The sequence below is a fragment of the Silene latifolia genome, chromosome 9, assembly GCF_048544455.1.
Source record: "Silene latifolia isolate original U9 population chromosome 9, ASM4854445v1, whole genome shotgun sequence".
Lineage (NCBI taxonomy): Eukaryota > Viridiplantae > Streptophyta > Magnoliopsida > Caryophyllales > Caryophyllaceae > Silene > Silene latifolia.
In genome coordinates, this window is record NC_133534.1 from 153,017,696 (window position 1) to 153,089,784 (window position 72,089).

At 36.3% G+C, this 72,089-nt stretch overlaps 3 protein-coding genes across 3 annotated transcripts; 2 read left to right on the forward strand and 1 right to left on the reverse strand.

Annotated features, from left to right (window-relative positions):
* The first annotated feature begins 20,279 nt into the window (after positions 1 to 20,279).
* Positions 20,280 to 31,752, forward strand: LOC141601777 (uncharacterized). The gene is made up of 5 exons (XM_074422079.1): positions 20,280 to 20,775; positions 20,994 to 24,732; positions 28,797 to 29,079; positions 31,068 to 31,398; positions 31,478 to 31,752. The coding sequence occupies exons 2-5, from the start codon at positions 24,647 to 24,649 to the stop codon at positions 31,750 to 31,752; spliced, it is 975 nt and encodes a 324-aa protein (XP_074278180.1). The 5' UTR covers positions 20,280 to 20,775; positions 20,994 to 24,646.
* Positions 25,130 to 28,709, forward strand: LOC141598345 (uncharacterized). The gene is made up of 2 exons (XM_074418126.1): positions 25,130 to 27,672; positions 27,770 to 28,709. Exons 1-2 carry the CDS (start codon positions 26,891 to 26,893, stop codon positions 28,569 to 28,571), a joined length of 1,584 nt encoding a protein of 527 aa, XP_074274227.1. The 5' UTR covers positions 25,130 to 26,890; the 3' UTR covers positions 28,572 to 28,709.
* Positions 31,753 to 57,575: 25,823 nt separating the features above from the next.
* On the reverse strand, positions 57,576 to 61,371 carry LOC141601778 (uncharacterized). Its single transcript, XM_074422080.1, has 6 exons — positions 60,695 to 61,371; positions 60,121 to 60,321; positions 59,483 to 60,046; positions 58,797 to 59,347; positions 58,038 to 58,564; positions 57,576 to 57,929 (listed from the first exon to the last, which is right to left on the reverse strand). The coding sequence occupies exons 1-6, from the start codon at positions 61,369 to 61,371 to the stop codon at positions 57,576 to 57,578; spliced, it is 2,874 nt and encodes a 957-aa protein (XP_074278181.1).
* Between the last annotated feature and the right edge of the window lie 10,718 nt (positions 61,372 to 72,089).

Genomic DNA, 72,089 nt, shown 5'->3' on the forward strand with positions numbered 1-72,089 from the left:
AAAGAGGTTGAGTGTCATAATTTCTTGCCCGGAGCTCCCTAATAGTTCTAGTATCATTCGCCATTGAAGGATATTCCACTTCAATTGGCTCCACTTCAATAGGGTCTTCTTCAATAGGGGTTTCTAAGGGTGTTTCTTCCACTATATGGTCTCTTTGGGGTCTTCGGTACCAAGGGTTAGTGAATAGCCAAGAATAGGCCCCAAAAGCGTCTTCTTCTACGGGAGTCGATTCACCGTGTTGTGGGGAACCAAACATATACCTTCGCACTAAGCAAACAAATTAGAACGTCCTATTACTTCTAACAACAAGAGGAGTAATAAAACAACTAAACATAAATTCACAAACTCAAGTTCTAGCTATGTTGCCCTTCCCCGGCAACGGCGCCAAAATTTTGATAGAGAAAAGACTAGGTCGCTAATATACTAGAATTAACTACCAAATTAACAATTTATAAGCCTAACTAAACTTTACTAACTTCAAGCAATAGGGTAGTAAATTGGCAAGTTAGGGTCGAACCCAAGGGAAGACCTTTTGAACTAAAGACTTGAATTTTAACTATAAAGCAACTAATTAGGACTTTATGGACTAATCACAACACTAACTACAATAAGGACCTACTAATTATATTTATCAACAAACAATGCTTATGAACAATGGTTAACATGTAGTATGACATAAATGGAGAAAGGGGTTTTGAAGTAGAATAAGGGAAAATAAAGATGCAATTCTTATCATAGAAGCAAAACAACAAACACTAGATGTGCAACAATCAAATATGGGAAAGACTTGGTATAATTCTCTCTTAGTAATCCAACAATGACAAAGTTTGACTCTTTTCTCTCTATTGTTATCTATCCAATACTATCATCTCAAGAAATTGACACACACAATTAAACCATATATGTGAGTCCTTCAATTCCAACCACAACTCATTAAACCATGAATAAAGACTAGAATTGAGCATGAAGTTTTTGCCAAGAGATGTAAGCTAGAATCAAATCCTACTAGATTAAACCATACTAGCAAGAAAAGACATGTAATTTCCTACTTGAAATATGCATCCTTTAAACCAAATCAACATATAACAAGTTTGCTCCAAACAATTCTAGATAGATTAAACCATTTCTCTAGAATTTGCAATAGATGGGTAAATAAGATGCAAGAGTGATCAATTCAAACATTCATCTACTCAACATAGGAATTTAAGAACAAAGGAAAGAACAATAGATAAATTGAGAGAGTTTTAAGAGTCTTACAACATCAAAGTTGGATACTTTGATTAAATTACACCAAGTAAAAGGGAGATTAGCCTTCCATCTTCTTAGTAAAACCCAAGAATTGAAGAAAGATTAACATCCAAACTAAAAGATTACAAATTCCTTAATAAAAATCCAAGCTTTCTTAACACACAAGCCTTTTTGAATTACTCCTAAACAAGATGATTTTTAGGTCTCCAAAATGTGAACTATTTATAAGGCTGCACACGAATCTAGGGTAATACGGGATTTGGGCTTAAATTTAAGCCAACGGGCTTAATAAAAGTCACGAGCACAGCACAACGGCAGTCTGCCGGATGAGTGGCAGACTGCCACGGCAGACTGCCGTCTGGAGGGCAGACTGCCATGGCAGACTGCTGCTGATGGTGGCAGTCTGCCAAAACCGCCTGGAACGAATTTATTTCTTCACTTCCTCAACACGAGTTCTTCACTACTTAGCCTTCATGCTTCCTAGCAAGGAATGCCGGCTCCGTAACTGGTTCATGTGAGGTCGTCTCCGCATGATTGCTTGTCTACTAGTGTGGCTAGAGGTTCACTCTTTGGATTCCGGGCTCCATCCTCATACGCAGCTCCACACGTGAATCAAAACGCATTAGTTATGACAATCATCGGGACGGGAAGATTAACTCTTGATTCCGACAAAAGACCCTTAATTAAAAGCATACTTGGCCTAAAAAGGCCCTAGTGACTCGACACTTCTTGACTCTATCAGTATGAATAAGCATTAAGCTATGTAGAGTTTCAATCACAATCAAACTACTACTCTTATCTAACGATTAACTTCTTATTTTCTTAATTCTAGCATTTACATGTTTGAGGTATTGTAAAACTCCTATTGCTATTGTTAGTTGATATTGTAAAACTTCTTATTTATTTATTGCTCGGAAGTGATTTGTAGAAGTTGGACTCTCTGTAATCGCTCGAAAAAAGCTTCTTTATTAATATAGATAGATAGATAGATAGATAGATAGATAGATAGATAGATAGATAGATAGATAGATAGATAGATTGATTAGAGAAATTGTTGATAGACTAGAACTCCTTTATACAATTAACCACGTAATTCTAATGAGAAATGCCTATATAAGGCAAAACTCCTTGAATTGAAACAATCAGCCTACCGTTCATTTGTTGGAAAAATTATTGATTGTTAATTTTATGTTTATGGTATTAAGGTTATAAACCTCTATTAATACTGTTAAGCTCATTTGTTGTTTATGCAACTTTAGATTATATTACTTTGAATCGCATTATAATTATTCTTTCTTTTAGCTTATGTTAATTTGAATATGATGGATTATAATTATTCTTTCTTTTAGCTTATGTTAATTTGAATATGATGATAAATCTCCTTTTTTAGTTGATGATCAGGCCACTTTTGTAAGTAAAAATTATCAGTTCAAGATAGTCGCAACTCACCGCTCTAATAGGCTTCCACATAAAAAAGAAAAAAAAAGGTAGCAATATGTTCGCTAACTATTTCCGCCAGTGTGAGCGACACTTTGAATATCAAATTCATAATTTTGATGATGATACAGGTTAATTTTGATTTTATTTTAATTTAATTTATTTCCTTTTCAAGTATTCTCATAGAGTTCGAATACAATTGTGCTTTATTTGTTGTTTACTAATTTTTAGATTATGTTGTGTTGAATTTAATAATCGCAATTCTCTTTATCTTTTAGCAATTATGTGTCAATTTCAATCAGATCATAATTCTCTTTTTTTCCCTTAATAATCAGGTGCCTCTTCTAATAAAAAAAAAATACGGAGTACCAGTTTAAGATATTTGCAATTTACCGTTTTTCGACTTTTATTTAGGTTACGACCTTTTAAATTTTAAGGCTATGTTTGGCAAGACATTTCAGGTAGCTGATTTGACCAAGCAACTTGATTTGACTAATATTTCAGGTAGTTGTTTTACCTAGTGTTGTTTGGTAAAGTCATTTCAGGTACCTGAAATGACTTTTCAGGTACCTGAAATGAAAAGCTACTGCAGGTAGCTTTTTAAAGTTTCAGGTAGCTAAAAATGTTCTACTTTACATATTTACCCTTTATTTAAATTAATTTATATAATTATTAATGTCCTTTTATGTCATTTTACAAAAAAATCAGTTACCTTTTCAATTAGTTTTACCAAACAATTTACAATTAATCAGCTACCTTATCAGTTTCCAATTTTCAGCTAACTTTTCAGGTACCTTTTTAATTTCAGTCACCTTATCAGGTTTCAGGTACCTTATCAGGTATGTCCTTTTATGTCATTTTACATATTTTTTTTTCTATGTATGATATTCGTTAGCTTATATTGTTATTAGCATATGTTATGCTTCTAAAATACGAGTAAACAACGATGAGTAACATCTATAAAATATAATTAAAAGGCTACCCTAAAATGACAAATAAACGCCACCTAGACAAAGCCACGTAGGATTCAAAAAGCCACCTAGATTAAAATTTAATATGACGTGGCATATTTAAATGTGATGTTGTATATTTTTAATGTGACATGGCGAATTAATGTGACATGGATTATCAATTTATTATTACATGACATTAATTTAAATCATTTATCTATAAATTAATTTAATTCACTTATATCTATAATATGAAAGGATATTATCAATTTATCATTATTCTTAAATTAATTTTGTATATTAAATATATTGTCTTCCAAAATTTATATAACCCTTGCAAATTTATATCAAATTTCATAATTTATAATTAATATTGACATTTTAATTGAAATTTTTGTAATAAAATTTGTTAATAAATTTCATAATTTATAATTAAAATTAAAATTTTAATTGAAATTTTTGTAATAAAACATGATAAGGAATTAATTAATCCTCTTCATATTACTAAATACTCACCATTATTAACATTTTCCTATTTAATTCATTGGTTTTTAAAATTTTTGTAATAAAACATGTTACTAAATTAATTAAACCTCTTCATATTACTGAACACCCACCATTATTAACATTTTCCTATTTAATTTTTTTTAATTAAACATGGTAATAAATTGATTAAAACTCTTCATAATACTTAACACAAACCAAAATAATTAAATTTTTTTCCTATTTAATTAATTTTTGTAATATAATATGTTAATAATTTTATTAAAACCCTGTATATTACTCAACACCCATAGTTTTCATTAACATTTTGTCCTATTTAATTTATCTCTTGAGGTCCTCGGCAACCAATTATCTAATTTAATAATACCACAAAATAAATTAAAAATTAAATTAAAATATGAGAATTTATGGTTGTGTAATGACTATAAAACCTACAATACCTATAATAGTTTCTATTCACTTTATTTATTTAAAATATGCCCATTTGTCATGAGTTTCTAAGTTGTGGATTGTATTTTATGGTTTAATTTATTTATTTGATTATATTGAGTATATTGAGTATATTGAGTATTATTGTCGAGTATTATTGTTGAGTATTGTTGTTGTTGTTGTTGTTGTTGTTGTCGTTGTTGTGTCCAATAAAGTATATTTTATTTTGTTATGTTGTTAGTTTTATGAATCGTTTGCTTTATATTCGAATTCATGTTTTCCAGTTGGTTTAATTTAAGTGACTTACATGTGACAATGTTTTGATTCATTTGTCAAGTTTTTGCCAGATTGATGTTTTATCTTTTGGTCAATGTATTTGTTATATAACTTTAAGGCACCATGAAACGTATGTGAATGCTGATAAGGCAAACCATGACGTGGGTAATCTGAAGAGGAAAGAATTACAAAAGGCACGAAACTGAGGTAGAATTAAAGGTAAAAAAATATAAGGTTGAAACTGATAAGTAATGGATGATTGTTGATCTCAAAATAGAAGTCTTATAATATTTCTTTTAATTTGTTATTAAACGTATATTGTGGCGTAATTTTACTATTATACTTTCCTGATCAACCTATTTGAATTTGTATTTTTGTATTCACGAGTATAATCATCTCTAACATATATTTTTCTTTTTCATTTTGTAAGAACTATTATCATGTAATATCACTAAAATTATAATTTGCTTTTATTTTCTATACTCGAACTTCAGGGACGAAGTTCCTTTTTAGAGGGGAAGATTGTAATATCCAAATATTTTGTATATAACTTATTGATATTTTTTTAAATCTTTTAAATCTTTTATTATTATATACGGTGTATATATATGATACCTGTCGATGTGAGTATCAAAAATAATATTTATAATTTCCAAACTACAACTAGCAAGCGGTAGTAAGGGTCGATCCGCAAGGAGGTAAGGAGATAATAGTTGCTTTTAATTTTAGTCTAAGGGTAACGGTTTGAGGGGGGATTTGATATGAATTAAATCTAAATCTAATAACATAAACTAAATAAGCAAATAAAAGTAATAAAGGATGTAAACGATGATAAAAGAAATGCTAAGACGGTCGGTTCACTATAGCTGCGATGGCACAATATCCTAGGTAAGTCTGAAATACAGTCGTGTAGGATGGGTAAAACAAATCCTCTCGGTCCAAGTTAACTAGTATCTCCTTTCGGCCTATGCTACTAGTCCCTAAGTCTCACTAATGCTAGCTCTCGCCCTGAAAAGTGATTCCTAAAGCCTAAATTACATTATCTCTCGATCTCAGCAGTTTAGTCGTCTCAACTTGTTAATTAATGCCCTTCCCTATCTTTCGATCTATGGGTTGGTCAAAACTAAGCATCTAACAAGTCTCCTCTCGGTCTCATTGTTAAATATTGAACTTAACAAATTATACGGTGCTAATCAGACACGAAGTCAGTCGATCGACCAGCTACCCCAGTCGATCGACCAACCGGCTCAGTCGGTCGACTAGTTAAGCCAGTCGATCGACCAAGCCCTAATGCGGGGTCACACCTATTCTAATGCCATCTACGCCATAGATCCCCTACATCTTAGCAAGGGGTATTTAGCTACTCATACTTACGCAAATAACAAGAACTAATTTGATAATAGGCATAAAGAATTGTATAACTGAAATAATTGATGAATAAATTCGCATAAAACTATAACTAGGGCTTTGGGATTCTATCTAGCAAGAATTAAAACTACTGAAACGAAATAACAATATAGGAATTAAAATATTAGCATTAACGAAGCAAAGGAACAAGATGAATCCAAAAGCAAAGTACCAACTTTATTGAGAACTATAACTACGAATAACTAATGTATTATAGGAACTGAAATTAACTAAGCTAAAGAATGATCGATCTGTCAAGCAGCAGGTAAAGTTATGTTATATAGGAAAAATAACGTAACCTATTCCTAAATCTAATTACAATGAGCTTCCTCGTCTTTTAATTTGCGCGTCAGCTCGTGGGGTGGTTGATCGACCAATGAGACCAGTCGATCGACCACAGGCGCTGTACAGTAACTTCCGATAAATTCTGCAGCGCGCACCAACTTAAAACAGCTGCCATATCTTCCTTACTTGGTCAAATCAAGCGTTCTATGCAGCGTTGGAAAGCTAAGAGGATAAGCTTTCACCTCCAATTGGAATCACTCGATTATCGGATCTAGAACTCGAGATATAGCCATCTGAATAAGGCTGCAATGTCGAGAAGCATTCTGACAGTCTATAGACCATGTAGGTCAGTCTATAGACTGCTTTAGCTGGTAATCCGCTTCTAAAACTCTCGTAAATACATCTTTCAGGCCTTGAAATGCACACCAAGTTCGCTTCCCGAGTCTCTACTCCATGCCAAGTCCTATGATAAATACTCGGGGACGGATTCGGCTCATTTTCCGTTGAATTCTTCACATTTCTGCAATATTACACAAAAACACAAAAGTAGACGGAAATAGGGAAAATAGTAGCATGAACTACATAATTGAGCTCTGAAATGCGTGTGAAATAGGGTGTAAAACATCATATTTAGGAAACGCATCAAACTTCCCCAAACCAAACCTTTGCTTGTCCCCAAGCAAGAACTAGACTCGATCTTAAAACCTAATTAGAATGATTTCAATCTCAGAGCGAAATGCAAACTGCAAAGCCTAAACCAGTTTAATGCAAAAACTAACAATAAATTAGCAATATGAATCATGAAACGAGTTATGTAGTCGTTAAAAATTGCTGAACTTTAGACTATAGAGACTTATCATATTGGACTCTCATGGGTCGCTCAAATCACTCAATAAATATAGGTGAAAATATGTTAAGATAGAAAGAAGTAATTTTGTAAAGACTCTCACCTAACTACGACCTATAAGAACATGCCTACAATCTAATATGAAAATGATCTCCACAACCGTACATATGCATTCCAACCAAACAAGGGACCATGACACATGCCGAGGTAAATATGGATATGTGAGGCTATGGGTAAGAAGAGCTAAGATAAATTTGGATATGAGGAGTTAAAGCCAAGCTAGTAACAACTAAACCAAATTATAACAACATCCACTTCCTTACTCAAAATTAAATCGATGAAACGGTGCTATAACTAGCACTAAACTCACAACCCAACAACAAGTCAACTCCCCAACAATAAGAAATAATACATGGGAGTACAAAATCACCAACTCATAACAATTGCAACATGTGATTTTTTCGATTTTTCTTTTCTGCTGCAGACCACATTCGATCGACCAATGTAGCCGGTAGATAGACTGATCCTTTTTTTTTCGAATCTCTTTTTTTTCGTATTCTTTTTCTTTTTCTCTTTCCTTTTTCACCATTTCACCAACATCTCAATAAAGAGTAAAATAACCAAACCGCAAAAAACATATTCCCAAAAACTAAGACTACTAGCTAGACAAAGGCAGGCTAAATATAGGATGTAGTTAAGGGACAGAAGGCTGAATTTGGCTATGAGGGGTTTATGGGTAAAATGAATAAAGGGAAACCTCTACCACATGTGTCAACAAACCACGAACCCGAATGCACACAGGTATTAAGCAGATTAAGTTCATATTTATGCAAATTGATGTAACATGTCTCACAAGGAGTAACTACTCACAATCCTAGATAAACTGGTCATAGATGTCACCAGTTATGGGCTCTAAACCTCGGAAAATATAAGAAGTTTGCCAAAAATCTAAGTCAAGTCTAAAGTTCAGCAAGAAATTTAACGAAAACTCGTAGACTATGCATATATGATTCTACTAATAACATGTCACTTAAGCACGGCTTAGGCATAAAACAGATGCAAATGCAATGTCATCATTGAAATACTACCGTTCCGACTCGACCTATATGCTAAAATAAACGTGAATTTTTTTGGAATTTTTGAAATTTTTCATTTTTTTTTTGAATTTTGTATATATATATGAAATGAAATAACAAACGCAAACTGAAATGCAATAAACGTGAAACAGAAATGCAATAGAACATATGAATGCAGTGCAAAATCCTTCCCCAAACCAAATCTCACATTGCCCCCATTGTGCAAAATCATGTAATGAAATAAAAGGGAAACGGGAATTTGCGATAAATTAACTAAATAAGACATGAAAAGGAACTCGGAAACTCACAAGACTTTAAGCGCAGCAGAAGGAAACCTCTCCAAACCAGCGTGAGCTAGGAGGTTTCAGCAGCCAGCAGTGCTACCATAATTACCTGAAAAGACAGAATATACCGCGCATTATCCGAGAAAACAAAATTGAAGCGGAAATTACGTGCAAAGAATTTAAAATTGGAGAAAGAACAACTCAGCATCGGGCTTTGGTCGATCGACCAATATAGCTAGTCGATCGACCATGGGAATTGAAATAGTAGCTTTTGTACTGAATAAGGCAGTCGATCGACCACTATGGGCAGTCGATCGACTGTCATACCTGGCGTAACAGTGCTGTTCTTCGACATAACTCAATAAATTGAGTTAATGTGGTCTTTATACCTGCAATTGCACATAATAACGTGCCCAAAAATTGCGCAGCCCAAAATTATAGTCTATAGTCTTTAAAAACCAAGCACACGGCTAAGAGTTTTTATTTCTAAACAACTATGAAGTTTTATTCAAAACAAAAACAAAACACATCCGGGTTGCCTCCCGGCTAGCGCTGTTTTTGAGACAGTCCCGCTCGACCTCCTTTCCGTCGACCCAATTACTCTAATTGAGCCCAATCGAAGCGACTCAAAGCTCGCGAAAGAACTTTGTCAAATAGCTGCGTATGTGCTACACAAAGCTGTTGGTAGCACCATAAGATAGTAATAACATAGGAAATTAAAATGTAAAATCGTTTAAGTCTGACAAATTTCCTATGACAGCTCCCAAAATTGTCCACAAAGCTATTCTGCCCTCTAGCTAAGGGCGGAATATAAAATCTCAAGTTAACCACAGGTGGAGAATTAACGAACTTAGGTGCATTCGACTCAATAATAACGCGAGTAGAATTAAAATACTCTGACGGGTATGAAATGTGAGGTGGAGGAGTCTGGTCAACTAAGGGAGAAGATGGATAATCATCCCAAATGCATGGGATAGTAAAGTCAAATGGGTCAATAGGGTCTCCTAAAATAGGCACATCATCGATATCATCATAAGTATCCCATTTAACCTCTAGACTATCACTCTCCTCATCGCTAGACTCGTCAAGATGGAGGTTCTCAAAGAGAGCCTCCAAATCGTCCTCACTAACATTGCAAGAATCATAAAGGGATTCCAGACTATCCGCATAAAAGGGATTGTCAACCACGCTAATGGTCTCCTCTACGTCTCCGTTGGTATTTCCTAGATTGGTTTCTAAGGTCTCACCCACCCCCTCATCTGAGTCAACATGAAGAGAAAAAGTAGGTTTAAGAGATTCAGTAGCAAACCAATTAAAGAATTCTAATACCTCAATTACAAGGATTCCTTCGAAATCCCACTTACCTATAGACTCGAGGTATGCTCGCGTAAAGTCATTCATATGCCGGAAAATAGTGCAGCATATTTGGAGATCAGAAAAGGCATCTCGTCTGAGCTCAATAAACTCCCAAAGTCTGGCTAAATAAGCACCAAAGATTTCATCCTCTTCCCGTGGAAAACTCAGAATATGAAACATGAGAACGGTCTCAAGGAACCGAAATTCCCTGAGACTAATGAAAGAAAGACTAAAATTAAAAACAACTAAAACTAGCGTTGCCTCCCCGGCAACGGCGCCAAAATTTGATACCTGTCGATGTGAGTATCAAAAATAATATTTATAATTTCCAAACTACAACTAGCAAGCGGTAGTAAGGGTCGATCCGCAGGGAGGTAGGGAGATAATAGTTGCTTTTAATTTTAGTCTAAGGGTAACAGTTTGAGGAGGGTTTTGATATGAATAAAATCTAAATCTAATAACATAAACTAAATAAGAAAATAAAAGTAATAAAGGATGTAAACGATGATAAACGAAATGCTAAGACGGTCGGTTCACTATAGCTGCGATGGCATAAAATCCTAGGTAAGTCCGAAATACAGTCGTGTAGGATGGGTAAAACAAATCCTCTCGGTCCAAGTTAACTAGTAGCTCCTTTCGGCCTATGCTACTAGTCCCTAAGTCTCACTAATGCTAGCTCTCGCCCTGAAAAGTGATTCCTAAAGCCTAAATTACATTATCTCTCGATCTCAGCAATTTAGTCGTCTCAACTCGTTAATTAATGCCCTTCCCTATCTTTCGATCTATGGGTTGGTCAAAACTAAGCATCTAACAAGTCTCCTCTCGGTCTCATTGTTAAATATTGCACTTAACGAATTATACGGTGCTAATCGGACACGAAAGTCGGTCGATCGACCAGCTACCCTGATCGATCGACCAACCGCTCGATCGGTCGACTAGTTAAGCCAGTCGATCGACCAAGCCCTAATGCGGGGTCACACCTATTCTAATGCCATCTACGCCATAGATCTCTTACATCTTAGCAAGGGGTGTTTAGCTACTCATACTTACGCAAATAACAAGAACTAATTTGATAATAGGCATAAAGAATTGCATAATTGAAATCATTGATGAATAAGTTCGTATAAAACTATAACTAGGGCTTTGGGATTCTATCTAGCAAGAATTAAAACTACTGAAACAAAATAACAATATAGGAGATAAAAGATTAGCATTACCGAAGCAAAGGAACAAGATGAATCCGAAAGCAAAGTACGAACTTTATTGAGAACTATAACTACGAATAACTAATGTATTATAGCAGCGAGTAAAGTTACGTTATATAGGAAAAATAAAGTAACCTATTCCTAAACCTAATTACAATGGGCTTCCTCGTCTTTTAATTTGCGCTTCAGCTCGTGGGATGGTCGATCGACCAATGAGACCAGTCGATCGACCACAGGCGCTGTACAGTAACTTCTGATAAATTCTACAAATACACCGATCGTAAAACAACTGCCATTTATTCATTACTTGGTCAAATCAGGCGTTCTATGCGGCGTTGGAAAGATAAGAGGATAAGCTTTCACCTCTAATTGGAATCACTCGATTATCAGATTTAGAACTCGAGATATAGCCATCTGAATAACGCTGCAATGTCGAGAAGCATTATAACAGTCTATAGACCATGTAGGTCCGTCTATAGACTGCTGTAGCTGGTAATCCGCTTCTAAAACTCTCGTAAATACATCTTTCAGGCCTTTAAATGCGCACCAAGTTTGCTTTCCGAGTCTCTACTCCATGCCAAGTCCTATGATAAATACTCGGGGACGGATTCGGCTCATTTTCCGCCGAATTCTTCACATTTCTGCAATATTACACAAAAACACAAAAGTAGACGGAAATAGGGAAAATAGTAGCATAAACTACATAATTGAGCTCTGAAATGCGTGTGAAATAGGGTGTAAAACATCATATTTAGGACACGCATCAATATACCAATTGTTTTATGGTAAATTTTGTATTCTTCTTTTTACTTGGGATCCATCGCCAGTTTGTCTACTCTATTTCTTAAACCCATTGATTTCTTTTTCCTAGTAGAATAAGCACTAAACAAACCCCTCAGCATATTTGTTCCTTCGTCATATACAAGTATAAATACCCTTAGGTTTTTTTTTTTTTTGCCATCAATTCAGCCGCCCTTGTTTTATGTTCTAATTCCCACCAATCCTTGTTTAAACCCAATCCTATACAAGATCATCATCATTAGCTTTGTCCTCATGGTAAAATCAACAGCTTTGGGTCAAATACTTTTTAGCATCTTATGAGTTAGCAATTTTGCGGATAAGGTACCGATCTTATTATTCTTACTATTGTTCAGAGTTATTTGCTTATGTGTTAGTTTATTCGTGCTGTTAGTATGTGACTCGTATGTCACTTATGGAGTATGACGGAGTTTGATTACGGTGAGATAAATTTAGCTAAGGAAGAAAAGAAGGGCGAGTGTCCTGTGGGTCGCGGGAATTTCTAACGAAAAGCAAATTATTGTTGTACGTTGGAATTCTAGAGTTGACTTATTTCTAGAGTTGACTTGTTTCAAGCGTTGACTTTTGTTTTTGGAAGTTGACGCCACTTGCTTGGTTTCCTAGTTTAGTTAGGAATATTATTTGTGTGATTAATTATAATATTTCTTTATTAGAATAATCTTTGTTAGGGTAGTTTAATATATAAACACTATCCTAACCTAGTTATTCTTTTAAGAAGAGATTTGTGAGGCAAACACATTGAGAGTTTTAAGAGGCAGATCTAGAAAAACTCTGTGCTCATCTTTTGTAATTTGTAATTCTCCCGACATAGTGAAATATTTTCCCTCGCCCAGGTGGATGTAGCTATCACATTGATAGTGAACCACGTTAAATCTTTGTGTCTTTTATTTTTGCATCTACTCCGTATCGCTTCCGCACAATAATTGGCACCAGAGCTTTGAGTTTTTGGATCCAGGGAGGAGAAGATGTCGAGTGAGACTATAAGTATTGAGAAGTTCGATGGGAGGAATAGTTTTACACTATGGCAGTTGAAGATGAGGGCTTTGCAAAAGGAGCGGTTCATCTGGAAACCCTTGACGCCGGGTTTCTTTACGAAGGTGACGAAGACTGAAGCTTCGGCTGCGGGTGCTGAATCTAGGGTGACTGAGACGGAAGATCCTGCCTTGTTTACAATGGAGGAGAGGGCTCATTCATCGATCTTGTTGAGTTTGTCAGACGATGTCCTAACTGAGGTAGCCGATGAGTCGACTGCAATGGGGTTATGGCTGAAATTGGAGAGTTTGTACATGACAAAGTCGCTCACCAATAAGTTGTTGTTGAAACAACGTCTTTTCTCTTTCAAGATGCAGATAGGTATGTCACTTTGTGATCATTTAGACAAATATAATACTATATTACTAGATCTGCGTAATATAGATGTTAAGATTGAGGATGAAGATGCTGCTTTAATTCTGCTGGTTTCTTTACCTGCGTCGTATGAGAATTTTGTAGATTCTTTTGTTCTTGGTAAAGAGACATTGACCCTAGAGGAAGTGAAGTCAGCACTTTGCACTAGGGAGTTGCGACAAAAAGCAACTGTTGACTTAGGAGATGGATCAGGGGGAGGTTTAGTTGTTAATAACACTAAAAAGAGTGGAGGTCGGAAGAAAAAGGCTAAGGCTAAGGGTCCGGACACCAATATTGCTAGTAGTTCTGTTATCTGTTACCTATGTAAAGAACCCGGGCATAAAAGACCTAGTTGTCCTAAGTTGAAAGCTTAGTCTAATGCGGCTGTAGTTCAAAGTAAGAATGTGGAGTACGATTCTGTTGCGGACTATGCTCTTGCGGTTGATTTTGTTCGTCCTATAGATCGTTGGATTCTAGATTCTGGGTGTTCTTATCATATGTGTCCACACAAGCATTGGTTTAGTACTTATGAGTCCTTTAATGGGGGTCACGTTGTTGTTGGCAACAATGCTACTTGTGAGGTAGTGGGTATTGGGTCGATCAAGGTGAAGACTGCTGAGGGTAAAAAGTGTACTTTGACTAATGTGAGGCATGTTCCAGCTTTGGGGAAAAATCTTATGTCACTTGGTTCATTAAGGGATTTAGGATATGAGTTCCAGGGTAAAGGGAAGATTTTGTCTGTCACAAAGGGTTCTCGTTTGATTCTGAAAGGTGTCAAACAAAATACCTTGTATGTATTTCAAGGTGAAACACTGACTAGTTCTGCGGTTTGTGCATCCATAGATCACGGAGAGATGACTAACCTTTGGCATAAGAGGCTTGGTCATATGGGTGAGAGAGGGATGCAGCTGTTGTCTAAGAGGGATCTTCTTAACGGTGTCAAGGTGTGGAACCTTGAGTTTTGTGAACATTGTGTGTTTGGTAAGAAACACAGATCTAAATTTAGCAAGGGTGTTCATACAACAAAAGAAGTCCTTGATTATATCCATTCGATTCTTTGGGGGCTGCTCGAGTTGAAGGTATGAGAGGTTATTATTATTTTGTTACATTTATTGATGACTATTCCAGGTACACATGGCTTAGGTTGCTTAAGCAGAAGAGTGAGGCTTTCAAAGTCTTTGTGCAATGGATGACTTTGGTGGAAAATCAGAAAGGTAAGAAGATCAAGAAGCTACGAACGGACAATGGTTTGGAATTTTGTTTAGGAGAATTCAAGGAGTTCTGTAAGAATGAAGGTATAGGAAGGCATCATACCATCAGGGGTACACCACAGCAGAACGGTGTAGCAGAACGAATGAACCAGATATTGTTAGAGAGAGTTCGATGCATGCTCTCTAATGCAGGTCTTGCTATAAGGTACTGGAGTGAAGCTGTTCTTACAGCTTGTTACTTGATCAATCGTGGTCCTCATATGGGAATAAACTACAAGATTCCTTATGAGTTATGGAGCGGTAATGTACTGGATTATTCTACACTTAGAGTTTTTGGATGTGTAGCTTATTATCATGTAAAAGATAGTAAGTTAGATCCAAGGGCAAGGAAGGGGTGCTTTCTAGGATATGGAGATGGAGTTAAGGGGTTAAAGATTTGGTCTCCGTCAGAGGGTCGTGTTATTATTAGCAGGGATGTTACCTTTGATGAAAATTCCATGTTTATTTCTAAAGGGGTATCCAAGGGTGTTGAAAAAGATAATAGTGTCGAGGAAGAGGTGGAGTTTAAGGTGGCTCCTACCACTTTATCTATGTTACCACGGGTTGTGATCGAGGAGGATGCCGAACCAGTTATTTCTAGTCCTGTGACTATTCCTACTCCAGTTAATGAGGAAAGTCAGCAGGGTGAATCTTCTAATCAACCAACTGATCCTATTGACTTGCCTAAACGTGTAAGCAAGAAGACTAGTAGGTTTATTGAGGAGCTTGAGGGCCGCAAAGTTCGTGGCAATAATTGATATGTTGAGGAGATGGTTGGTTATGCATTACAGGTAGCTGATGAAATAGAGTCTGAAGAACCATCATCTTATAAAGAAGCAATTGTTAGTACTGAGTCGGTGCACTGGCTTGCTGCTATGGGTGAAGAGATGGAGTCTCTTCACAAGAATAATACTTGGGAACTTGTGCCACCACCAGAAGGGAGAAAATTGATAGGGTGTAAATGGGTGTTCAAGAGGAAGGAAGGAACTTCAGAGGCTGAGACGGTTAGATACGAGGCTAGACTTGTTGCTAAGGGGTTTAGTCAGATAGAGGGAGTTGATTATGTGGAGATTTTTTCTCCCGTTGTGAGACACACTTCTATTCATGTGTTACTAGCTATAGTGGCACATTATGATTATGAGCTTGAGAAACTTGATGTCAAGACCGCCTTTCTGCACGGTGAGTTGGAGGAAGATATTCTAATGAAGCAGCCAGAGGGCTTCGAAATTCCAGGGAAAGAGCATTTTGCCTGTCATCTGAAGAAGTCCTTGTATGGGCTTAAGCAATCTCCAAGGCAATGGTACAAGAAATTTGACACTTTTATGGTAGAGCATGGGTATGAGAGAAACCCATATGATTGTTGTGTTTATCATACCAAGCTAGAAGATGGGTCTTTGATTTATTTACTCTTATATGTTGATGACATGCTTGTTGCTGCTAAGAAAAGGTCAGATGTTGATAATTTGAAGAAGCTACTCAGTTCAGAGTTCGATATGAAGGATCTTGGGTCCGCAAAGAAGATATTAGGGATGGGGATTTACAGGGATCGTTCTAAAAGGAAGCTTTTCTTATCTTAGAAAAGCTACATTGAGAAGATACCTGGCCGTTTTGGTATGGGTAATGCTAAACCTTTAAATACTCCTTATGCTGTCGGTAAGTTAACTATATCTTATGCACCTCAAACTGAAGCTGAGAAGTCTTATATGTCAATGGTTCCCTATGCTAGTGCAGTTGGTAGTTTAATGTATGTCATGGTTTGCACTAGGCCTGATATTGCACATGCTGTTAGTGTTGTTAGTAGGTTTATGGCTCAACCTGGCAAAGAACACTGGTTAGCGGTAAAGAAAATTTTCCGCTACATGAGAGGAACGGCGGATGTTGGTCTCGTTTATGGGAATGATGATGAGTGTTTAGTTATTGGATATTCTGATTCCGATTATGCTGCAGATGTAGATAGTAGGAGGTCCGTAACCGGGTATGTTTTTACACTTGGTGGTTTTGTTGTTAGTTGGAAGTCAACTTTACAATCTTATGTGACTTTGTCAACTACGGAGGCGGAGTATATGGCTTTAACAACAGCTGTTAAGGAGGCTATATGGTTAAAGGGTCTTGTAAGTAAGCTTGGTCTACATCAAGAGATCGTTCGTTGTATTGTGATAGCTTAAGTGCTATTTGTTTGGCGAAGGATCAGGTGCATCATGATAGAACCAAGCACATAGATGTCAGATATCATTTTCTGAGGAACGAGAAGAGAATTAAAGTGAACAAAGTGGGAACAGCTGATAATCCTGCAGATTGCTTCACTAAGCCGGTTCCATTCAGCATGTTCAAACATTGCTTGGACTTGTTGAATATAGACAGTTATGTCTAGACCCTTCGGGGTGCTGAGCTCGAGGTGGAGCCTTGAGCGGCCCGGTCCAGGGCTAAATGGACACAGGCCTTTGTCCAGGGCTAATTGGATGGCAGACTCAGTCCAGGGTACATTGGATGGTTATAGTCTTATAGACTCAAGTTGAAGTCTATTATGTTCTAGTGTGAGCGCTCATTTGCTGGAACATGGCAGATACTTGTCTACTTGCGAGTGGCCTGTATAATGGTCGAGTGGTTTGGAAGTCGTTTGCTAAATGCGACTGTCCGAGTCAAGGTGGAGAATTGTTAGTATGTGACTCGTATGTCACTTACGGAGTATGTCAAGGTTTGATTACGGTGAGATAAAATTAGCTAAGGAAGAAAAGAAGGGCGAGTGTCTTGTGGGTCGCGGGAGTTTCTGACGAAAAGCAAATTATTGATGTACGTTGGAATTCTAGAGTTGACTTATTTCTACAGTTGACTTGTTTCAAGCGTTGACTTTTGTTTTTGGAAGTTGACGCCACTTATTTGGTTTCCTAGTTTAGTTAGGAATATTATTTGTGTAATTAATTATAATATTTCTTTATTAGAATAATCTTTGTTAGGGTAGTTTAATATATAAACACTATCCTAACCTAGTTATTCTTTTAAGGAGAGATTTGTGAGGCAAACACATTGAGAATTTTAAGAGGCGGATCTAGAAAAACTCTGTGCTCATCTTTTGTAATCTGTAATTCTCCCGACATAGTGAAATATTTTCCCTCGCCCAAGTGGATGTAGCTATCGCATTGATAGTGAACCACGTTAAATCTTTGTGTCTTTTATTTTTGCATCTACTCCGTATCGCTTCCGTACAACACGTGTTATACTTACTTAAATTAATTCTTGATTGTGAACCATGATTATTGTTACTCAAGTTATTTATAATACTAGTTATTATACTTTTTATTGTTTGTTAAGTTAATTAATTGTGAGATGGGTTAAGGTATGTGTTAATTATTCAAGGTGCATTGAGTTAGGGAAGATGTTGGGGCCAGAATGGTTTTATGAAGGTACCCACTATTTACGTGATTTAGAATAGGTTAATAGTATGATCGTTTCGTTAAATATTATAATGGTTTCGATTTCTCCTGTGCTTCGGTTCAAAGGTCAAGTAGGTGAAGTAGTTTTAGTTTAATGAATTGGCATGGCAATATGGTTTAAACGTACATGGCAGTAAGCATACCGTTATGGTTATATTGGAATTTTGGCCAAGAATGAATGATTTGTATCTTGGATTATCGTTTTAGTACCGTGTTTTTATTATCATTTCCTTTGATCATGACTAGCGGGTGAGTAGCTTAAAGTCTCGTACTGTAAGTGTTGAACAGTTCCTTTAATGGAATATTTGACAATATCGATATTGAAATTGAGATGGAAATTGCTTACTGGTATTGAGTTATTGGGCCTTTGTGCCATCTTGTGTTTACGGTCTGAGTGACCATGGTTATTGAGTTATTGAGTTATTTGAGTTTGAAATCGATATTGAGATGGAAGTATTGTTTCACGGTCTTATCCGCCAGTTCACTCACCCCTTGTCCCTGGCTTAGGTTCGATAATGAGAATACGATACTTGGTTACTGTGGCGTATTATATTATGAGACGGAGTAATGAGTGAGACGGAGTATTGTGTGAGATGGAGTAATGAGTTGAGATTAAATTAATTATTGGGACGAGAGTGTCTATTATATTATGGGGTAAGTTTGAGTTTGAGTTTAGTTATCGGGGAGTGTTTTTATTATTCTCTCTGTTTATTTTTATTTTTACGTGTCTGTGTTTCCACGCCATGACCAAAAATTATTCTGCTTATATTGAGGTATTATCTGTTACTCAGCTTTCCGGCTGACGTCTTTTCTCCTTTCGGGTGACTCGTCATGGGGGTAGTTCCTTTTTGTCTTCTGGTTTTATTTCAGGTTACTTCCGCTGCAAATCAAAAGGATTTAATTTTCAACTCAAGATTTTATTTATAGCTTTAGAAAATTTTGGTTCTATTTGTATTATTTTATTTTTAAAAGGATTTGTAATAAGAGACTTTGTATATTAATTATAATATCTCTGTATTTCGGCGTGTTTTATATGTAAAAGTTAGTTTTTAATTTAGCCGAAAATCAGGGGTATTACATATCAAGTCATGTAATAAAATGAAGCGAAAGTGAACCTTCGGATAAATATTAAATAGTATGATTTCTAAATTCTACTTCGTATGTTTTTAAGTTTATGAGTTTTTTTTTTGTCAAAACAGGAATAATACATAAAACTTACTCTCATAATTTCCTTAAAAAAAACCTACGCTCATAATTAATGATAAATAAATAAGTACAAATAATTGAATGAAAAATCTTTAAAATTTCACAATTTACTTTTTGAACCATCATGACAATAATTAATCATTTTAATTATGTCATTTCCTCTTCCAATTTAAGTTTTCTCCAACTCTCACCTTTTGATTGTTTTTCAATAAAATTTACTTTACTTTTTTAAGTGGTTTATGCTTTTTTAACCATTATCTAAAGCACTATCATAAACTGTAACCTTTTACATTAGCACATCATTATGTATGAATTATGACTCAGACTTGTACTTTGTACGATTTTTAATTTATATTATAATATGTTTCTCAATAAGCTTATTGAGAGATTATCTTTCGAAAGACTCATTGGGTCTATAATTAGTACACCAACAATAATATGTAGTCAACAATTTGTAAATTAAGGTGACAAAAAATTTGTAAATTAAAAAATGAGGCTTTGTTCTAACTTAAAATGAACTAATATAACGGGAAATGGATCCTCTCCATTTATTTTCTCTCCATTTCCTCTCACAGTTTATTTAAATAATAATTACCTCTTTCATTCTCAATTTTTCGGGAACACTTACGAGCAATATTATTTCAAGTTAAATTGTGACGTCTCAAGGATACTGCTCATACTAGAAGTTTGATACTACTCATACTAGAAGTTTTGTGTTTTGCTGACAAATATCTTGCTTATGGTGATAGAGTTTGGTACTAATTTGATTTGCGTAGAAATAGCTCATGATCTGCGTAGAAATAGCTCATGAGTTTTGTGTTTTGCTGGCAAATATCTGTTGGAATTATTGCTTTAAAAGAGGCTCTTATTATCCCACATCGGTATAATCGTTGGGATTGTTAGAAGTGTTGGAATTTTATGTGGTTTTTGCACAATTTCCAAGTCTGATAGTTCAGTCTTCTATGCTAACTATTGCGGTTTTCCCATACGGATTACTCTGTCTTCTAAACTGAATGTTGCCTTCTCCATGCTAATTGTGCGGTCATCCAAGAAACAATTTACAAGACATATTTAATACGCCTCTAAAATCCTTCCTTATGTACCTATAAATACTACCTATTTTGTCATTCCAAAACACACAACACATTCCCACATCTAGTCATCTAAACCTACTCCTTCCCTAATACGTATCATTCATAGCTGATTTTGGCAACGTTCTGTTAGTAATTCTCAATCTGAGTCTTTGTCGTACACCTTAGACTCGGAAGTCGTGTAACCCTGGAAAGTTGGTTGCTAAGAGGCCGTGTGTATCAAGCGCGACAAATTCAACTTTAGGGCAGTGATTCTATCACGCCACGACATCTTTCTCTTCAATTTCTGTAAGTTTATTTGTTCATTCTTCGTCTTATAGTCGTACATCCTAAAATCTACAGTTGAAATTGTTTTTTACTATTAGCAAAAAAAAAATAATAATAATAATTGATGATATGACGCTGGTAAAAAGAGAAGTATATAAGAAGTTTGATTTTGCTATTAGTCATTTTTCCCTATTTTTAATTTCTTTTTTACTTGTTGCCTTGGTTTTTTTTTTGATAAGGTAAGGAAACTAGCCTATCACACCCTTTCGGATGAGGAAGGTGCAAGAAAATCAATGATTTTCAAGACACAGGAATCAAACATAATAAAAGGACAATGGAAAAGAAGCTCTGAAACAAGAAGATAGCCACTCCAAAGCCCTAACAAAGAATAAGAAAATGGTAAACTAAAAAAATAAGAAAAAGTAACAAAAGTTGATGCACAACAATGCAAAAGACTTGAGAACATATCAAAGCAACACACTGACAGCGCAACCACATGCCATAACCTTACCAACCAAACTCGGAAATAAACTGGAAAAAAAACGAGCGAGCGGAAGATAATTAGCACGACCATGTTGGATTTGGACTTCCATTAGTCGGTTTTCTTATTTATGAAAACGGGTTGAATGTGACCGGTAAAGCCCACTACAGTTATATGATTCATTGGGCCTAGGTCTGTTTCAGTCAGTACGGTTGAGTACATAGTGTGATGGTACTGATAAGTGTAGGGCCTGTTTATTATACAGTGGGCAGCCTGATGGGGGGGCCCAAATACAGTTCTATTATGGTTAGGTCTCTCTTCCTGTCTAGAATACCTCTAACCTATATAAATAGGTTATTGGGATGACATGCCCCATTGATTGTTGTCATAAGGAAACCTAGAAGAGGGAGGAGAAGATCCTAGCATACTAATTAATCACTATTATTATTATTATTATTATTATTATTATTATTATTATTATTATTATTATTATTATTATTATTATTATTATTATTATTATTATTATTATTATTATTATTATTATTATTATTTTTGCAGAAAGATTAGGATCATTTCTCATTAAATATGGAAGAAGATTAAGTATAAGATCCAAATACTTCTACAAGGGAACCATAGAGGTCACCTTAGCCAAAACAACAAAACAAACTACAAACAAACTACTCCACTATGTGACTCAAACGGAGAGTAACAAGGTATTGAATCTTCCAAATAAGACTTGTAGGTGGCGTCTTCACTCCTTTAAACACCCTTCTATTGCGTTCATTCCATATTCTGATATATGGAACACAACAGAAGGCATCTACGTTGCCTCTTCACCAAGCTCCTCCCTCTGTTATGACCTTTATACCACATAGAGATAGCATTCATACTAGTCAGAGGAGGAACAGCCGACCATTGAGCCACAGTACACCAAACAACCGCAGAAAAAGAACATTCAAAGAAGAGGTGTGGAGCACATTCAGGGTGGCTCTCACACACACTACTACAAAAGTAGACATAATGCAACATTTCGTGTACAACACTTGCGGTTTGTGTTGCAAGTTTTAGTTAATTAAGCAACACTTTATTTAAAAATGTTGCTTTTACTTACATAGGGCATCACTTTAAATTAAGTGTTGCAATGTATTACTATAAGTGCAACGTTCTTATACAAGTGTTGCATTTTGTCGCAACACTTGAGCAACACTTATGTCACATAAGTATATATTTCCTTTAAAAAATTTTCATTTTTATTTTTTGGGCCTTAAAATTTTTTCATTCCAAATAAAATTGCGCCAATTTTTTTAGGGAATTGGAACCATTCATTCACACGTCATCTTCATTCACAGCATCCACCGCCTAAAATTTTTTTGTTCGTTCTCACACCGTCTCATTCATTCACTGTTTCACTCGTTCATTCTTCACCACAACGTCTTCTTCATCACTTCATTCATCCTTCACGTCTTCTTCATCACTTCATTCCTTCACGTCTTCGTTTCACCAGTAAACGGCGAAGTCAATCTCAATTTTGATTCATCTTTAACGTCGATCAGTATAATTGATTGGGCTTTTGTCGAAAGGTATGATACTCATCCAATTTCAATTATTTTTACCATTTCTCATTGTTCAAATTCATTATTGAATTGTTTTTTTCGAATTTTGTTTCCTGCATCTAATTATCTTTTTTCATTCCTGTTAATTAATTTTTTTCGAATTTTGTTTCCTGCATCTAATCCATTTCTCTCGTTTTGGATGCTTTGTTGTTCTCATTATTGTTGTGATGGTCATGTATGTTTAATTGTTGAGTTGAATGGAATTAAACCTTACAGGTTTGTCAATTTTAGTACAGTTGAATTTAGGCTTAATCATGTGTTTTCAATTCACAGTCTTTGACCCTCGTTTCTTCCCTATTGTGGTCTCTGAATTGTGTTTTTGATGGTGTAGTTGTGATGGTCATGTATGTTTAATTGTTTCTGAATTGCTGTTATGCCCTAGCTTTTTCCTGATGAACATTGAGATACTTGTTAAAAGAAAAGGCTATCGCTTCAAATACCTGTCCCTGACACCAATAAATCATCCTCTATATACCTAAATCCCAGAAATGGCTACATAATACACATAAGGAGATATAACTCGTCGTATTGTTCAGTAAAAAAGTTTAATTGGCAACCTATGCACATTACCAAACAGGCAAACATCACGAGTTCATGGCAATGTAGTGTAAGACAAAATCGTGGACATGTAACCGTGAGCATTATAGAATAATGTTCAATTGCCACAAATGTACAGAATAAGAAGTGAAAAACAGAATGGGTGGCAGAATTCGATGTTTCAAACCTATGACTGGCCGAATCAGGAATACAAGTATTGAGTAGCTGAGTAATAACTAAAGCAGAATAAAACAATTTTACAGCAATAAGGCTGTTTAAATTGCGCTCCAGCAGTACACTCAGTGTCAGTGGCCTTACGTTTTTTAATTGACTTATGCTAGTTTCAGGTCTTTAGCTCATGAAGAAATGTTCTTCATAACCTCGTATGTCAAAGTAACATTAATAGTAACAAGGGGTAATTAATTTACAATTCCTGCTCCGTAGTTTCATAGTGAAATTAGTATATTGCCTCTGTTATTTTCATGTGTGATTAGGGTTTCAGTTAATTATTAGAACTTCCGAAAATCGAAGTGGGAAACAGATGGTTTTGTTTGATGCTTGCAAAACGTGAAAAGGAAGAGATATGTTCAACCTGATTCTCTCCTCAAAACCGGTTTCACTACCCCTCGCCAACACTCACCATCCCAAATTCCCATTTATGTCCAGGCATCCCCTTTCCTTTCCTTTCAATTCACCATCCCAAATTCCCATTTATGTCCAGGCATCCTCTTTGTCTGCTCTATTCATACAACCAGAAAAAATGCCAGACACTCGCCTCTTGCAGTCCTGCTGAACCTCTGCAACCAGCTTGACTGGATGTGTTACCTATCCTTCCAACCTGCACAAGTTTCTACATCTCCAAATACCGTAAGAAACTCCCACTACTGCAGCCATACATACTTGTCTGATAAACATAGAGCTTCTGAACTTCAGAATATTTTCACATCTACTCAGAACATCAAAAGACACCTGCAGCCAGTCAGCAAGTAGATGATAGCATTTTATGATTTTTTGGTTGAAGTATGGTTTATGATTATTTATTTTTGTAGACTGTTATCTTGGAGGATTTTTGTTGTTGTTTTCACTGCCTATGAAATCTATGTAATTGTATTTGTTTTAGAGAATTTAGACGGTTAATTATGGCGGTTTAATTTACTTTCTCATTTATCCTCTTCTGATATGAAATTTAATTTGAATGTGAGCATTGATCAGTGTAAGAGTAAAAGAAAGATCGTCATTATGGAGGATGTGTAGTCTTTAGATGTATTCTTATGCTTTGCGTGTTTCAATTGATCAGGCTAAGCACTACAAAGAAAGCAACGAGAAGTACTATCTGATTGCTCTCAGGTATCTACTTTGGCATTTTTTTTTCTTTCTTTTTTTTTGCCAGGAGTATAAATAGTAACTTACACAGTACAAACTCGACTCATTGCTTATTTTTTGTGTGTTTGTGTTATTAAATCCTTGGGAGTCCCCATTTTGGTTAAGCCTCATTGTGTGGACTTATATATGAACAACTTTTCTTGTTTGGAATTATATATGAACCACTTTTCTTGTTTGCAATCATAGACAATTATTATTTAAATTTAAAATACTAAATGTATTATTTTTACATGCTTAAACAAATTAATGCCTAAAATTCTCATCATTCCTATCATTCTCCAAGCGATTCTTTGTTTTTACATGTATATGATTTGTGCTTATTTAATCCGAATTCGGAGGATGAGGAATGATAGAAGTTGGATGTATATAGCTAGACGTTTGCCTGAGTTTGAAAATGGAGTTATTGAGTTCCTTAATGTGTCATTTTCTAAGGGTGTTCATGGGAGTCAAATAAGATGTCCATGTAAGAGGTGTATTAACCGATATTGGTTACGAAGACATGAGGTGTATGATCATTTAAAAGCATTCGGTTTTGTTGAGAATTATTATGTTTGGACCTTTCATGGAGAGTCTCCTTTATCAACTGAATCCATAGTTGAAACCCTTGATGAAGAACCAAATTTCAATGACAATACCAACACATTGTTAGACGACAGATTTAGAAGTTGTTTTGAAGGCCCCACTAACGTACAAAATGGTCCGAATGATGAAGCTAAAACATTTTATAAGTTGGTAGAAGAGGGTCAACAAGAATTATTCCCGGGCTGTAAGAATTTTTCAAAACTGTCTTTTATCATTCGACTATTTTTGTACAAGACAGTTCATGGAATTAGTAATGTGGCATTCAATGATCTCCTCCAATTGCTAAGAGACATGGTTCCGGAGGCAAAAATTCCGGTCAACTTCAATGAAGCTAAGAATATTGTGAGGGATTTGGGTCTTGATTATAAAAAAATATGTGCGTGTCCTAACGATTGTATGCTATTTTGGAAAGAGTTTGAAAATGCTGAAGAGTGTTTTAAATGTCATGCCTCTAAGTGGAAAAAATGCGAAGCGAATTCATCTAATAAGACTTCAAACACTAAGAATAATCGTAAAATACCTGCAAAGGTATTATGGCATTTTCCACTAGAACCTAGGTTGCAAAGAGTATATATGAATTCAGAAACTGCAGAAGCTATGACATGGCATGCTGATAAACGTCCTAAAGATGGGTATCTAAGACACCCTGCTGACGGGTCAGCTTGGAAGGAATTTGATTCGCTATACCCTTTATTTGCTAATGAACCTAGAAATGTAAGGTTAGGTTTGGCTTCTGATGGGGTCAATCCATTTCGAACTATGAGTGTATGTCATAGTACATGGCCCGTTGTGTTGGTCAATTACAATTTGCCACCTTGGATGTTCATGAAACCGGAATATTTTATGCTATCACTGCTCATTCCCGGTCCCGAGGGTCCAGGGAATAACATTGACGTATACTTACAGCCTTTAATTGAGGAATTGAAAGATTTATGGAATGTAGGGCTCGAGACATATGATAAATTTAGGAATGAAACATTTAAGTTACATGCTACTTTGACATGGACAATTAGTGATTTTCCGGGTAATTCAATGTTATCGGGATGGAAAACAAAAGGGAAGTTTGCATGTCCAAGTTGTAACCATGAAACTGACTCCTTATATCTGAAGCATAGCAAAAAAATGTGTTATATGGGTAGTCGCAGATTTTTAGATGATAATGATCCTTTGCGCCATGATAAGAAGTTTTTTAATGGTAAATTTGAAGAAACACCCCCTCCCAGACCCCTGACAGGATTTCATGTATTAGAAGAGTTGTCCGATTTTGTGAATTCTTTTGGGAAGAAAGAAAAGCAAAAGAACAAAAGTGATTGCCCATGGAAGAAGAAGTCTATATTTTTTGAATTGCCTTACTGGAAACACAATAAATGTCGACATAACCTAGACGTAATGCACATTGAAAAAAATCTTTTTGACAATGTACTGGGAACTTTATTGGATATCTCTGGTAAGAGTAAGGATCACCCAAATGCTCGTTTTGACCTATTAGATATGGGTATTAAAGAGGATCTACAGCCTCAATTGTCAGAAGACCAGAGACATGTCTTTTTTCCCAAAGGCATGTTATTCCATGTCTACAAAAGAAAAGGATATCTTCTGTCGTGCTTTGAAAGGAGCAAAACTTCCTTATGGCTTCGGCTCTAATATTTCGCGATGTGTGAATTTAGCGCAAAGGAAAGTTTCAGGATATAAAAGTCATGATGTTCACATCATTTTACATTACTTACTTCAAGTTGCTGTGAGAAGGTGCCTTCCCAAGCATGTGGCTGTTCCTTTGATTAGATTAGGAAATTTTTTCCGGAAACTGTACAGTAAAGTCCTAAATCAACAAGAACTTGATTTCTTAGAATCTGAAATTATCCAAATATTATGTGACTTAGAAAAAATATTTCTCCCAAGCTTCTTCGACATCATGGTACATCTGCCCATTCACCTAGTAGAGGAAATTAGGCTTGGGGGTCATGTGCAAGGGAGAGGGATGTATTTCATTGAAACATATTTATGCAAATTGAAATCATATGTGCGAAATAGAGGTCGTCCAGAAGGATCTATTGCAGAAGGTTATTTGATTGAGGAATGCATGAATTTTTGCTCTCGGTACGTGGACGGGGGCAAGACAAGAGATAACAGAAGCACAGTTGACATGTCAGCTAATGAAACACAAGTACTTGAAAGTACAATTTTTACAAGTTGTGGTCATCCTTTGGGAGGAAAAAAACAAAGAAATGGACGGGTGTTTACTCTGGACGCCAAAGTAGCTGCACAGGCGCATCGTTACGCATTATTCAACTCAGATAGTCAAGAGGTTGAACAATACATAAAGTAAGTAAATTTAACATATAATTTGATTACCAACATTATCTCATAGGCATTAATTAATATATGTATGCTTTTAATTTTTAATCTGTGATTTATGTAGAGAACATGAAGCGGTTGTGAACTGTCAACGAAGGAAAAGTAAATGGAAACGTGCACGGCATCATAGTCATGATTTCCCAAACTGGTTGAAAGAAAAGGCGACCCAAACCGGTATTTCTGACCAAATGTTTTGGCTTGCTAAAGGACCTGCTCCTACAGCTAAAAGGTTCAAGGGATATTATGCGAATGGTTATGACTTTTATACGAAATCACGCGATGCCAGATGCAAAACACAAAATAGTGGAGTAACTCTCTCTGCTTTAACTTCAAGTTTTGCTAGCTCTAAAGACAAAAATCCTGTTGATGGGGATGTTACGTATTATGGTGCAATTCTAGACATAATTGAGCTCAAGTATTGGTCTAAGTTTACTGTTGTTTTGTTTCGTTGTGAGTGGTATCAAGTGGAGAAAGACGAATATGGGATGACTTGTGTTAATGTGAACAAATATTGTTCAGTGGATGATCCGTTTGTAATTCCATCCCAAGTGCATCAAGTATTTTATGTGGCACATCCAGTTGTAGATGGGTTGCAGTATGTCATGACTAAGGTTCCAAGAGACATATTTGATTATAACATTGAAAATGAAGAACCTAATAATGACCTTATAATGCGTGATGGGCATGTGGAACCTCAAGAGAATATCAGATTGTCAAGAGAAGATATAGATCCTACAGTTGTTGATGATAATACTGTCTTGGGTAACATTAATAATTTGTTTGATTTAAATGCTGACAGTGACGACAATGATGACACCTTATGGGACTGGATGCAAGCTGAGGAAGAACGTAACGATGAGGAATGATGAGTAGTGTCAATCTAGTATTTATACATTTGTAGTGTGTCGTATTTGATTATTGTGTGCTAATTTATGTGACATTTTGCAGTTTCATTTATAATAAATTAGATTGTTTGTCTGATGCTTTTTTTTGTGGAAACTTGAATGCAATTGAAGTATATCAAGCCTGAATAATAAATTTTATTGTTTGTCTGATGCTTTTTTTTTGTGGAAACTTGAATGCAATTGAAGTATATCAAGCCTGAAAATGGGAAAAGTCGATCAACAATTACGCTTGAATGAATATGAGAGTGTTCGAATTGCAAGAATTGCTCAAAATCAGGTAAGGTTGGAACAGCTTGGGTTACGGAATCTGGTACAGTCGTCGACAAGCCTGGTGGAAAGTAGCGAAAGTAAAAGACGAAAACATAATAGATCAGGAAGAACATGTCATTCCGACAAAGATGATCTGGATTATTTTTCTACCAAAAATGAGGCAGAGGATGATCGTGTACTTGCGGAAGTTCCCAAAAAGGTAATTGATATGTCAGTATTGTCGAGTTTGTCTTGATTTATATGACTCTGTAAGTAGTTAGTGTTGATGAGGATGCGAAATAGTTGTGCAACATATTCCATGCATCATTGTGAAACTGAATTCCAACATTATTCCTTATATTGGGGCCGAAAAACCCGAGCTGCCAAATGCAACCACATTTATATTTATATTTAGAAACAGTGGGATTGAGGAGTTGTATGGTGTTCAAAGGGTTGTTGATGATACTGTGGTTCCATCGACTAATGAGGATGATTCGGTTATGGGTTCTGCTGTTGGTGCTTTAGAGGAAAGGAAAGATTTGGAGCGAGGGAAGGTGCTGTTGCAGTAGAATCTGCTCCAGTGGATTTTGTACTTCCTGAAGCTGTTGGTGTGAAGTACACTGATGAGGGGGATGCTGTTGTGGACTCCATTAATGTTGATGCTTTCTTTGAAGCTGCTAGGTCAGTGTCAAGTGTTCTTTGTCGTTGGGGAAGTGAAAGGATCAGGTGCAGTAGTCGGAAACTCAGTTGTTGAAGATGTCGCCCCTGAGGTCGAGGATTCTGTTGCTGAAAAATATGCTTCAGAGGATCCAACAGCCATTAGAACTGATGAAGCAAAATTTGTAGTAGCCCCTGTTGTTGAAAATGTGTCATTGGCTAACGAGTTCTCACCATTGGCAGACCCAATTTCATCTGAGGTTAGTCTTCCTGACTATTACTTATTAATTTTGCTACATTTCTTGTCACTGACTATGTTGAGCTTTCTGACCCTTTTTTGTCTATGCAGGTTGTTAAGAGGCCAGATGATGAGCTGGATGAGGCTCAAACCAATGTTGCTGAAGCGCCCCGGTCTATAGAGATGAATTACAGTTTTCTGGTAGAGAGAATGAGAAGGTTGAGCTAGATAATATTATGAATGATGAGCCTGCTATTTGGTGAAGAGAAGGTCAAAATTAATGCATTTGATTCTGAAACTACTTTTGTAAACAAGGTCTGCGGAAATGTGGACGGAGTCAAGATCAGGTTCACTGATACACCTGGTCTCGGATCAGCGGCAATGGAGCAGGGTTACAAACCTTGCAGCTGATGCACTATCAAGGGTACAAGTCTATGAGCTTTTATGCTTGGCAATTTTAGTTGTTCAGTCTTATTTGAAGAATCTTATACAAGCTAGTTATCTTCTGAATCCTCACATCAATATGGTCTTACAAAAGTTGTCTAGCAAAATCCGCATCCACTATATGTTTTGTTGGAGGTCTGATCAGGAAGAAAGGAAAGATAGTTGTGGGCCATGATGAAGCACTGAAATTACAAATTCTGAGATGGCTGCATGATTCTTATCAAGGGGGTCATTCAAGAACAGATGCATCAGTCAAGAGAGTGAAAGCATTGTTCTATTAGAAAGGGGCAAATAAAGACATTAGCAAATTCATTCGAAAGTGTGCAATTTGTCAGACAAACAAGGCTAGAATGCGGCTTCTCCTCGTTTGCTTCAATCTCTATTGAAGAGGTTTTGATTGATATTTTGATGGATTTCATAACTGGTTTGCCAAAGTTACAGGGCAAAAAAGTTATCTTGGTGATAGTAGATAGATAGAGTAAAATAGCTTATTTTTTGCCATTAGAGCATCCTTATTCAGCTATAGTCATGATTCATTTATATTTGGATCACATTTTAAGCTACATGGTTGGTCAAGGAGTATTGTGAGTGATAGAGGATCTATCTTTTTTAGTTCCTTCTGGCAAGCTTTGTTTTCATTACAAGGAACGGAACCTAGGCTTGAAAACATGATGTTGACGTCCGGTCTTAAAATTTGTCATGTGTCATGTGACTTTTCATCTTGCTGCACTTGTATTATTCTCTTATTTTACATTTTACTTGTTTGTAGGTACAACTGAAGCCACGTGTATAGAATTGTACATGGTGGTTTTTGTTTTATACTTTTATATAGATAGGATGTTTATGTCCATCTATTTTTGAATATGCAGGTTTCTAAGTCTGGTAGTCGACAACGTGCACAATATATACCTCCTGGATCAGTGACGAGATACTCCAATTATAGCAGATTGAGAAATCAAGGTCAAGCTAACAAACACCAACAAGGGTTTGAGCTCCAGCAACCCTTTGACAAAGATCAGGCACGTCAAAGGCACGACGATGCATCTAATGTAAACCTTAACCCGAAAAATGATGTTAGAGAGATGACTATGGCTGAGTTGATCTTGAAGAGAAATCAGTTGCAAAGAGACGAAGAAAGAAGTACTGATTTTCATCAACCATCACATTTCACTCCTACTGAGGGAGATAATAACATGGGAGGTAATCATTTAAAGATTTAATTATCCTAAGTTAAGCTATTTATTTTTTTCACTCAACTATTTCAAAACAAAACATGCAGTTCACTATGAAAATTCATCTCAATTGGAACGAGATCAACTTATAGCAGAATGTTTTGGAGGAGATGCATTAACTGATAGTAGTAGTGAAGGAGATAACTCTGATACGTCACATAGCGATGAAGAGGAAGATCCTGAAGATGAGAGTGAGGAAATAAACTTGGATAGTCGAGATCTTGAATTAGCTGGTAAATTAATATTTGTTTCTTGTACGTTTTGTTTAAATAATATATATATTGTTGGTAAATGTGTCCTCAACAATAGTGCAATCACATGATTTAAATATCATTATTAAATCTCATTTTAAGAATACATGTGGGATGTAATATTTTACAGTCAACTGGTCCACACATATCGGTAATGATTGGCTGACTAGAGTTTGACATTACTGTCGTGCGACGGTGGTGATCAGTTGATCCCCTTAGGTCATACCTATAGGGAAATACTCTTAATTGATTATTTAATTGATCGTATACCGATACGAGTTAATTAAATTACTTAAAATTGACGGATGATTTTGTGAGTATAATTTACGTATCTTATTGTAAATATGATTAAATGAGATACGGTCTAAGTAATCGAATTATTTTATTACTTAGATGAAATTATTGTTTAAAGAAACAATTGAAACGGAATGAATAAATTATTATAAATACAGAATGTTGTAGTTTATAATTTGGAAACATTTTTTGTATAAGTAATTACGAATTACTAGTCGATTTTGTAAATGACATATTTTATGAGTATGTTGATTTTTAATATGTTAAAAATACATTACATTGTGACATGTCATGTAACATGTTACATGTGACAAATTTGACAAATTACAAAATAAAATGGGTTCTCCATTTTATGCTTAAAAACCGAAAATGAGGAGGTAGTGTAAGATATATATTGTGTTTTTATCTTGAGTGGAAAACACAATCATGATATCTAAGTACTAGCCTTGCAAGCCTAAGCTTTTGAGAAGAGCAAAAACAAAAGGCATTGGGCATACAACCCAATGCTCTCTTTTTCGGCCTCCCACAAGAAAGAGAGGAGAGCTCTTCTCTTTAAATTTTAATTATTCATTCTTCCCATCTTTTTCTAGTGTAAGAAAATCCTCTAAAACTCTCTACAATTTATGATAATTCTAGAGAAATAAAATCTCACAAAAACATCACCTCTTGACCGAAATTTTCAAGAGCCAAAATACAATTTATTTTGTGTCATTTTTATGGTGAAACTAATATTATTACTAGATCTAAATAGTATTGGTTTATTAAGATGTATTCCTTGGGTATATGCTTTTGGGAGGGATTCTACCTTTGAGTCCTTGTTCTTCCATTCGGAGAGCTCAAGAACAAGTGAGTAGGTGAACTCACTTGTGCCCATAAATCCGAAAATCACATGGTGAGATATAGATTTTTCCATCTCTTTTATTAATGTTTGCATGCATAAGACCTTTATTAATTTTATGACTGTAGATACCCGTATCCGTCGATATTGGAATTTATAGAGAACCCGACAAACACCCGATGATGATAGGACACATGTATTCTTTAGTTGTCATTGTCATTATTTGGAGCTCGTTTTACGATGTAGAATGGGCGTCGTCGATGAAGTATTTTATTAATTTAAATGATATTTAAATTAATGTTTTTTTTAAGTGAGTTCATTTTATTATTTTAAATGATATTTAAATTATGGTTTTTTGAGGTGAATTCAATTTATTTTATTTTATTTTGAATTTATTTTCTTAAGTTTATTTTATTGAAAATAAAATAAATATTTGATTTGAAAAATCATTTTATGAGTATATTTGATTTGAAAAGTCATTTATTTTAATGGGTTAATTGATTTGAAAAATCGATTTTAAAAGCGAAGAAAACTCGTTTTTAAACTTGCTTTTTGAGCTCGGTTTTAGCTCGGTTTTTGAGCCCGTTTTCTTTACGAATTGGCACGAATCTCGAGTACACTAACCAACCTAGACCAATACCCATCCACCCCAGTTCGAACCCCCTATCCACGGCCCAAAATTCCATCCCAAATCGTCCCCAACAGCCCGCATATACACGAGCAGCCCCCCTGTTTTGGCAGCTCAATCCCGAGCCCAAAACCCGCTCCAAATACCACCAAAACCCGTACCCATTAACCCTAACCCATACCCTAGTATCCTACCTATATTACCCTAGCTTAATCACCAAGAAAACCCCTCTCAAACCCTCACAAATGCTGCTGGACAGCAGCTATGCGTGAGCAGGCCCGACTGCTTCTCCCTCTCTTTTACCCTACTTTAACTCCTTATAAATACCCACCCTTCACCATACATTCATTCCTCTAAGTCCTCCTCACATCCTACCATCACTCACAAGCTTTAAACCTCAGAAACAAACCCTAATTGCCTCTCAAAAACCCTCCACAAAACCGACATCCAAACTGAAACAGTTTGTGTGTCCTCTTCGAAAAACAATTCGTTCCTCCTTCAAACCTCCATAAAAACTCGAGTTTCTTGTTCCTAATTAACCACATAACATCCATCTACACATTAGACAAAGATTTACAAGCCAAATTGCCCTTGAGAGTACACGAAATCCCTCGAAAAACAGAGTGTTATACACTCTGTTTCGCGGTTTGTTCCTGTCTGTCCAGTTCTGTTTGTGCTCGTTTTTCGTGCCCAATAACTCAAAACGAGCAGGGGTTGCTTTAATATCTCTATTCTACTCTCTTTCTAGTTTTCAAAACATCTTTTAAATCGAATTTTCATCGTGAAACGAGGGAGAAATCGCTGTTTGAAAGTTGCTGTCCAGATTCGATAAAAACGCGTGTTTGCTTTGTTTCTTCGTCGACGACGACCTCTCGAGATAAAATCTACCATCGATTACGACCCAAGACGGTGTCAACGATACATGTAGGTTGAGGGTGCATCAAATCCTCCTCTTTCTCCCTTTTATTTCGTTTTTTTATGTTTGTTTTTTATAGTTTGTTTTTATTCGTTTATCGTTTTTGTTTATCGATTGTTTAATTAACTATGAAACTAGTTTAGTCCGAGTATGAGTTAAAGTACTACCATGAACACCCGCGTTGACTTGAGATGGGAAAAGAAACCGCTACATCAGTCGGTCGTACACCCCCGTCTCATTTACATATCCTCGTGTTCAAGGTAGGGCATAAATAAAACGAATTTCTAACTTCGCTCCTCGTTTTTGACCCTTTGTTTGTCTCGGCTAATTCGACCCACCTTAGGACCCGTTGCATGTTAGTATGACCTCTGATTGTTAACATATGACTTATTTAGATGACATTAGATCAATTTAATAACCTAATTAGACATGTTAGGTGGCATCGACATAGCTTTAAAAATCGATTAACAATTCTATAACCTAATTGAATACATCTTTCTTTTCACTTGATTTCTCGCTAGCATAGGAGTGCGTGATTAGCACCTTCCTATTAACACTCGACGAGTAAGCATTAATCTTATGATATCGTGACCTAATTGGACCCTTTAGGCCGTGTAGAATACACACTCGCGCGTTTCTTCTCAATTGATCAACCTGTCTTATAACTCGTTTTCTAACTCGTTTTCTAATCCGTTTCGCAATCATTCGATCTAACTAATGAACCTAACCTAGGAACTAGGATGGCCTTGTCTTGGCCGTGAGGGTGGCCGTGGTTTGGGCCGTGAGTTGGCCGTGTCTCTCGGCTTTCTCATTTCGTTTTTCTTTTCTTGTTTATCATTTGTTCTTTGTTGTTTTGTAGCTTGTAATTTATAGTTTGTTTATCAAGTTGTAATTTTCGAGTTAGTTTTCTTTTATCGAGTCAAAACCTCTTTCAAAAAACCTTAGTCTTGTTTGGTTAGATGGTTGTGCCCCAATGCTTGTAGGAGCGTAGTAAATCGCATGTTGTTTAAAGCAACATGGCCCGATTTATGCTAATGCATGCTTTGGTGTGCGGCCCTATGTCTAATTCGATAAGATCAAGCGAAAGCACACACCACGAGGAGTGACCCAAGGCCGTGGGTCATGTAAGCCGTGGGCCACCCCTCTTGTGCACGTTTTTCTAGGCCGGTTGGCCGTGTGTGTTACCGTGTACGGTTTTGTATGTAGCAATTGTATTTAGATCGAGTTGTATTTATAATTTCTCGTTGTGTCGGCATGAAATGCCCGGGTTGTAATAGGTAGATCCCAACGGCTCCCCCATTCCCCCTTTAAGCCTTGTTTGCTTTGTATGTTGTTAGATTAATCAACCCACATGCTAAATTACAACTTTGACAAAGTTAGTTTAGTTGCATCTAAATCGACATAGAAACTTCACATGTTAGGGTTTTGAAAACAATGTTTGCATTTCATATATCGTAGTAGCTATGACCTTGTTTGAACTCCAACACTTGACTTAGTAGAGGCCGTTATTGACGGGCGGGGTTGGGTGTCCTTATGGGCTTCCCAACACGTACCCTCACCCCTTACTCAAGATCTATGGTTTTTGGATCCGTCTAAATACCATTGGATTACGAGAGTCATTCAAATCGAGTGATATAGGGTACAAGTCTTTATCTTTAATCATTCGTAGTCGATTGGCTTTATGCTTTTCGATGAAAGGTGTAAAGTTGACTTGAACGGTTCCAAGTTCCCAAAAAACTTGGTGGCGACTCTAATATGTCTTAATTCGATTCGAAAGAACCTCGAGTCGATTATGCCTAGTGTGGATCCCGCGGACGCAGCCTTCCCGAGGGCCTTGTCCACGATTTGGCGACTCACTGGGAAAAGAGGACTAGTTACACTATGTTTCTAGGGTCTTTTCCTCCGAGGTGAAACTTGAAAAGAAAGTGTCGGAAAGTAAAACATTACTCATAGTGCTACGATTCATGCATAAACCCTTAAGGACTTGCCCGGGCCGTCCCAGCGTTTCTTCGTGATGCGTGGGGGGCGACGTCCCACTATGCTAGGAAGCTGCAAATTGCTCGCTTCCACTTCACCTCGCGTGGTTCTTGATGGTGGGGACGATCTTCTAGGTACTCTACCTTAAGACACCTTGCTCTATAAGACCGCAAAAGGATGGAGGGCATAGACCTTCTTGTAGAAGACTTGCCGAGACTTAGAGATGTCTAGGAGCATACATCCTTATAACATGAGAATGACAATGTGCAAATTGTTTTCCCGAGTCTTTTCGAAATTTTCCATGTCCTTTTCGAAACCAAACTTTTGAACAACTTACTTTCAAAATAGCATGGTTTTAAAAACGCGGAATGCTGCCCAAATAGGACTAGAATTTTCGGCCCAAAATGAGCTTTTATAGCCGGCATGCTGCCCATTTCAAATCTCATTTTCGAATCAATCTTTCGTTTTTCAAAACCAATCCAAAATGCCTCTCGAACCTCAACCAAGCATGAAATGCATCGAGTCGTGTCCGGATCATGACCGTGTTAGGCCGGGTGTGTTCCGTTCTAAGAGTCTAGAACACGACCTTGTTGGATCACCCAAGCTCACCTCTTGGGCTTCGAGTCATGTTGGTCGACCTTTTAGTCTAGGATAGTCCACAAAAACGCCCAGGCTAGGCCATTTAGGGCGTTTCACCCGAACCTATGGGCTATGTTAGTCCAATCACGGGTTTAGTCACACCGAGTCCGGTTTATAACCGATTCATGACAGTTTGAGTCGTGTCGTTTTGTCGAGTCTAAAATGAACCAAGGTCTAGATCCAACCGTGAGCCGAACCTTTGGTTAGTCAATCTCAAGTCGAGTCTTTGTTTGAGTCAAGTTGGGGTCGTGTCCTTAAGTGTGCAGGGGCTCTTACTTTAAATATTGACTCAGTACGGGGTTTTCTTGTAGAAAGGCCGCCAAAAACCCGACTTCAAGCAATGGAAGATGTTATTAACAAACTCACTGAGGCCGTGAACCTCATGATGACCAGAATGGATGCGATCGAATCCAAGTTGAGTGAAGATTCCCCTCCATCTACCCCACCTCTGACTGATCTGGAGAAACGGTTCAAGTTCATTGAAGACCGTCTGAAACTCTACCAGGGGAAGAACATCCACTATGAAAATGCTAGGGCCTATGCCCCAGTTCAGGATAAGTTGCCCACGAACATGGTACTCACTGATATCCCAAAGTTTAAGGGCACAGAAGATCCAGTCCACCATGTCAAGGCCTATAAGGGGTACTTAGCACTGAAGGGAGTACCTGCTGACATGCTCTCTGAAATTTTCGCCCAATCTCTGGGAGAACACCCGAAGGCGTGGTTCTACAATCTGGACCTTAAGAACTTTCCCACTTTCGAAGATATTACGGTGGAGTTCTGTAAGCACTATGCTGATAATGTCGAGATTCAAACCAACATAAGAACATTGGAGGTGATGACACAGAGGGAAAAAGAGGGCTTTACTGAATTCCTCGCAAGATGGCGCGCTGAAAGCGTGAAGTTAGCCAAGAAGCCCGACGAAGTTGAAATGGTAGATAAGTTCGTAAAGAATCTACGACCTATTTACCGCAATGCTCTGAAATACCAGAATTTTGGCTCTTTCAAAGAATTGATAAGAATCGGGATAAAGGTAGAAGATGATGTCATAAGGGCAGAGGCTGAAAGGCCGAAAGGGTACCAAGGGGCCTCATCGTCTAAGGGCAAGGCCCCAGCAACGGCCCATATTGATGAAGCCATCAATCTCTTAGAAGGGCAATCAAAGAAGTCGCAGCGCCAAACACCTAGGGCATTCACCGATATCGGATGCACTTATACATATGCTCTCCAAAGGCTGATAGCCCAAGGGAAGTCAAGCCTATTGGTCCAACTCCGGACCCACCCGGCCGAGCAACAAGGTAAATGGTATAAACCAAATGCCTACTATGCCTTTCATCAAGGGAAAGGCCATGATACTCGAAAGGTGCTATCGATCAAGCACGAAATCCAAGACATGATTGAGAATGGAACACTCCCAATCCCAAATCAAACCCAATAACATCACCAATCCATTTGGCGATCACGCTAACTTTCTTTCTGTCGAAGACAATGTCGATTATTCCCATCTTATCCGCCCATGTCACTTGAAAGGGGTGTTTATCGGGAAAATATTTGTGGATTGCTGTGAATTCTTGCCAAACCCGAAGAATGAAATTCAAGTCGGGAGTCTTGCTCTAGAATGTACTCCTCTCGTTAACGAAGTTAATAAAAGACAATTTTATTCACCAACCTTCATCACTGGCGTAGATCCTCAGAGGACTACCTCGGGATGGAGGCCGACCATCAAAGGGATCAAGGACCAGAGCCGGGCATCTAAGCTGACAGCTGAACAAGAGAAAGCTCAAGACCAGATTTGAAAATTATGAGTCGGGATCTGTTTTCCTATCTTAGTCGAGTCGAGTCTAGGACTTTCTTTTCTTGAAGTTGAGTCATTTGTTCCGCGATGACCTAGGGTGTGTCCTAGGAATCGTTCCTTCGAGTCTGTTAAGCATTTGTCATTCCAATAAAAGTTGCAGTTTCGTTTCCAAATATCCCTGGTTTTCAATCCTCAATCATTCCGAAATATGATAAAATACACAACACACTCAAAGGCATCCCTGGGGTAGAAATATGTCCCGTTCCAAAATGTAAGGTACACTAGGATCCCGTGTTTTATTCCTTTACCTATTCCATGTCTGGTGGTAGTAAACCTCCATCTGAACCAATGTTTGTTGACAAGCTTTTAGATGATTCCATGACAAATCCGGACTAACTCCTTGTTTCCCCTATCGATGATGGAAGGCAAGCCTTTTCCCCAACAAAATCATCCCATCTCGAAAAGAGAAGATATCAATCCGTTCTAACAAGGAATTGTTAGTTCTTACCCAAATTAGTTGGCGAAGCCCAGTTTTCAAGAGGTATCCATTTATGACTAAGAGAATGAATAGAAGATCATTTTCAAAGAGAGAAAAAAGATGAAAAAGAATGAAAAATGAGAAAAAGAGAAAAATTGGAAAAATGAAAAAAAAATGAAAAAAAAAATAAAAATGAAAAAAAATGAAAAAAAAGAAAAATGAAAAAAAGATGAAAGAAAAAGAAAAAAAGGAAAAAAGATGTTGAAGTTATTGCGGAATGCTTTTTGGTTGAATGTCGAAGTTACGGAAGCCAGAATTCAAGTCAAGTACCTATAGTTGAAGTTCAATGGGCGAAGCCCAAAAGCGTAAGTAGTAACCTCTTTACCCTCTAAGTCCTTCCTGAGACAGTTAAGGGGATAGTCAGGAATTTTGAGAATCATTCCGCTTGTTCTGTTAGTACACCCAAGCCTTTAGGATCCAGACATGGAAATTTGAACCCACATCGATTCCCAACCCATTTGTACTCGGGTTTCATCAAACCTGAGACACCATTTCCAACCACGTTACAAGCCATAGCCCTTGGCCTTAGCACCACAAAATGAACCTTCAGAACGACGGTCCACTATTCGAACCTATTATTACCAAGCTCCACATCCCGAAGAACCAAAAATTTTTGTACCAACCCTAGACACGGGATTTAACGGTACTTTACAGGCTAGAATGGTATATGACATGATACCTTAGGTGAAACCTTCGAGTGTGTACACACAATCAAAATGCCAATTTAATGCACCTTGATCGAACTACGTCGGATTTGATTTCGCTCCACGCGAATACGTAGGCAGTCCTTCAGAATAAGAGATTCAATCCACTCATCAACCAAGTTGTCATCTTGTCGGTTTTTTACGGGTCTTAACCAAGTCCAAATGAAGCCACCTTTGTTTGAGTCGGTCTTAGCACTCGATGTAGGCTAGGATGAGGATATAGGTTCAGATAAGTAGTATCAAGTCTCAGAATGAGCTTTATCTAATGGTTTAGGCAAAGATGCTGAGTCACATAGATGTGGGTTTGTGTTGGGAAATGTAAAATATGAAAAACCCATTGAAAAGAAAGAAGGCGTGGAAGAAAAATAGTAAAAGCCCGCTGAAAAGAAAGAAGGCGGTGGTAAGAAATGATGAAAACTCGCTGAAAAGAAAGGAGGCGAGGAGAACAAAGGACAGGGATGTTCCCAACAAGAGTGATGTGTGATGTCTAAGTGCTTTCATAAGATCAATCTGCTTTTTAGTGTCCCGGGCGAAGCCAACGTTGTTGCTTCGTGAGTTTAATCCACCTTGTCAATGCCAAGTGATCTTGATTCCCATGTGCCCTTGGGAGCACGCCCATGCCATACGATATCTCCGTCCCAAGTTCGACGACTTTGTGATTCCCATTTGCCATCTTTTGGCGCCAGAATGGCCAATTTACATTTCTACCCTCAACGAGTCAATATTTGAACTAAAACCCATGCACACTTACGGTTTTATTTTCTTTTTTTGTTTTACGGTAGCGGGCTACGCCCACGTTGTTTACGAGTCATACAGAGTGTCTGAGTCGTGTTTCATGCTCACCCATCAAGGTTCGATTTCAAAAATTTCAAAATTTCAAAATTTCAAAAACTTTTTGCGAATCGTGGATAGATGATCCAAGTAGTAGAATCTTTGCGTGTCAATGGCCCAATTATTCCAAAATTTCAAATTCAATTTTTGAAGGGTCGATGGCCCAACATTCCAAGTGATGTCAAATTTAAACTTCGGGTTGATGGCCCAATCATTCAAAATTTTCAAATTCAATTTTCGGGTCGATGACCCAGTATTTCAAATGATCCAATTTCAAGATCGATGATCCAAATGTGCTTATGTGATGATTATTGCTAGTACGTTTTTGTGTTTCAAATATAGCAGGATATGCTTCAACTGGGGGCTCTAAAGTCTTCGACTTTAGAGCCATTGCAAACTGGGGGCTCTGAAGCCGTTGGCTTCAGAGACCATTATTAAGATGAAAAGGATGACATCCACCAAGAATTCAATTCAATACAAGAGTATAAAATGGAAGAATTCCGTAGCTGAAAGCAAATGATGAAAGCGGCGGCAACCTCCTCGGAAAGTCCCGTCCCATTCGGACAAGCGCCAACAGATGATAAATTTTGGGCAAATGTCAACAGATGATGAATTTTGGATAAATGCCAGCAGATGATAAACTTTGGGCATGTGTCGGCGATTTTAACTACGACGCGGTTTGATTCCGTCAGAAACGGATACGTAGGCGCCTAAGGATAAGGCTCAATCCACCATATATGCAATTTATGGGTCGACGACCAACGACAAATGTCAACAGATGATGAATTTTGGACAAATGCCAGCAGATGATAAACTTTGGGCATGTGTCAGCAGTTGCCGAACTACGACGCGGGTTTGATTCCGTCAGAAACGGATACGTAGGCGCCTAAGGATAAGGCTCAATCCACCATATATGCAATTTATGGGTCGACGACCAACGACGATAATTTGATACAACAGAAGCAAGAGTCAATCCCCAATGAAGTTTCAGGTATGATCTCTTCTTATGGTCAAGAGCTTATATACGCAAGTCTAATGGACTATAAACGACCCGAAGAATCCTCGGGTCGAGAGGGACCTGGGGTATACTTTGACTTTCGCCTTGTCCAAGCCTCGGTCAAAGTGGGGGCTCAGAGATACCCGTATCCGTCGATATTGGAATTTATAGAGAACCCGACAAACACCCGATGATGATAGGACACATGTATTCTTTAGTTGTCATTGTCATTATTTGGAGCTCGTTTTACGATGTAGAATGGGCGTCGTCGATGAAGTATTTTATTAATTTAAATGATATTTAAATTAATGTTTTTTTTAAGTGAGTTCATTTTATTATTTTAAATGATATTTAAATTATGGTTTTTTGAGGTGAATTCAATTTATTTTATTTTATTTTGAATTTATTTTCTTAAGTTTATTTTATTGAAAATAAAATAAATATTTGATTTGAAAAATCATTTTATGAGTATATTTGATTTGAAAAGTCATTTATTTTAATGGGTTAATTGATTTGAAAAATCGATTTTAAAAGCGAAGAAAACTCGTTTTTAAACTTGCTTTTTGAGCTCGGTTTTAGCTCGGTTTTTGAGCCCGTTTTCTTTACGAATTGGCACGAATCTCGAGTAAACTAACCAACCTAGACCAATACCCATCCACCCCAGTTCGAACCCCCTATCCACGGCCCAAAATTCCATCCCAAATCGTCCCCAACAGCCCGCATATACATGAGCAGCCCCCCTGTTTTGGCAGCTCAATCCCGAGCCCAAAACCCGCTCCAAATACAACCAAAACCCGTACCCATTAACCCTAACCCATACCCTAGTATCCTACCTATATTACCCTAGCTTAATCACCAAGAAAACCCCTCTCAAACCCTCACAAATGCTGCTGGACAGCAGCTATGCGTGAGCAGGCCCGACTGCTTCTCCCTCTCTTTTACCCTACTTTAACTCCTTATAAATACCCACCCTTCACCATACATTCATTCCTCTAAGTCCTCCTCACATCCTACCATCACTCACAAGCTTTAAACCTCAGAAAAAAACCCTAATTGCCTCTCAAAAACCCTCCACAAAACCGACATCCAAACTGAAACAGTTTGTGTGTCCTCTTCGAAAAACAATTCGTTCCTCCTTCAAACCTCCATAAAAACTCGAGTTTCTTGTTCCTAATTAACCACATAACATCCATCTACACATTAGACAAAGATTTACGAGCCAAATTGCCCTTGAGAGTACACGAAATCCCTCGAAAAACAGAGTGTTATACACTCTGTTTTCGCGGTTTGTTCCTGTCTGTCCAGTTCTGTTTGTGCTCGTTTTTCGTGCCCAATAACTCAAAACGAGCAGGGGTTGCTTTAAGATCTCTATTCTCCTCTCTTTCTAGTTTTCAAAACATCTTTTAAATCGAATTTTCATCGTGAAACGAGGGAGAAATCGCTGTTTGAAAGTTGCTGTCCAGATTCGATAAAAACGCGTGTTTGCTTTGTTTCTTCGTCGACGACGGCCTCTCGAGATAAAATCTACCATCGATTACGACCCAAGACGGTGTCAACGATACATGTAGGTTGAGGGTGCATCAAATCCTCCTCTTTCTCCCTTTTATTTCGTTTTTTTATGTTTGTTTTTTATAGTTTGTTTTTATTCGTTTATCGTTTTTGTTTATCGATTGTTTAATTAACTATGAAACTAGTTTAGTCCGAGTATGAGTTAAAGTACCACCATGAACACCCGCGTTGACTTGAGATGGGAAAAGAAACCGCTACATCAGTCGGTCGTACACCCCCGTCTCATTTACATATCCTCGTGTTCAAGGTAGGGCATAAATAAAACGAATTTCTAACTTCGCTCCTCGTTTTTGACCCTTTGTTTGTCTCGGCCAATTCGACCCACCTTAGGACCCGTTGCATATTAGTATGACCTCTGATTGTTAACATATGACTTATTTAGATGACATTAGATCAATTTAATAACCTAATTAGACATGTTAGGTGGCATCGACATAGCTTTAAAAATCGATTAACAATTCTATAACCTAATTGAATACATCTTTCTTTTCACTTGATTTCTCGCTAGCATAGGAGTGCGTGATTAGCACCTTCCTATTAACACTCGACGAGTAAGCATTAATATTATGATATCGTGACCTAATTGGACCCTTTAGGCCGTGTAGAATACACACTCGCGCGTTTCTTCTCAATTGATCAACCTGTCTTATAACTCGTTTTCTAACTCGTTTTCTAATCCGTTTCGCAATCATTCGATCTAACTAATGAACCTAACCTAGGAACTAGGATGGCCTTGTCTTGGCCGTGAGGGTGGCCGTGGTTTGGGCCGTGAGTTGGCCGTGTCTCTCGTCTTTCTCATTTCGTTTTTCTTTTCTTGTTTATCATTTGTTCTTTGTTGTTTTGTAGCTTGTAATTTATAGTTTGTTTATCAAGTTGTAATTTTCGAGTTAGTTTTCTTTTATCGAGTCAAAACCTCTTTCAAAAAACCTTAGTCTTGTTTGGTTAGATGGTTGTGCCCCAATGCTTGTAGGAGCGTAGTAAATCGCATGTTGTTTAAAGCAACATGGCCCGATTTATGCTAATGCATGCTTTGGTGTGCGGCCCTATGTCTAATTCGATAAGATCAAGCGAAAGCACACACCACGAGGAGTGACCCAAGGCCGTGGGTCATGTAAGCCGTGGGCCACCCCTCTTGTGCATGTTTTTCTAGGCCGGTTGGCCGTGTGTGTTACCGTGTACGGTTTTGTATGTAGCAATTGTATTTAGATCGAGTTGTATTTCTAATTTCTCGTTGTGTCGGCATGAAATGCCCGGGTTGTAATAGGTAGATCCCAACGGCTCCCCCATTCCCTCTTTAAGCCTTGTTTGCTTTGTATGTTGTTAGATTAATCAACCCACATGCTAAATTACAACTTTGACAAAGTTAGTTTAGTTGCATCTAAATCGACATAGAAACTTCACATGTTAGGGTTTTGAAAACAATGTTTGCATTTCATATATCGTAGTAGCTATGACCTTGTTTGAACTCCGACACTTGACTTAGTAGAGGCCGTTATTGACGGGCGGGGTTGGGTGTCCTTATGGGCTTCCCAACACGTACCCTCACCCCTTACTCAAGATCTATGGTTTGTGGATCCGTCTAAATACCATTGGATTACGAGAGTCATTCAAATCGAGTGATATAGGGTACAAGTCTTTATCTTTAATCACTCGTAGTCGATTGGCTTTATGCTTTTCGATGAAAGGTGTAAAGTTGACTTGAACGGTTCCAAGTTCCCAAAAAACTTGGTGGCGACTCTAATATGTCTTAATTCGATTCGAAAGAACCTCGAGTCGATTATGCCTAGTGTGGATCCCGCGGACGCAGTTCCCGAGGGCCTTGTCCACAATGACAAATTAATTTATAAACATATATGAATATGTTAGTGTATATATATCTACATTTCCTTCAATCGGTATCAGAGCCACGGTTGTTTGCATGCAAATCGGTTAAAAGTTTTTCCGAGTTATAAGAATAACATATAAAACTTGTAAAATTTGTGTTATTATGAGATATCACGAAATTAATCCATGCATGTTAATATTTATGGTCCTAAAATGTTTTAGGATATTTTGGTTAATTTTACGGATTTTTATTGTTCATATTATACAATAATGACATTTAAATATGATTTTATGAGTAAAAATGTCATTTTTGGTCTAAAATTAGCTATATTTCGAATTTTCAGTTGATTTTTGGATATGTTGTCACATATATTATTTTGAGATAACCTGTAAATTTTCATAATTTTTGGACTTGTTATGCTCGAAAAATGATTTTTTCATTATTAAATTCGGATTTAGGTGAAAAATAGGTTAATATGAGTTAAATTTCGAATCTGGTCATAGAAAATTAATATGTTGTCACATGCAATTTTACAAGATGTGTGTAAAATAATTGGCTATAAAGAAGTCCTTTTGCATGATTTATGGATTTTTGAAGAAAAATAGCATAAATAGTGACATTATTAGTGAAAAATTAATAAAACATAATCTATGACTTAGGAAAAACGTCTAATGTTGCTTTTTATTATCTTTTTCAGATCTAAAATTGAAAAGTTAATGAAAATAATTTTTCCATGTTTTTATGATTATTTTATTAAAAATCGATAAACCGCAACATTGTTTTTCCGGAAAAAAATTTCGAAATTTTTAACCTAAGATTTTGAACATTATGAGTGTCATGGTATTTTTCCAGAATGTTCATGAATTTAAATTTCAAATTTTGAATTTATTTGAAATTTCGTGATTTATTTGAAGTTTATGGCTTATTTTTGTAATTTTTGGTCCTTTTATGAACAATTTTGTAAATATGGGTTAATTATGGTCAAATTATTAGTGAAGACTAAATTTTGAGTCCTAAGAGGTTAGGGTAATTAACTTATGCATAAATATGAGTTTATGTATTTTTGTGATTATAAAATGTTGAAATCACGCAAATCCGTAAAAACCGAGTAATATACGATATTGGCTAATTAAAGGCGATTTAGCATAAAATTGAGCATGTTCATACATATTATAATGCTGCATTTTTCTTTATGATTGTCATAATTTTAATTTATGTAATTTTGAATTATGTAATTTTTACTTAGTATGGCCTTAGATTTTAATTGATATTGCCCGAAATGTATGGGAATATCGATTCGGTTGTAATTTTATTGTGATCTCGTATCACCGTTTTGTAATTTAATAGATTTATTTTATTTTAGTTACAAATGTATAATAGGAAATTATGTAATTTATTATGTAATTTTATTCATTCCGGAGTTTCCAAAGACGGATTTCTTCAAGAATGGCGATACATAAAGACGGTGTTACCTCGAGATGCGTGCCACAACCGAAGTTCAAGGGACCAATGGAGTTGGATTCCGAATATGTAATAGTTAAATAGTTTTTCTATTTTAGGAAAGGCCATACTAGGATTTATTTATTTTTTATGCTTGCATTTTATTTTATGTCGCATGCATCGCTAAATCGCCATAACTAAAACATGCATCCTATTTTATCGAGTTCATCGACCGTGTCAATTAAAATTATCGTAGTTCACCGCTTTAGTTCACTTAAAACGTGATAGATAATAAATTGACATGACCTCTCGCTAAAACAATCAATTGAGACATAGCCTTACCAAATAGTAGAAACCATGAAAACCTATTTCGCGAGGGAGTGCGCTCGGCCCCACCGGGGTACAAACCTTGTTACGTAGGGGAAGTGGGTGATGAATGTTAATCCACCGAATTCATGTTGATAAGGGATGTATCGGCCACACCGTGCCCAAGTTAATATGGGTTTGGATCATGGACACATTTATTCGAAATTTGGATTGAACTCAACAAAAGTTTTTGATAAGGGATGTATCGGCCCCACCGTGCCCTTGTCGGATGTGTTTTGGGCTAAAGATAATTGTTAATGTAATATTATCGACCAAGAGTTCTAAAAGTAGAATCGATTAAACGTTAATCCACCGAGTTATATTGATAAAGGATGTATCGGCCCCACCGTGCCTAAGTCAATATGAATTTGGGTCTTGGAATCATTTATCATAGTTGGGTAGAGGTCACTATGTATGCTATACTTGTTTTTACAAGTATTAATAAAACGATAAATGTTAAGTTTTTTCCACTATTCCGTTGTTATATTGTTCTATTTCTTTACCACAATTCATATACGATATCATTTCGTTTTTGATTCAAAACTCCATTAAAACATCGTAACTAAAGACAAATATGAATTTGCTTCTAAAACCTCATATGAACCATTGCTAAGGATCTCTTGTAAAGAGTATAGATTAAAGTTATTCATTATCAAACAGGTTTTTGATTCTTGACTAACACATCTACTTACAATGGATTATTTTTCATGTACTTAAATGAATTAAGTACCTTGAAGCGATAAATTGTTTTGGTAATTAGTTTTGTCAAGAATTCGTAATTGACCAAAATAACGCAACCACTTCAATGAAAGTTTTAAGACTAAAACGAACAAATGAAGAGTGAATCTTCATGAATTCAATTTTGCTTCTCAAAGCAAAGACTCATTGAATTAAGTGGGAGCATTCTCTTAAACCGTTAAGATGAGGACGAGGTTCAAGAAGTAAGGATTATAATGGAATTGATACAAGGTAATGTTAAAGGTAAAGTTGTTGAGAATGACGATACTAAACCTATCAATCCCGACCGATAAAGTTTCCATTGTCCTAAATGTTGGACACAAGAAAGGAAACTACCCCAAATTATTGAAGAATCAACAAGTTAGTTGTGGGACATCTAATGGGACCTTCTTCGTTAAATGTTTATTTGATTAAACATAATTTTGCTAGTATTACTTCGTCAATATTAGAAACCGGTGGTGGTTTTCATCATTATGTTTGACACATAGGATGATTAGAATATGACGACTAGCAACAATGAAGTCAAGAGATAGAGTAATTGTGTACTCAATCTAGTTTTTGGATTTAAAGTGGTACTTAATTGTGACTATTAAGTGCATAAACTCTAAATAAGAATATAAACTTGTTAAGAGACAAAAGAGGTTTTCACTTTTGTGACCCTATACACCACGATTTGATGTATGGCTAGCCCATTATCAAGGTGATTATATTCTAAACCAAACTAGTATAATATATATCATGTAGATGATGTAAGACTCAAATTGGTAACCCAAGATTAAACCTTGAATTTTGGAAAGATGAACGTAAAGAGTTATCGAGTACTCTTGAAACCATTAGATTGTTAATGGTATATGCGTATCTTGTATTCAAAGCAAGATGTCTCGTGCCTTTTCATTTTCTTTTACCAACGATATAAGTTGACGCTAATATGTTCACTTAATAAGGTAAAAGGAGAAATCTTTGAAGAATTTCAAAGAGTTCAAGGAATCACGATTTAGTCGTGATGGGATTATCAAAGTGAAGACTTTGATATAAGCCAAAGGAAATGTGATATAGTATCACAAGTTAATCTCTCTTAGCACGCATTATGAAATAATGTGTGATTGGATAAGAAATCAAACGTTATTCGATATGGTTTGGACTTCAATCAAGTTACTTTGAGTTACTTGATCCTTTTCGGGATTTTATCATTTCTGTCTAAATTATTTTTCCACTAAATCGAATCATATGAGATATGAAATGGTAAGGGTACCATGTTTGTAAGTTTTCACAAGAAACAAATGCTCATTTTTTCCCTTTTCAATTATCACGAGTACACCGGGTTTGTGGCTCGTAAAGTCATCTTTTTCTAAAATACAAGTTTATTTTTAGAAGACAGAGTGGGAGAAATTATTCAAGAGCCACAAAGAATGCCACAAAAAAAATGTTATGTCGCAAGAAACTGGTCTTTCTTGGCTACATGAGACGTTTTGTGTAAGACGTTGTTTCTTTCTTGGCTACATGAGACGTTTTGTGTAAGACGTTGTTTCTTCAAAACCTAGGAGGTTAAATTCGTCACTTGTTAAAAATGATGAATTCATGCTACTTTTAAGAAAGTAAAGAGCTTATAACTTACAAAAGAAATTGTTTGATTCAAGTTGATTACTTCTGGAAAGTAATCGACAAAGGACTTACATAAGAGTGTTTAAGTCACAACTCAATACAAGGCTTAGAGCCATGAAAATCCGAAATAAAAGGCTTGATTAGTGACAAAGGGTTTTGCACTAATAAAGAGATATTTCATAGCAAGATTAGTTGCAAAGGGTTTTGCACTAATTGAAATACTTAAGTCTATTTGGATCTTCTTAGGGATTGTGTTTCATTATAAGGTTATGAAATACACAGCAAGTGAATCTAAAACTCACTTCTTCAATAGAAGCAATGTATTCAATACATGTCATAAGTTTTATAGATTCTTGCAACCCTAAGATAATGTGAAACTTGATAGAGGGTCTTAAGTAGGACATCAATGAGTTAGAATCAACATTTTGATCATGTGATAAAACATTTCTCGATAATTCGAGAAGTTGTGTTTATACATGGAGTTTAGTGGGAGTTACGGAAATTTTAATTAGTCCGATATGTGGATGACATATTGATCATTGCGAATGATTTAAGACTTTTGGAGTATTATAATACATCTTGAATATCCGGATTTATGAAGATAAATCCACATGATATTAGCGTCAGTAAGAAGTCTTATGTTGATAAGATTCATGACTAGTTCAATTAAATTGAACATATTTGATTGATTTCATTTGCTTCCGCTGCCGAATCAATTAAAAAGAAATGATGTATAACACTTCATATGCTTTGAGTATGATGAATTGTTTTCAAAAATCGAATTTAAGTAATCTTTACCAAGTAAGCTATAAAGATTACCCTTAAGTACTTGCAGAAGCATTAAGGAAGTAAAGCAAAGTGTTTATGATGCAATATTGTGTAAGGGTGTTACACAAGTGACAATTGACAATTGAGATTGCGCATGGTTTCCGACAAAACCATAATCAAAACACACTAGGATGGTTAAGATACCATTGTGGCAATGTTAATTAAGAAGTAGATTTTCTAGAATCGTTCTAGGCAATAAAGAACATTGAGAGATATTTATAACGGAAATTGAGTACACTTGCGATCATGAGATGTGCAAGAAAGATGAGTCCCGCACACTTTGTGAAAACAAAGTGGGAGCTATTCTTAGGCTAGAGGGCCTATGTCTTGATTGGATCTCGACACGTACTCAGAAAGTTTTGTAATGCAAATGTATACATTACAAAGGAAAACGAGTATGTAGTGAGGTTGAGTATGGTACAAGAAATTGATAAAACCTACTAACCAAAGCCTTTTCAAAGGCTAAACATGATGAGTCATGTCATTTCAATTGAATTGAAATGAACAACTATGTACAAGATCAAATTAGATTATAGAACATGAAATAGTAATCAGGCATTGACTATTCATGTGTGATAATCGCATTTGTCGTTCGAGTTTTATTTTAAAACTCTTTTATTATACTTTGTTACATCCAAACGGGTTGCAGAGACAATTGAACCCCGCTAAAGTGAACACGGATTAGCATAGTATTCGCCCATAGTCACTTGTATGAGGTGACGTCTCGAAGTGACTAGAGTGTGATGCGATTGATGGCAAGTTCAAGTGCCATACAGTCATGTGAGATGACTAGTCGATCACATAGGCAGATGTTAGGAACACCTTGTCGGGCCTTATGACCGCTTATAGAGTTCTGGCAAATTTATATAGCTTGGTCGTGGCGAGAGCTGCTATAGTATTCTAATGAGTCGATTCTTTTGACTAAAGACTATTCACCTAAGATGGCACAGTTTCAGATTAACTTTGATTTGTGTTACTACGACCTTCGTAAATGGGGTCAAATGGGCATATTTTGGGTTATGATGGCTGTGGCTAGTCGAAGGGAATGAGTGCGATAAGAATTGTCCATCCCCTTGTCAGGGTTAAAACAATATCTCAGGGCCACTCGAGGAGTAATGAACTGGAAATGCGTGGCCACGCTCGGAAGGTATCCAGAGTGGATAAATCCGGTCAAACAGTTATTCTCCAGATCGAGGAAACCACTCTCGATATGATCACTTGCAAGTACGACCTGAAAGACACCTTGCATTGAGTGGGAGATAGTAATAGGACAAGAGAATTGGTGACGCACACTTGTCGAGGACAAGTGGGAGATTGTTGGGAAATGTGTCCTCAACATTAGTGCGATCACATGATTTAAATATAATTATTAAATCTCATTTTAAGAATACATGTGGGATGTAATATTTTACAAATCAACTGGTCCACACATATCGGTAATGATTGGTGACTAGAGTTTGACATTACTTGTCGTGCGGCGGTGGTGATCGATTGATCCCCTTAGGTCATACCTATAGGGAAATACTCTTAATTGATTATTTAATTGATCGTATACCGATACGAGTTAATTAAATTACTTAAAATTGACGGATGATTTTGTGAGTATAATTTACGTATCTTATTGTAAATATGATTAAATGAGATACGGTCTAAGTAATCGAATTATTTTATTACTTAGATGAAATTATTGTTTAAAGAAACAATTGAAACGGAATGAATAAATTATTATAAATACAGAATGTTGTAGTTTATAATTTGGAAACATTTTTGGTACAAGTAATTACGAATTACTAGTCGATTTTGTAAATGACATATTTTATGAGTATGTTGATTTTTAATATGTTAAAAATACATTACATTGTGACAGGTCATGTAACATGTTACATGTGACAAATTTGACAAATTACAAAATAAAATGGGTTCTCCATTTTATGCTTAAAAACCGAAAATGAGGAGGTAGTGTAAGATATATATTGTGTTTTTATCTTGAGTGGAAAACACAATCATGATATCTAAGTACTAGCCTTGCAAGCCTAAGCTTTTGAGAAGAGCAAAAACAAAAGGCATTGGGCATACTACCCAATGCTCTCTTTTTCGGCCTCCCACAAGAAAGAGAGGAGAGCTCTTCTCTTTAAATTTTAATTATTCATTCTTCCCATCTTTTTCTAGTGTAATAAAATCCTCCAAAACTCTCTACAATTTATGATAATTCTAGAGAAATAAAATCTCACAAAAACATCACCTCTTGACCGAAATTTTCAAGAGCCAAAATACAATTTATTTTGTGTCATTTTTATGGTGAAACTAGTATTATTACTAGATCTAAATATTATTGGTTTATTAAGATGTATTCCTTGGGTATATGCTTTTGGGAGGGATTCTACCTTTGAGTCCTTGTTCTTCCATTTGGAGAGCTCAAGAACAAGTGAGTAGGTGAACTCACTTGTGCCCATAAATCCGAAAATCACATGGTGAGATATAGATTTTTCCATCTCTTTAATTAATGTTTGCATGCATAAGACCTTTATTAATTTTATGACAAATTAATTTATAAACATATATGAATATGTTAGTGAATATAGATCTACATTTCCTTCATATATATATATATATATATATATATATATATATATATATATATATATATATATATATAGAGGCAAGATCCGGTGAGTCCACCTATATTTTTGAGTCCCATGAGTCCACTTATGTATCACACGTTGTACACAAGAATATCGGTAATTAAATAACAATATAGAAGTGTCCCCAAAAGATTGCAATACGTGATTTCTGTGAATTTCCTTTACCTGCCATTGATATGATTGAACATCAAGTTTGTTAGTCTTGCAAATCAAAAGTTATAATAGTACTACTACTACTAGCACAAACCTCAGGTGTATATAACTCTTGATGGTCTTAAGCTGAACCATGTCATTTGACTCCCATCCTACCTATAATCAGTGTAATTTACGGTATGATTTCCAAGAAGGGTGGTCTCTCGGGGCCCTTGGTGTATTCCTTTGCCATCGACGTTGAAATTAATGGTCGCACCATACGCCATGCTGCTGTATCCTGAGAAAGCCATACGCATGAGATGGACTTGAAATTAACGAGGCTTTTTTATAGGTCCGGGTAGTGAAGGGTCAAATAGTAATGTAAGAGGTTTCGGTTCTTGGTGTTTGATTTGTCAAGTGCGTCGACCGTGAAACCCGTGAGATGGACTTGAAGTTCAGGGAAACGGATGAAGAGCAAGAGTAACACGGCGATTAGTATCACAGATGCAATGATTTGTGCAATTAGTATACAGTAGATGTGAAGGTGTTTTAGAAGTTTGTGTTTGATTCGAAATCGGGTTTTTGGGTTTCAAGATCTTGCCATTGTTGAATGGAGTTTGTATTTGGCAAAACAATATGATTGATTAATGATGAAAATTTGTACATACGGAGGTATATACAAGTAGTTCCAATTATAATGAAAAAATAGAGAAAAAATGCAAGCCACCAACAAGGCAACAGCCTACGCATAAGACATTTAAGCCATTGACTTTGCGGTGTTTCATATTAATTATGCTATATAGTACTCCCTCCACTTTTTTTTGTTCACCCCATTTCTTTCTACGCGCATATTAAGAAAAATTATTAAAGAATGAAAAAGTAAGAAAAGAGTTGTAAGTGGAGTGAAAAGAATGATTAAAAAATGAAAAAGTAATAATAGAGATGTAAGTGGGGTGAAAAGAATGATTAAAGAATGAAAAAGGTAGTCCAAATAAGGAAAGAAGAGAAATGGGGTGAAAATAGATAATTTGCCAAAAGGGGGAAATGGGGTGAAAATAGGAAAGTGGAGGGAGTATATATTATGACAATTCTCTTGTCTTCTTATCTCTCTTTATTCTCTAATGGGGTTTAGCTATGTAATAGAGGAGACACAGATAATGACGGATTACAATGGTGGACAAGATGACTGATAATGAAGATGGTGAATGACGGAATGAAAGGCGAAGTTATGTTCAGTGGTATGATATTATATAGTATATAACCGTGATATTGTTTAGTACAACCAGTGATATTGTTTATCGTAAGGTGTGATATTATTTTGTATAACTTGTGATACTATTTTAATGGACTCAAAGACTCAGATACAATATCACAGGTTATGTTAAACAATATCACAAAAAAAAAAAAAAAAAAAAAAAAAAAAAAAAAAAACTTTTTTTTATTCATAAAAAAAATCGTGATATTTTTTTGTAGAGCGTGTGATACATAAGTGGACTCACGAGACCCAAAAAGATAGAGTGGACTCATGTGATCCTAATTCTATATATATATATATATATATATATATATATATATATATATATATATATATATATATATATATATATATATATATATTTATGAATATTGTATATTATATGATGTTTTATCGTATATACTTCTCCTAGCTATCTCGGAAGGCGGTACAAGAGGACCAACCATGTTACACGATGTGCACACGCGACCGCTTCAGAAAAGGGTGGCCATTATTCTAAATGAGTTTGGGCAACCAATTGGTCCCATAGTTCAAAAACAAAACATTGTAGGTGAATTTTCTCGTTTTTTAGGTATATTAGCTCGAGATTATACCTATGCACCTTTAGTCTTTGACTCTTGGCGGAAAGTCCCTAACAAAGATAAATTGTGGGCATATGTCTTGGTATGCATCCTTTAAATTACAACTTATTTGAATTCAGTAGCGCCCATTTATTTTTTTTCAAACTTATACGAAATCATTTTATTTTATGCAGACAAAATATATAGTACCAGATGAAGGTAAAGACTGGGTGATGAAGACTGTTAGAGATGCTTGGAGAGTCCATAAATGTCGTTTCAAGAAGAAGCATTTCTACAGACATAAAGATGATAAAAGTAGGTGGAGAAACAGATCTAACCTAGTTCCTGATGACGACTTTCTAAAATTACTTGCCACATGGAAAAAGAAATCTGAGAAGGTGATATTCAACCCCTTATACTTGAATTTATTAATCTGAAATTTTTTTGCCTAGCTTAATATGTTGTAGATATCGTCTTTAATTACACTAATATGTTTCAATATCTATGCATTGCTCTAATGTGTAGAGGCGATGCTCTCGTAACCGTGATCGCCGGTTGGCTCAAAAAAATATGCACACCGCTGGCCCAAACAGTTTTGCAGTTATACGCGAGGAACTGGTAATTTTAATGGCTGTCATCAGTTATATGAACCGTAGATAATATTAACTAAAGCATAAATTAAGTTTTGCTCAATTTACAGACAAATGAAAATCCAGACAAAGAGCCACCTTCTCTTGCTAAGATGTTTGAGCATACTCGTGAAAGAAAAACAGGAAAAAAGTACAAAGAGTCGTATGACGATACAGAAAGAAAGATAGTAAGTAAATCAATCCTGTCATGTTTATAGTTACTATGATGCTTTGATAAAATTTTTTGACGAGTGACTGTCTAATTATAGACAGAAATGAAGACGTATGTACCTGGTGATGGGGAATGCCAACCAGACCCCTTTTTGGGTGTCATGGGCAAGGAATATGACGGTCGTCGTAGATTATTTGGCAGGGGCGTGTCTAATAAAAAGTTAAAGGAGGTGAATGGTACACAAACGTCTTATGTGGTTCCAGAGGAAATTTTGGAGTCTCTAAAGACTAGTTTACGTGAAGATTTGCGGAAAGACATGGACTACGAAATGAGTAGACGAAACAAAGAACAGGAAGAAGAATATCTCAAGAGGAAGGCCGAGTTAGAAAGCATGGAAAAAGATATTGAAAATGAAAGAGAGTTAATGAGAGAGCAAATACTAACAAAGTTTTTAGAAAGGCTACCTCCAGAAGTTGTCAAGGAGTACTTATCTTGAGGTATGTATATATCTTCTTCATTGCTGATTCTTTATTTTTCTCTCTTTTCTCCCGTAAGTCTTGCCGATGAATGTGAGGAGTTATTGATGAGAATTGCCCCCTTGTTTTAATGTGGGAACATTTTGGTTAAAGTGTACCCTTTTCATTTAGAATTGGTTAAAGATTTTGGTCAACTTTAATGGCTTGCTATTGTTGGTTCATATGCTGTTTATAACCCACATGATTAGCTGTTTGGCCATTTCTATGTTTATCAATTCACATAGCTTCTTTGTCTTAGGATTTAGGATAAACGTGAAACGTGAAGTACGGGTTTAATTGCTATTGTTTTCTAATGATTTTTGGTAAAATTTGTTGTGGTTCGATTGTCGCTAAAAATTGTGCATCCAAGTCGTAAGTTATGGTTGAATTTGGTTATGTTAAGTAGGTAACGGATGGTTGTATATTATTAAATCCAAAGCGATGTATCATTGACAGTAGCCGTTGCTTAAACTTTCACTCATGTTGAATTGTAATAGAATCACTGATGGCCAGTAGCTAAATTTCCTCACCTAGCACTTTATTTCGTCTGACCATACTAATTCATGCTATAATGGTTATAATGCTTAATTAATTGCATTATGAGAAATATGTTTAGTGGTGTACTGGATGTGCGGTTGTAACATGAACATGGTAAGTTGAGTTTTGAATGATAGATGCTTGTCTTAGTTAAATTTTATGCTGATGATGTACGCGCCCTCAGTATGCCGCTCGCGCTACGTGAAATGTTGGAGTCGTGCGTTGGTTTGTGTTGTTCAGGAACATGTTTGGTTCAATTTTCATACAAATGCACAGGGACATGTTTTACTATGCGTGAAACTTAACAACAAGAATTCTGGTTTCTAATTGTCTTCCATTTTTTATGTTACAGGTTGCATTTGAGGTATTATTTTGCCGTGGGTTGATTTTCTGTTCGGGTGGCAACATACATATGGTCCAAAGTACAACAATGAAGACTTTTAATATAATAATCGTTACTCATTTGTTCTATTTAAACATTTGCTACATTTTTTCTACTTAAACATTTGCTAAGTTCTACTTTTGATTTTGGAAATGTAATGACATTCATTTTGAGACTGAATCTATTGTAATTTTGGAATGATTTGCAATTGAATGCACAATCAGTGAGAATTACAATTAAGTATTGTCTTTGGATAAAGTAGTAGTGTTGTATTTGTTTATTACAAGTGTTGTTATTGAACGTAACTAGTGTTGCGCTTGCAAAATAAAAATGTTGCATTTGTTTGTTATAAGTGTTGCTTTTCAACATGAAAAGTATTGCATTAGTTCAGGAAGTGTTGCTATTTTTTCACAAGAAGTGTTGCATTAGCAAATAAAAATGTTACCTTTGAAATTGAAAAAAGCGTTGCATTAGCATAACATATGCAACACTTTATAAAAGTGTTGCTTTAGTTTGAAAAGTGTTGCATTAAGTGTTGCAATGAGCTAATGCAACAAGACTTTATGTAGCACTTCATTAAGTGTTGCATAAACTCTAAAGCAACATTTATACGACATTATGCAACAATAGCGAAGTGTTGCTACAGGATCAAAATGTAGTAGTGACAGCACACATCTGTTGGCTAATTGCAGACCTCTTCTGCTCAAGTTATCCAGAGTTGGGAGCTTATTCTGTATTGCAAGAAGGCCAATGATTTTATGCTTTGGGTAGTTGAGAGAGTCTCCCACAGTTTTATGCATAGGAAGAACAGACCCTTTCTGCCTTAGCAAATTATAAATCTGCTGCTTATAGTCAGGTTTACAAAGCAAGTTTTTAGCATGATCAATGGTACCTACTATCTGGATAAGGGCATCTCTTCAATTGATGATGTTACTCCAAAACCAGGAGTGTGCAGCAGTGAGGCAAAAATACTAGAAGTTAACACCCCTGAGAATGTAAGCTCTTACCCATTGCACCCATACATTAGGAGTATTAGTTTCAAGTTTCTTTATCCAAGACATCATTTGTGACTTATTCCAACTCAGAATCTCCTTAATATCCACTCCTCCTTCCCTGCCAGGCTTACAAAGACTATCCCAGCTTTTAAAGACAAATCTTCTTTTCTCATCTTCTATCCCCCAAAGGAAATCCTTGCAAATCTTATGGATCTTCTTAGCAATCCCTTTTGGTAATAAGATACTAGCTCCCCAAAAATTTTGTATCCCAAAAATTACTGAGTTAATAAGAGCAACTTTGCCAGCATAACTCAGAAGGTTATTAGCCCAATGTGAAATCTTGCTTCGAATTTTATCCATCATGGGAATAAACATTATTTGAGTAAGCCTTGCTCCAAATAAAGGGATGCCAAGATACCTGACTGGAAACTCCCCCTCAACATAGCCAGTAGTAAAGAGGATTAGCTGCTTCACAGTTGGTGAGACTCCTCCAAAATATAGTTGAGATTTCATAGGATTGACTCTAAGCCCAGACCAAGCTGCAAATTGAGCCAAACAACTGTCAACAGCCTGGATGGAAGGAAGATCCCCCTGGTGAAAACTAGAAGATCATCGCAAAGACCAAGTGTGTGAGTTTAACCTTCACACACTTGGGGTGGTAAGAGAAGCCAGGATAAGTGGGAAGTATTCTAAGCAATCTAGATAAAATTTCCATGCAAAGAGTGAACAGATAGGGGGATAGAGGGTCCCCTTGACGTAGCCCTCGTTTACCAGGGAAAAAACCAGTGGGAAAGCCATTTACATTGAGGGAGAAGTGAGAGGAGGTAACACAAGCAAGGATCCAGGCAGAAAATTTTGCAGAGAAACCAAAGCCATGTAAACAATTGGCCAAAAAAGACCAATTAACAGAGTCAAAGGCCTTTTGTATATCCACTTTGAGAATACACCTAGGAGTGAGAAGACTCCTATGATATTTAAAAGCCAATTCATGAGCTAACATAGAGTTATCAAAGAGATCTCTCCCCTCAATAAACGCAGCTTGTTCCAGACCAACCAAATCCCCCAACACAGTCTTTAATCTATTAGCCAAGATTTTGCTGACCACTTTGTAAAAGACAGTACAACAGGAGATTGGCCGGAAGTCTTTAACAGTCCTAGGAGTCTCATTTTTTGGGATCAAAGCAATGAGAGTAGAATTTGCAGAACGAGGCATCTTACCATGTCTGAAGAACTTCTGAACAGCATCAGTGAAAGCCTGATGAATAACCATCCACCCTAGGGCTTTTATGCCTATTGATGGAAGAAAGAGCTTCTCTGATTTCCTGAGTGGTAGCTATACCATCAAGATGAGTCCCACTAGGAAGAGTACCAGAAGAGAATAAATCATTAGGTAGGGGTGCACTTCTCTCCTCAGTCCCTAGTAACTTAATGTAGTAATCCACAAACGCTTGTGCCACCTCAGTCTGCCCCTACAAATATGACCATGAGCATCCTCAATAATACCAATAGTATTCCTACTTCTCCTAGCAGCAATACTAGTATAAAAGTACCTAGTATTAGTGTCACTGAGAGTAAGATGCTGAATCTTAGCCTTTTGAGCCAGAATTTTCATTTTAGCAGCCTTAATAGTGAGGTAAGAAAGAGTAAGAGCTTTCTCTTTAGCCAAAAGAAGTTGATTGAGGGGAGAGATTTGAAGAGCAAACTGACACTGAGTCAATTCAGCCTTAGCTTCAGCCACCCTCTTAGTTATTCCAGAGAACGCAGCAGCATGGACGGACTTCAGAGGTCCCCTCAGCCCCCTTAATTTAGAGAACAAAGAGAAGATTTTAGTACCAGGCACATGTCTATTCCACTGATCAGCAACCAACTGTTTAAACCCATGAGAGAGGGCCCAACAAGTAAGATATTTAAAAGACCTAGGCCTGATGTTATTATAAGGGATAGTGAGGACAATAAAAGCATGATCAGATACACCAGCAGGTAGGAATGCCACAGTTGAAGAAGATATTTGTAGAAACCAACTGGTATTGACCACCAATCTATCCAATTTAGCCCATTTAGGAGAGATATCTCGCTTATTATGCCAAGTGAAAACCCCCGAGTGTAAGGGTGATCAGAAAGAGCACAATCTGCAAGACAGTCTCTAAACTCCAACATATCCCTTTCATGAAGGACACACCCAACTCTCTCATCAGCATTTAGAGAAACATTGAAGTCTCCAAGACAAACCCAGGGTAGAGCAAGTCCCACAGAGAGTTGTCTCAAGCTATCCCATAACACCAACCTATCAGTTGCCCTGTTAAAAGCATAAATAAAAGTAACCACAACCTTTAATTGAGTAGAATGAGAAAGAAGGGAGCAATGCATAAATTGAGCCCCACTAGCTAAAACCTGCACATGAACAGTTGAAGGGTTCCAAAAGATCCGAATTCTACCACCAGAGTGCATATCATAATTAGTAACTAATTGATATTGACGAAATTTCTTCCTGTGAATATTACCAACATAATTTGATTTGATATGAGTCTCAATAATGTCTCCACAATCAACCTTATGAGTTTGCAGAAAGCCTAAAACCTTCTGCTGTTTTAGGAGGTCAGTCATCCCCTTCACATTCCAGGAGGAAATGATCATTGAGGTGAGAGAGGAGGGGGGGGGGGGGGGGTTGCCCTCCAGGCTCAATCTCCACAACACTGCCAATTTCTAATCTAAAACGAATAGTCTCATGCTCCACATCAAGATTAACAATAACAAGAGCCTCCTCAGCTAAAACTGAATACTTGTTTGTAAGAGTAGTAACAACAGTATCAGTTGGGGTAATTGAAGTACTTTTTTGAGATCCGTTGTTAGCAGGTGAACCACTAGAGGCTGCTTTATCCTGTGAGGCAGCAGCATGAACAGGGACAACAGGGTCCTTAACCTTATAAACCTGCTTTGGCTTATTCCTGTTGCATCTATCCTGAGTGTGGCCAATTTTTTTACAGGTATGGCAAAAATGTGGCACCCATTTATATGCAATCTTTTGAAGAACAATACCCCTATAAGGAGTGTGAAGTGTCATAACTTTTGGTAATTCCTTAGAAAGATCCACTTCAACCAAAATCCTTGCAAAAGCAATCTTACTCTTGAGTGTGGTTGGTTCATCTGCACAAATGGGCCTACCAACGAAGCTGGCAACCTTACTAAGTGCAGACTGGGACCAAAAACAAGGGTCTAGATTTGGGAACAAAACCCAGATAGGGACAGTGGTCAGTTCAGCCAGTTCCTCAGCCACCGTGGGAGACCAGGGTTTGAAAACCAATGGGTAGCCATTCACATTCCAGGAATCTGTCTGTATAGCATCCATATCCTCTTTAGACAGAAACCGAAAATAATACCACCCACGAGATAAGTAGAGAACCTCTGGTGTAGTGATATGGTTCTAGTGCTTAGAAATTAGAGAATTTAATTCAACAATGGAAGTTTGCCTACCCATAACTGTCCCCACCAAAGTACAACTCCAGTACTCAATTTATGTAGCAATATCAGCTTCATCTATGGTCACCTCTTTTTCCCCACCCCTAACAAACGACAAGGTCATCCCCTTACTAGATGATTTCAGGGTCTGAACATATGGTTTCTTCGAGGGAGGGTTAGGAACCTTAGTATTAGCCACATGAGTCTTCACAGGGGGAGGAATAGAAGTTACCTTTACTAGCGCAGCTGACGAGGAAGCCCCATCAACAACCACCGGCGTCGTAACAGGAGACGTAGTTTCCATAAAATCACCAAGAACGGCAGAGCCTGGAGAACGATTGAGAACAACCCTATCCTGTTTCCCAGCAACAACCTTTTCTGTGGATCTAGTGGTGCGACCAGCGACCGAAAATTTGGGCGGCCGGCCCCTCGGCATGCCGACGAGACTCTCAAGCTAGGGTTTGAGTGGACCACTCTAAATCGCTTTTGTTTCAGAGAATTTTAGAGAGAGAGAGAAGAGAGAGACCGGTATATTATTATTATTATTATTATTATTATTATTATTATTATTATTATTATTATTATTATTATTATTATTATTATTATTATTATTATTATTATTATTATACGTTCCAGACGATCTGACTGTTGCTTCCGCTAAAGGTATGTACCATATACAATGATCCTCATAATTTATCTTACATGTGGTATCAGAGCAGGATTGTATTAGGATTTATTATTATTTCGGTTGATCGGTAAGGGAAATATTAATTGTCGTCTCACACTATCCGATCATTATACAATACGGAGCCTAGTAGAGTTTAGTATTTGGAAAAGTTTGGTATTTGGAAAAGTTTGTGTTTAGCCCTCGTATCACGTATGAGTATCAACAATTTTTTAACATGAAATTGTTTGTCGGCATGTATTTTGTCTTTTCTTCCTTGTTTTGTGCGGAACAAAATTTGGTTTTTAAACGGGTTTCGTGTTTTCTTGTCTTTTCATGATTAATTGAGTTTTATACAATTTGTATTTATGGTGCTGGGGTCTAACAAAGTTACTCGTTTTATTCCTTTTCGGACGAGTCTGTTTATCATCATGCTATCATCATCATATCATATAAACCATGTTGTCATAACGAAAATTATTAGATTTTGAGGAGTGTTGTACTTATTTGACCCGTGATAATTTTAACATGAAAACGAATGCTTAATGACAAATAACATGGTGCTCATCTAGTATACTGTAAATAGCATGGGTATGATATATGGGTATTGTTCCGGTGAATTATTTTAATTTGAGGTGGTTGGCTTGGCCAAAGCGGACTATCTGCTAATATTTAAAATTATTCATAAGGATTCCGGAATGTTTGTGCTTCTTAAATTAGTTTCTATAATTTCCTGCCCAAAGGGGGAAGTTGTATAAGTTAATTTAAGTAAGTGGTTGAGTAAATACAAGTGTAATAATTTGATTTCTTGGAAATTTATCTGCCCAAAGGTGATTTATTTTTGAGAAATTTCGTTGTCTATTTACTTGAAGGTAGTTATTATGTCTTGTGTATTCTGCCCAAAGGGGAATGCATAAGGTATAATATGATTCCTGTTGGAGGTAGTTATTGTGTTTTGTGTATTCTGCCCAAAGGTGAATGCATAAAATATAATATGAATTCCTGTGAGAATATTGCGACTCCCCTAGCATATTCTTGTGTAAAGTAATAAAGAAATTATACCCATATCATGCTAATAGTGGCCTTGATTTATTGTTTTAGTCAACAAATTTTCTTTGAGCAATGAAATTTGTGCTATTAAGATTATAAATGAGAATACTTTTGTTAAGTGGAAAGTGATGTTAAGTTGGCCATTGGTTTATTTGATTAATATATCTATATATCGACTTAACTGGGCACAAATCTCTTGCACTCGTACATGAGAGTACTCAAGCTTAAAATGACTATCACCTTTATAGATGAGAATTGGTACATAAGTTGTGTATGTTGATATTGAAGAATTCGATGTTTGGGAATTTCAAGGTTTTCTAATGGGATTCAATCTGTTTTGATGCTAAAGAATTTAAAAAAGTCTGAAAATTGGGGAATTGATGGACTGTCTCATTAATTTAAATCATGTATGATGTGATTAGTAGTATTGAAGTGCATATCATCTTACTAAAGACAAAGTACCCGTTGTTGAGTTTATTCCTTGTCGGTTAAATTCTTAATTCTCTTCCCGGAAAGGAGTCACTTCAAAATAGCTTACTTTAAACGATACATGGACCGACAAGGACTTATTTTATATGGGTGAGTATTGAAAAGGAAATAGGGGAATGAGATAAAGGAAAAAGTAGTAAACTTATTCATTAAGCAACTTTTTTCGAAGGGGAAGTCAGGTAACATTTATACAAGAATACTTGTAAAAGGTCTTGAAGTTGAGACTTAAGAGTAATAAAGAATCTAGTATTACTGACGTGGGTGATCTCGTCGGGTCTCCCAATCAAACACATTTATAATACTCAACAAACAACTAGTTAGTGGTAAGTCGAGGTCGATCCATGGGACGGTGTGCTTTGGGTTTTAAGTCTATCTATCTCAATTTATGCTAGTGTCACAATTGATGGGGTTTGTAGTTGTGTTCTAGACTAATAAAAGCAATAAAGTAAAACAAGCAATAAAAGGAAGGATGTAAATAAATGACTAAAAGTGCTAGGATGTCATGGGGTCATAGGGGGTTCATGGGAGTTGATCATACAAACATGTTTACAAAGTTGCAAGCAATTAATGTTGTGGAGGAACCAGTTGGTCTATGTCTTACGGTTCATAGGAAGAGTTGGGTCCCGGAGCCGAATCGATTAGATTGTACAACACCTACAAGTCGACTTACTTTCCTCCTATTCAACTTCTATGCATGGTCTAACAAGACTCGAGTTGGTTTATATCTTACAAGTCATGTTGAGTAGATAAGAGATGATTATAAATGCAAGGATTCATAGGCTTAGCATTTCATCAAACATAACATGTGCATAGGTTGACATCACAACAAGCAAGCAAACTAATTATGAAAACATATTAATTTAAGCATGAATCATCCCCCATGTTGGTTTCCCCTAATTACCCACTAATCCTAGTTAAGGAAACTACTCACTCATGATCAAGTTTAACATGTTAACAAAGTTGTCAATCATACTAACAAAGCCAAATATGATGAACAAGTAAGAAAGATTAACCAATAATTAAAACAAGGATTAAGAGAATTATACCTATGGAGATTCCAAAATAATAATGCAAAGAATAATAGAAGAACTTGATGATTGATGGAAGGTTGTCAATCTCCCAATAAACCCAATAATCTTATAATTACCCAATAATAAACTTGAATTACTCAATAATAAACTTGAACAATAATTAAGGAGAGATTAATGTGTAATTTGTGGAAAGATTAAATGATAATCTATTCTAATCTACTCCTAATCTAATCTAAAGAAGGATTGAATTAACCTAATGAAAAACTTGATGGTTTGATTATTACTAGTGGGGTATATATAGTAGAGCATCATTAGGTTAAGTAAGGGTAAAATGGTAAATTAACAATGCTAATTGTTGGTAGAGAATCGCCGGTCTCAAGAGAGACTCCGGTCTCCTTTTCGCCGGTCTTTGAAAAATATGCGCATCTCTAGTGGAGCAAGAAGAAAACGAAAGTTGTTGTAAGGGAATCCGAGCGGATTGGTCTCGGGACGCTCGGATTATAGCAGGGGAAGACGAGCGGATTTGGAGCAAGACGCTCGGACTGTAGCAGGGGAAGACGAGCGGATTGAAGGAGTGGACGAGCGGATTCCTTCAGGGGATGAGCGTCTTCAGTCTCGGGACGAGCGGATTGGCGGACAGCTTCTTTGTTTGAGCTCGTATTGTAAAACGGACGTCATTTTCTCATCCAGACTCCTATTGGAGTGATTCAAAAGCCTAGATCACTTGATTTTTCGCCGCCGTTCCATCTAGCATACTTTTAGAGCCAAAGGAGCAACTCTTGGTTTAGGTTCCGAGCAATTTCTTCATGAATGGCTTCCTTGCTTTTCCTCCTCTTGCATACCCCTTATTCTTGTGTTGTTGGCTCTCGTTCTTGCCTCCTCTTCATACTAGTCCATCCAATATCATCAATAACCTTCCAAATAAGCATGAGAGACGGGAATTTCCGCCTCATTTATCTCCTTTTCTACAACACATATGAAATGCACTAGAAAAGCAAATAGGAAGGTTTTGACGGATAAAATGGCTAAGGAATGTTATAATAGTATGCAAAATAGGCTCAATTAGAGGACTAAATGTGCGCAAATAATGTTCACATCAAATATCCCCAAACCGAACTTTTACTCGTCCCGAGTAAAGAGGTGACAAAAACTAAACCTTTATTTAAACTAACCTACTAATATAGCCGATATGAGACAATTAGCGGGTCTCACTCCACCCCTTCAACTCACAACAAGACAACCATGAGGTAGGATGCCTTCTTGCAAGGCAAGGTGGGTCTTGCCAAAATGGCGACACATCCAAACATTAAGCACACAAAATCAAGTAATTGATGCACCTACAAAAGAATAGCCACTTTCCTCATCTAATTGGCGGAAATTATCTACAAGGGAAGCAATTCAAGGGTACACACTCCTTCATAGATGCAATTTCTTCAAACTACTAAGCCTAGAAGGATACCAATAAATCACCTCCAAATTGTGTCAAGCTAGGGTACCTTTGTCCTCAATCGTTAAATGCTTTTGTCAAGAATAGACTCCCTATGGCGTTAGAAACACTGGACGATCGCGGAATTTCCCCTCTTTCCTAGACAAGAAGAAGGGTCGTCCCCTCTCTACCATGCACAAAAGTGGATACGATGGATAAAGGGATCATTTGTATTTGAGTTTCATATGGGAGTTTGCTTTTGATGTTTGTTTTTCCCCCCAATTTCATGTGGCATATAACATTTGAGAACACTTTCTTTTGCCATTTCTTTTGATTTTTGGCATTTCAACACTTGACAACTTTCAACTTTTTGCATTTTTCTTTTGAACATTTTCAAAGTCACCCCATATGTAGCGAGGGTGCCTTATATTTGAAGCATAGGAGTCTATTTTTGTTAGTCCTCTTTTCTTTTTGATGCAATTTGCAAACTTTTTCTTTTCATTTCATTTCTTGAACTCAAATTTGGATAATTTCTTTTTGTGCCCATTCCCTTTGATGACAAAAATGTATGGTAGAACATGGATGAATGATGGTTGCATGGTTTCAAGGGTCACCTTGGAATAAACGGTAGCCAAGGAGTTATCACACCACAAGGTACTCTTGACTAGGCCTTAATCCATGGGTCAAAGGATACTAGCATGACACATCCTAGGGTGTTTTACAAGTATTCTAACAAGCAAAGTCTTAAGAAGAAAAAGCATCTACTAGGGCCTATATACACTTGTCAAGCTTCCTAAGTAGACGGTTTCGCAAAATTTTTCTAACATGCAACTACATGCCATGATGTAACTATCATATATACATCATAATGCATATGCTTCTACCAACTAGTATGCCAAATAATCTAAATGCAAGTCCTAACAACACATAGATACACAAACCGCACAACAAAATACACCACATCCTCCTTGACATGTAAGCCCATCCTCCTCATATGAATAATGAAAAAGAAATGGAAAGGAAATAGATATTAGAGCGATCATACCAAGCGGTCTTCATTTTCCCTTGCTAATGCCTCAAATATAGTGTTGTATCTATGTGAGAAGAGAACAAAAGCACAATTATATACAATTCTACACTACTAAATTAAAGAACATGTTTTTGGTTTTTGAAATTTTCAAATTTTTATGGGTTTTTGTTTTATGAAATTAAAGAACATATTTTTGGGATTTTTTGAAAATTTTCAATTTTTATGCATTTTTGGAAAATAATTTCCCATCCCCCACTTTATTTTGGACATTGTCCTCAATGTACATGTAGGATTAGGAATAAAAAGAAAAACATGTTTTTGGATTTTTGATTTTTTTAAATAAAGTACAAATGCAATGATATGGTATGAATGAATGCATGTTCTAGTTAAATGCAATTCTATATGACATATATAACAAATGAATGCAATTTAAACTATACTATATGATGCATGATTTCTAGTAAGCTATGGTCACCTATGATCAAACCTCCCCAAACCGATTTAAACACTATTTCTAGTGTAGAAAAGAATAGGATTGTTCATTAGTGACTATGCATGAATTCTAGTCTATATATAACTAACTATATGAATCATGTGAGATATATTACAATGCAACTATACTATATGAACTAACTTATATAAATACAATATGAAATATAATACAAATGCAAGCTAAATGTATATGTATATAACTAAATGCAAGTGTAAATGTAATGCAAAGTTGAAGGAAATGGTATCTTACAAATGGTGGTTTGAGGGAGGACTCTGTTGGAATATGTGTCCTCCGACAATAATGCGATCACGACTGTTGATCATGATGATCACATGTTTAAATCTCATTAAAAAGAATACAATTGGGAAGTAATTTTGTTACTGTCAACTGGTCAACATATATCGGTAATGATTGGCTGACTAGAGTTTGACATTACTGTCGTGCGACGGTGGTGATCAGTTGACCCCCTAGGTCATACCTATAGGGCAACACTCTTAATTGATTATTTAATTAATCGTATAATGTTGCGAGTGAATTAAATTACTTGAAAATTGACGGACGATTTTGGAAGTAAAATTTACGTATCAAATTGAAATGTGATTAAATGAGATACGGTCTGAGTAATTGAATGGTATCATTACTCGGATGAAATAATTGTTTAATGTAACAATTAAATTTGAATGAATTGTTATAAATACAATCGGTTGTAATTTATAAATGGTAAAATATTTTGGCACAAGTAATTATGAAATTACTAAGTCGATTTTGTATGTGACGTATTTTTATTAATACGTTGATTTTTAATATGTTAAAAATACATAACAAATTTATGTGACATATGACATGTGACATATTGACAATTGACAAAAATAATATGGATTCCATATTATCCCATTGTGCCGAAATAAGGAGGTGAATTAGGGTAATATTGTGTTTTATTAAGTTAATGGTAAACACAATGATTACCTATTAATCTAGCCATGCAACCCTATGGTGCATTGTGAAGACAAATGAGTCCATGCATTGGCTCCTTTCCACCTCCTCTTGGCCGGATTTTTAGAGAAGAAAAACCACTTGGTTTTTCCTCTTATATTTTGTATATACACTATAATGTTATGTGTGTACTATTCATTCTATTCACAATCTAAAATAAGAGTTTTAGAGAGATAAAAACTCCCATCTTCTTCCTCCCCAAAAACCGAAATATACAAGTGTTTTAGAAATATTTTGGTTCAATTTTCTACCTAATTAATATTATACTAGTTCTTGTAATATTAATTAAATTAAGAGAAAGCCTTGGGTATAAAGCTTAGGGAGAGATCCTACACTTGGATCTTTGTTCTTCCATAAGGGAAAGCACAAGAACAAGAGAGAAAGGTGATCTCTCTTGTGCCCACTAAACCGAAATCATCAATGTAAGGACATGATTTCTCCTCTATTTTATATTGTTTGCATGCATAAAATCCACATTTAATTTTATGACAAATTAATTTCGACATATATGAGTATGTTAGTATGTATATGAATCTACATTTCCTTCAATCGGTATCAAGAGCCACGGTTGTTTGCATGCAAATCGGTTAAAAGTTTTTCCGAGTTATAAGAATAACAAATAAAACTTGTCAAATTTGTGTTATTATGAGATATCACGAAATTAATCCATGCATGTTAATATTTCTGGTCCTAAAATGTTTTAGGATATTTTGGTTAATTTTACGGATTTTTATTGTTCATAATTTACAATAATGGCATTTAAATGTGATTTTATGAGTAAAAATGTCATTTTTGGTCTAAAATTAGCTATACTTCGAATTTTAAGTTGATTTTTGGATATGTTGTCACATATATTATTTTGAGATAACCTGTAAATTTTCATAATTTTTGGACATGTTATGCTCGAAAAATGAATTTTTCATTATTAAATTCGGATTTAAGTGAAAAATAGGTTAATATGAGTTAAATTTCGAATCTGGTCATAGAAAATTAATATGTTGTCACATGCAATTTTAAAAGATGTGTGTAAAATAATTGGCTATAAAGAAGTCTTTTTGCATGATTTATGAATTTTTGAAGAAAAATAGCATAAATAGTGACATTATTAGTGGAAAATTAATAAAACATAATCTATGACTTAGGAAAAACGTCTAATGTTGTTTTTTATTATCTTTTTCAGATCTAAAATTGAAAAGTTAATGAAAATAATTTTTCCATGTTTTTTATGATTATTTTATTAAAAATCGATAAACCGCAACATTGTTTTTCCGGAAAAATTTCGAAATTTTTAACCTAAGATTTTGAACATTATGAGTGTCATGGAATTTTTACAGAATGTTCATGAGTTTAAATTTCAAATTTTGAATTTATTTGAAATTTTGTGATTTATTTGAAGTTTAATAGCTTATTTTTGTAATTTTGGTCCAATTATGAACAATTTTATAAAATACGGGTTAATTATGGTCAAATTATTAGTGAAGACTAAATTTTGAGTCCTAAGAGGTTAGGGTAATTAACTTATGGATAAATATGAGTTTATGTATTTTTGTGATCATAAAATGTTGAAATCACGCAAATCCGTAAAAACCAAGTAATATACCATATTGGCTAATTAAAAGGCGATTTAGCATAAAATTGAGCATGTTCATACATATTATAATGCTGCATTTTTCTTTATGATTGTCATAATTTTAATTTATGTAATTTTGAATTATGTAATTTTACTTAGTATGGCCTTAGATTTTAATTGGTATTTCCCGAAATGTATGGGAATATCGATTCGGTTGTAATTTTTATTGTGATCTCGTATCACAGTTTTGTAATTTAATAGATTTATTTTATTTTAGTTACAAATGTATAATAGGAAATTATGTAATTTGTTATGTAATTTTATTCATTCCGGAGTTCCAAAAAGACGGATTTCTTCAAGAATGGCGATACATAAAGACGGTGTTACCTCGAGATGTGTGCCACAACCGAAGTTCAAGGGACCAATGGAGTTGGTTTCCGAATATGTAATAGTTAAATAGTTTTTCTATTTTAGGAAAGGCCATACTAGGATTTATTTATCTTTATGCTTGCATTTTATTTTATGTCACATGCATCGCTAAATCGCCATAACTAAAACATGCATCTATATTTTATCGAGTTTATCGACCGTGTCAATTAGAATTATCGTAGTTCACCGCTTTAGTTCACTTAAAACGTGATAGATAATAAATTGACATGACCTCTCGCTAAATCAAACAATTGAGACATAACCTTACCAAATAGTAGAAACCATGAAACCCTATTTCGCGAGGGAGTGCACTCGGCCCTACCGGGGTACAAACCTTGTTACGTAGGGGAAGTGGGTAATGAGTGTTAATCCACCGAGTTCATGTTAATGAGGGTTTCATTGGCCATACCGTGCCCAAGTTGATGTGGATTTGGATAATGGACACATTTATTCGAAATTTGGATTGAGCTCAACGGAAGTATTCGCGACCGTAGTTGCATGTGTTCCGGGCTACAGATAATTATTAGAGTAATTTTATCGACCAAGAGTTCTAGAAGTAGAATCGATTAAAACGTTAATCCACCGAGTTATATTGATAAAGGTTTCATCGGCCATACCGTGCCTAAGTCGATATGAATTTGGGTCTTGGAATCATTTATCTAGTTGGGTAGAGGTCACTAGAAAAATGCATAAAACTTGTTTAAATCATACTTTTTACAAGTATTATTAAAACGACATTTGTTTTACTCCTTATATATTTTTGTTTTGTAGACCACTTCTTTTTCATAACAAATGGCAACATCAACACCAACTCCTAATGCTACACCACTCGCTAGTTCATCTTGGCTCCGATCCTTTATGGATCGATGTAAACTTGAAAAGAATGGGTCAAAGTTCTCCGAATGGGATGCCCAACTCAAATTAGCCGCCGAAGGTGACGACAAGCTTCGTTACCTTACCGAGGCCTCTCCACCCGAACCCTCCACTAGGTCCACCGCGGCCACTAGGGAAGCATATGAGGCTTACCAAAAGGAGTCCGCCGCAATGAAAAATGTCTTAATATTTGCGATGGAGGCGGACCTCCAAAGGAGAGCCTTTAAAATGGGCAATGCTAATGATATTTACTCCAAACTTGTGACCATGTTTTCACAAACTCCGCGGATCGTCCAATATGAGGCGGCCGCGGCATTCTTTGATCTCGACTTCAAAGAGGGCCAAAAGGTTAGCCCTCATGTGCTCAAACTCATGGAGCTTGTCGAGACCTTGAAAATTCAAAAGGTTGAAATCCCCAAAGAACTCATCGTAGATAGGATTCTACACTCCTTGTCCAAAGTCAAGGCATATGTGCAATTCCGGGTGAATTTCAACATGCAAGACAAGGATGTGTCTCTTGAGGAATTGCACAAGTTACTTGTGCAAGCCGAGAGGGACAT

Bases quoted from the DNA above. Each gene is read 5' to 3' on its own strand.
- LOC141601777 (XM_074422079.1), top strand. From the start codon at position 24,647: ATGTATTCTTATGCTTTGCGTGTTTCAATTGATCAGGCTAAGCACTAC. The intron at 24,733-28,796 runs GTATCTACTTTG...ATGCAATTGAAG, and splicing joins TACTATCTGATTGCTCTCAG to TATATCAAGCCTGAAAATGG. The intron at 29,080-31,067 runs GTAATTGATATG...TTGAATATGCAG, and splicing joins TTGCGGAAGTTCCCAAAAAG to GTTTCTAAGTCTGGTAGTCG.
- LOC141598345 (XM_074418126.1), top strand. From the start codon at position 26,891: ATGTCTTTTTTCCCAAAGGCATGTTATTCCATGTCTACAAAAGAAAAG. The intron at 27,673-27,769 runs GTAAGTAAATTT...TGATTTATGTAG, and splicing joins GAGGTTGAACAATACATAAA to AGAACATGAAGCGGTTGTGA.
- LOC141601778 (XM_074422080.1), bottom strand. From the start codon at position 61,371: ATGGATGCTATACAGACAGATTCCTGGAATGTGAATGGCTACCCATTG. The intron at 60,047-60,120 runs GTTTTCACTTGG...GGTCAATACCAG, and splicing joins GATCACCCTTACACTCGGGG to TTGGTTTCTACAAATATCTT. The intron at 57,930-58,037 runs GTAAGAGCTTAC...GCCCTTATCCAG, and splicing joins CTAATGTATGGGTGCAATGG to ATAGTAGGTACCATTGATCA.